This window comes from Gallinula chloropus (assembly GCF_964237585.1).
Source record: "Gallinula chloropus genome assembly, chromosome: 1".
NCBI lineage: Eukaryota > Metazoa > Chordata > Aves > Gruiformes > Rallidae > Gallinula > Gallinula chloropus.
Window position 1 is genome coordinate 8393101 of NC_140085.1, and position 70759 is coordinate 8463859.

At 45.5% G+C, this 70759-nt stretch overlaps 5 protein-coding genes across 5 annotated transcripts in view; 3 read left to right on the top strand and 2 right to left on the bottom strand.

The window, feature by feature from the left end:
• SUV39H2 (SUV39H2 histone lysine methyltransferase) overlaps positions 1-102 on the top strand; it is a gene marked incomplete at both ends in the record, with an annotated part of 7738 nt that extends 7636 nt beyond the window's left edge. Inside the window, one exon of the mRNA XM_084279583.1 lies at positions 1-102. This exon is cut by the window's left edge and continues 8 nt beyond it. Coding sequence (XP_084135709.1) covers positions 1-102 — 102 coding nt within the window.
• A 4428-nt stretch (positions 103-4530) lies between these two features.
• DCLRE1C (DNA cross-link repair 1C) lies at positions 4531-17977 on the bottom strand (the record flags this gene model as incomplete). The annotated part of the gene is made up of 14 exons (XM_084279568.1): positions 4531-5681; positions 6430-6530; positions 7288-7376; positions 9636-9690; positions 9850-9986; positions 10522-10623; positions 11154-11294; positions 11448-11520; positions 11786-11887; positions 12483-12538; positions 13171-13230; positions 16073-16157; positions 17719-17770; positions 17869-17977. The coding sequence occupies 14 exons, from the start codon at positions 17975-17977 to the stop codon at positions 4717-4719; spliced, it is 2127 nt and encodes a 708-aa protein (XP_084135694.1). The 3' UTR covers positions 4531-4716.
• Positions 17978-22481: 4504 nt separating this feature from the next.
• On the top strand, positions 22482-26953 carry MEIG1 (meiosis/spermiogenesis associated 1; the record flags this gene model as incomplete). The annotated part of the gene is made up of 2 exons (XM_084274399.1): positions 22482-22619; positions 26825-26953. 2 exons carry the CDS (start codon positions 22482-22484, stop codon positions 26951-26953), a joined length of 267 nt encoding a protein of 88 aa, XP_084130525.1.
• A 14080-nt stretch (positions 26954-41033) lies between these two features.
• On the top strand, positions 41034-49699 carry TMEM243 (transmembrane protein 243). Its single transcript, XM_084269286.1, has 4 exons — positions 41034-41138; positions 47069-47119; positions 47913-48017; positions 49395-49699. Exons 1-4 carry the CDS (start codon positions 41061-41063, stop codon positions 49515-49517), a joined length of 357 nt encoding a protein of 118 aa, XP_084125412.1. The 5' UTR covers positions 41034-41060; the 3' UTR covers positions 49518-49699.
• A 117-nt stretch (positions 49700-49816) lies between these two features.
• DMTF1 (cyclin D binding myb like transcription factor 1) overlaps positions 49817-70759 on the bottom strand; it is a gene marked incomplete at its 5' end in the record, with an annotated part of 22861 nt that continues 1918 nt past the window's right edge. Inside the window, 13 exons of the mRNA XM_084265412.1 lie at positions 49817-51250; positions 52411-52558; positions 55230-55616; positions 56213-56371; positions 56992-57077; positions 58608-58823; positions 60232-60383; positions 62072-62300; positions 62928-63037; positions 64132-64164; positions 65265-65422; positions 67079-67155; positions 70202-70316. Coding sequence (XP_084121538.1) covers positions 51141-51250; positions 52411-52558; positions 55230-55616; positions 56213-56371; positions 56992-57077; positions 58608-58823; positions 60232-60383; positions 62072-62300; positions 62928-63037; positions 64132-64164; positions 65265-65422; positions 67079-67155; positions 70202-70316 — 1980 coding nt within the window. The 3' untranslated portion in view covers positions 49817-51140. The remainder of the gene's footprint in view (positions 51251-52410; positions 52559-55229; positions 55617-56212; positions 56372-56991; positions 57078-58607; positions 58824-60231; positions 60384-62071; positions 62301-62927; positions 63038-64131; positions 64165-65264; positions 65423-67078; positions 67156-70201; positions 70317-70759) is intronic.

The window sequence follows — 70759 nt, forward strand, 5'->3', positions numbered from 1 at the left end:
GATCTGACTGCAGACTCTGCTGATGGTCTCAGCCCATCCAAAAAGAGGATCAGAACCGTCTGTAAATGCGGAGCTGTGTGTTGCAGGGGTTATCTCAACTGAGTTCGGGTATCCAAAGTCACAAACAAGTTGTTCTCTTTGACACGTGTTTTCAGAAGACTCTTCTCTCACCCATCTATTCAGCTGTTCTTGCATCTAATGTAAATAAGTACAGTGCAAACAAGGTATTACATTTGTAATTGAAATGGCATTGGCCAAAGAAGGAGATGGAGTGTTTCAAGCAAATACAGAACTGATAACAGGGATTAAAAATTGATTTTTCTAGAACTGTTATTAAGGAGGCAGAAAAATGTATGTGAAGAAAACTCTTTAAAATGTACCTTGATTTGAATACTCGATTGTGACCTCACCATAGGCCTTTTAGAAACTGATTTCAGTGGGGTAAAGGGACATTACATATCTTCGATTCCTTGAAAAGTCTGGATGCTTTTTTGATTTGAATCCAGGATCATAGCTGACACTTCTTTTGCTTTCTTTGTTTTATAATGAAAAGCATCAAAAGATAGCAATAACAGGTACGGCACCGGAGCGGGCTGAGGACAGCTGCCAGAGGAATGCAGATCCTAAGATGTCCATCCAACTCCACACAAGTAAAGCAGTTGGTTCTAGCAGATTCTAGATGTGAGATCAAGGTCTGAAATGTTTTTAGCTGATGTTATGTTATTTAAAAGTTTTACATGTGTAAGTTTTTTCACTGGCTCTGTTCTGATTTGTAGTTAGGCTGGTCTGCAGTTCTACAGAGAACTTATAAAGATTGGTAGTAATGTACCCTGTTTTGGTTTCACTGCAGAAGTTTGGCAGTCATTGCTGAAACAAATCACTGGCTACAGTTTGGAAATAGGTAACAAAGGAATAGGGGGAGCAGCCTGTTGTCCAATGCAGCTGATGCATTACAGAGATGCTCTGTTATCTGTTGGGTACAAAAATACCCTGGGAACTGATGTGTATTCACAACTGGGTTTGATTCTGTTTTTACATACTGTGACTTTTTTACCTAGTGAGAGACTCTTAAGATACTAGGCCTGTTTTTTCTTGTTGCAAAAATGTTAACTTCAGTGAAGTTAGACTAGGGGTGAATTTACCCACTTGCTGTAGGCATTTGTTAAGATGTTCTTGAATGTAAAGGCTGAGAAATGTATGTTCTTCAGCTGCTCCAGTTGTCTTTATTTTGTTTTTCTGATCATCTTGAAGTTGTCTCAGTCTATTTGTAAGTTTTGCTTGGCTTCAGGAACACTGAAGAGCAGTTGAGGTAGGTTCTGAGTGGAGTTACAGCCAAGGTCCGTGCTCCAGGGATGATCTAAGTGCTTTGTTCTTATGAATTAAAAATGTGTAAAACTTGCATATTGCTTTACAAATCATGTAAATGTTGATAGGGTCAGGCAGAATAATGTTGCTCCATAAATGGATGCTTCATAAATGGATGCTATGTATCATAGGTCAGCTAGTTGCCTTTATAAGGTGCACAGCTGTTGGCTCAGGTGAATGAAGTTGAGTACCCAGCGTATACCCGTTTACTTAATTTGTCAGAAAATGCCTTAAATTCCATGTTAATTACTTGCACTCCAAAAAGTGATTCGAAGGACAATACAGGTTGGGTTTTCATTAAGAAGCAGCTGCATTTACTCTGAAGATTCAGCTCTTGGGCAGAAAGTGGAACGGGTGCTGAAACAGGCTGCCCAGAGAGGTGGTGGATGCCCCGTCCCTGGAAGTCTTCAAGACCAGGTTGGATGGGGCCCTGGGCAACCTTGTGTAGCTCCAGGCCTGGAGGTTGGTGTCCCTGCCTGTGGCAGGGGGGTTGGAACTGTGTTATCCTTGGGGTCTCTTCCAACCCAGACCATTCTATGGTTCTATGAAAGTGGAATTTTATATGCTACTAGCCAAAATCAGTTTCACAGTTGGGGTGAAGAGTGTGGGCCAGTGGAAAGCGCTCTGTAGGTTTTGTAATTTGCAATACAAAGATACCTGTTGAAATAGAACATTTGCTTAGATTTAACAGTATTTTACACATTACCAGGCTCACCTGTATGCACACACTTGGACAAATGCTGAATCCAGTCAGTTTTATTATGCCACATCTGTACTGAACTTATTTTTTTAATATATATATAAAAAGTGGAAGCGGAATGTGAAGCTTTAACGTTAGCACACGCCAGCTGATCTTACATCATTTGGAGTCATGAGTGCTTTTCTCTTGCATGTAGCCTGACTCAGATTCCCCGTCCCTGGAGGTGTTCAAGACCAGGTTAGATGGGGTCCTGGGCAACCTCGTGTAGATCCAGACCTGGAGGTTGGTGGCCCTGCCTGTGGCAGGGGGGTGGGAACTCCATGATCCTTGGGGTCCTTTCTAACCCAGAACATTCTATGATTCCACGTGGATGGAATCTGCAGTCTCCAGCTTTTTAATCCACTGCAGACTGCCCTGTCCACACAAGGGGGCAAGAGTGGCGGCGGCAAGAAATGGATTCCTTACCAAATCAAATCAGTTTCTCTGGCCTCTCCTCTACAAGATGACCCAGGGCTGGTGTGACACTATTTTTGCCTAAGTCCACACCCAGTTTGATTTAAAAATTGCAAGTAAATGCATTTTAAAAGATACAAATCCTAGAAGTTGTACTCGAGTTCAGTGTCTGCCTTTTTCCTAAGGTGGTGTTTGATACCACCAGCATTGGATAACACTGCTGCTCTTGAAGGTTTTGTGTGTTACCTCTTGTGTGATAAATAAAGGAGCATTAATTTATGTAATGGGAGGTAACAGTATTTTGTATTTATTTGAGGTTTCTGGTTTAGAGCCTTGAACAGTATTCTGTACCTATTCACTGGGCATTTGGATTGCAGTGGTGACTTAGCTTAATGGGACACTGTGTCACTTTTAAAACTCCTTTTGCTGGTTTTACGAGTTGGGGGGAAAATTGCCAAATTGGAAAAGGAAAAAAAAAGTTATTTTCCATTTCTTAAGGAGTCCTAAACCAGCCCAGCTTCTGCCTTTGTTTTGCTCTGTGATCTGTTACAGCATCATGGCACCTGTCAGTTCAGTTGTGCACATGTACTTCTTAAGGATTGGTGACCTGTGATCTATCCTCTAGCTGTTCTTTTTCAGTGGGTTTAATGTTGGGGAGGGGTGGTGGTGATGGTTTCAGTTTGGTTTTGTTTTGGGTGTTTTTTTGTTAGCAAAACTAAAGCTACAGAGTCACCCCTAAGAAAAGCTATTGTCGATTTAATCCCCATGTTAAGTCACTCTTTTGGTTATTTCTGATGTTATGTTTTAGGACTGTGTACCTTAGAATATGCAGTTTGTAAGCTCAGGAACATTTTTCTTTTCATAATGTGTGATCTCAAGTATTGCTATCTTCCTATAGTTTTTGATAAAATAAATTAAATTTAGTTTTTCTCTTCTTGTTGTCATTCTTAACAAAAAAACACCTTAAAAAGTCTGGTCTCCATTAGCTTGAGCAGCAGAATTTGCCATAAGGCTGCAACCTCTTCCTCTCTTGTCCTGCACCCCAGTTCTCTAGCACTGTGCAGGCTGTAGCAGTGGAAGCATGAGGAAGTTGAGTTTCCTATTCAGTTTGTGGCTGATAAGAACTGGTATAAATTCACATGATGACTGGGTTCCTGTATATTTAAGGAAACGAGGTAACAGAAGAAACCCTGCTCTGACTTCATTGCAGAGGTTGTTGCCACAGCAGTTTCACTCACCCAAGAGCATTGATGGACCACATTTGGAAAGTAACAAATCCCAGGAATGGAGTGGGCAGGGTGACAGGACAACGTGACACATGTGCACATGGAATCTCTTCTCTTGCTTCAAAAGAGAGTCTAAACATGCCTGAACTCAATGAAGTAAATGGAAAGTTGCAGAGGAGATGAAATTTGGCAATGTAGGAGCCCCCAAAAACAGAAGAACCTATCCAGGAGCACAGCTTGGCCTTTGTTGCTGTGATAGCCTCCAGAGCAGGCTCCTGCACTGGCTGTGGAACCACGGGCCACAGGCCTGGACATGATGACTTGATGCTGTCAAGAAAAGCCAGAGCAAACCACAAGGGAGAAAGTGGTGACAAGCTGAAAGCACAGGCAGGGTGTGCAGGTTATTCAGGACTGAAATCAGGAGGCAACACTTGTTCAATGAAAAGAGAGACTGTTTGAAAAGAGCAATCTGAATCTTTTATTAAAACCCTTCTGCCAGTAATTCTCTGTCCTGCAGGTGTTTTTAAAAATAACTGCAGCGAAAATTCCAGATTAAAGTCAAAATGCAAGTATTGCAGTGCCTGCATGGCACCTTCCTCCCCACAGTTAAAAAAGTGTGGTATTTTATTAATACCTGAGATCCCATGTATACAAAAGGCAAACTCTTAGAGCTCACAGTGAAGGAAACACTAAATTAAATTTAGTGATCTACCCATTGTTTTGTGTGGTCTGTTTTTTGTCCTGCAGAAGTGAACCTCAGGAAGCAGAAGTCCTTCCTACAAATACTTCCTTTTCAGTACTCCACAGAGGTTGCACAGGCTGCAAATTCCTAAATGTGACAGTAAGATATTTCTAAAAAACAATTCATTAGTTAGTATAGCTGCAGATAGTAACCAGCAACGAAAAGAAAATAATTCAGGGCTTAACAAACAAACTCCAGTGTTTGTTATGATGTAATAGTTGCACCTCTCTTCAAGAGGCTTTTTTCTTACTGATGAGTATGTTTTCACCAGCTGCTAGCTTCCTGTACAGACAGTGCAGTTTATCTGGCTGAGGCACTTCAGCATCAGGAGTTGAGGGAATTTCAAAGTCAGAGGAGCTCTGCGAGTCCCTCTGTTCTAGATCAGGAGTCCTGGAGTCGTCACATCCTCCCACCAGCACATCCTGAAGGTGAGCAGTGCCAGCTTCTGCATCCTGCTCGCAGTCTTTGCTTTTCAAGTCACAGGCAACACCATCAGCACAAGATCTGTTTTGACCCAGCAGCTTCGACCAGCTGTTGTCAGGCTGACTGTCTTTGGGCATCTCCTGCAATACGGGAACAACTGTTCTGCTCCCACCCTTGCCCAAGCAGCTGAAGTCCAAGGCATTCCTCTCCTGAGAGGTGAGGAGTACTGTGTCCATCTGGCTATCCCAGCCCTGGCTCCCCTGCTCCGATATGTGTGTCGACTGGGAAGAATTTTGGGAGGAGATGTGTGTTGAGTCGCTTACTCCATCCGAGTCACTGAAGAGTGGTTGGGACCCACCAGCATCTGCTGAAGAGGGGAGGTTCTCCTCATTTTCAGAGCTCTCTTCTGGTTTGTTACACTGAAAAAATGCATCCCAGCGAGGGACATTGTCATTAGACTCCTGTGGGTCACTGCTGATTACTCCATCAGAATTTGACATGGAAGTGGCATCTGGCTCATGGGAAAGAACTTGAGCTGTATTTATATCAGATTCTTCCTCATCATCGTCATCATCATCATTTGATTCCTCACAGTCAATAAAGTCTACCTTAGGGGAGGTGGAAGGTGTTGTCTCTTTGTAACTTTCTGAGCTCTCATTAATCTCATTTTCAGATTGTCCTGTGTTGGTGGAGGGCCTGCTCTCTTGTCTCTGATGTTTTGGGATTTTAGGCCTCACAGAAGTTAATTCTGAGTCAAAGAGATCATCTTCATCTGCAAACAAAACATGTAAGAGAAGTTCTGATCTCTGATAAAATTATGAGAGCAAAGTTTTAATAAAAATCCATTTAGTAAGAGGAGAGGAAAAGTTCTTTAGCCCAGTTGGAGACTTCATGGGACGTTACTGACATGTCCTTGCCTTCTCTAGCACAGGCAAGGAAAGCTGCTAGCTGTCACCCCCACCATGCCAGACACAGCACATCAGATATAGCACTGGTAGCTGCATTTATCCACGTCTCTGAAAGGACTACATCACCCCTGGCACCTCAGAAGTAGCTGCAGATGAGGCAGCAGGCCCCAAATCATCTCCTTGTTCCCAAGTGGCTTTCCAGGGGCAGCACCCACAGAGCTTCAAAAAGGAACCAGGTGCTGAAAAGCCAGCAGTGTGAGGTAACAAAGAGGAGTGATTCCACTGATACATCACTCTGTCCCCCACCTCACAGGAGGGGACACAAGTAAAGTTCCATTACACACAGCTTGACTAGGGATGGTGTAGGACAGCAAAGTGGAACTCTTACAGAAACTTAAAGGGCTGGTAAGCCTGAAGTACATGCTAAGATCACAAACAAGCATGCTTTGCACAATTAACACTCCCTCACCCACCTCAAACCTGAGTTCATTTGATTTATATTTCTCCTTTCTAACTGTTGCTTTGAGCACAGACTGAGTGTGGTGACTTTTGGTACCTCTGCTTTGTCCCAGACTCTCATCTAAGGCACAGCAGCACCAGCAGAACCTTTACCTGTATCGGGTAAGTCTCTCTTGTGGAGCCTTTTCAGTGTCCCTAAGGGCTTGTACCTGGGCTCAGCGTGTGTCCTGTACGACCTGCATAACGGCTTTAATCTGAGGGGAATGAAAGAAGGGATTCGTAGTTAGAGCTCAGCAGATGCTCTCAGGAGCTCATAACTTGATCAAAGCACACACAAAACACAAAGTGTTACAGGCAGAAATAGCCAGGGCTAAGTTCTGAAGTCACTGGTGAACTCAGGCAACTTAAATATGTCATTTATCTTAAAACACATTTGGAAACTTTTAGAGCCTTGCTTAGAGAAGACAGGATGAAGGGGTTCAAAAATCTTACTGCAGTTTTATTTAGTAACAGTAAGTTACCTGCTTTCTTGCTAGAAGAAGAAGGAGCAAAGAAACAAGTCCTCATTTTATTCATTGAGTGACACCACTGCTCTCCTTTCTACCGTGCCAACACCTGTAGCAGCACAGGAGTACTGGCCTGTGATGCCCTGCAGAGACTATGAGTCAAGTCCCCAGAGAAATACTATTTAAAAGAAACTTCTCAGAAGTAGCAATGACAAATAGAAATAGGTCATAGAATAAAATAAAATGAGTTGATTGTGTATTCAGATTCCACCCAAATAGTTTAACAGCAGAAAAGCCTCTGTACAGTGTAAGTGATGTGTGGAATACACACTCTAAGGCTCAGCACAACACACAGGAGCTCTTCACAAAGCTGGAGTCTGCAGGACTGATGATTAAAAAAAAAAAGTCTGAATTATCAGACAAGTAAAGCAAAAGGCAGTGGCCTGCTTGAGAGGCTGGGATTCAGGAGGGCTTGTCCTCCCTTCACCAGCCATTGGTCACTTACATTTCCATAACTTTGTCTTCCGTCCCACCCGCCGGCAGCACATTGGGATACACGTTCACAGGACGGATGTAACTCAGGAAATCCTTAATCTAAATTGAAAAGAACCAGCAGGTTAACGAGTTACATCATAGAATCATAGGGATTGGAAGGGACCTCCAGAGATCATCGGGTCCAACCCCCCTGCCAAAGCAGCTCCCCAGCTCATATTGCACAGGGAGGCATCCAGACAGGTCTTAAATATCTCCAGAGAAGGAGACTCCAACACCTCCCTGGGCAGCCTGTCCCAGGGCTCTGTCACCCTCACTGTGTAAAAGTTCATCTTCGTAGCCTCCTCTGGACTCTCTCCAGGAGATCCCTGTCTTTTTTATACCAGGGAGCCCAGAACTGGTCACAATACTCCAGGTGGGGCCTGACCAGGGCAGAGTAGAGGGGGAGGATCACCTCCTTTCTTTGACCTGCTGGCCACACTCCTCCTGATACACCCCAGGATCCCATTGGCCCTCTTAGCCACCAGGGCACACTGCTGGCTCATGGCCACCCTGTCATCAACCAGGACCCCCAGGTCCTTCTCCACAGAGCTCTTCTCCAGCAGGTCATCCCCCAGCCTGTACTGATACAAACAGTTATTACTTCCCAGGTGCAAGACTCTCCACTTGCTTTTGTTGAACTTCATTAGGTTTTTCCCTGCCCAGCTCTCCAGCCTGCCCAGGTCTCTCTGGATGGCAGCACAGTGTTCCTGCGTGTCAGCCACTCCTCCCAGCTTTGTATCATTGGTGTACTTGCTGAGGGTGGGCACTATTCCCTCAACAGTTAATGACTGTACTTAATGGCAGCACTGATCAAAACACACACACAAGTACCAGTTGTCTGATGTAAAGGCCAGTATGACCCACCATTAAAGCAATTAACTCCATACAAGAAAACCTCCCCAAAAGGATGCTGAGAACTCAGCCTCACCTGACCACAGCAGTTAACTACTATGCTGGCCATCACTCACTGTGAAAGAAAGGGCTGGACAAGCCTCTTCATTGTCCTTACAGCTGTTGGGCTTCAAGTCCCTAGTCGTGCAGATAAGATATTCCCTTCCTCAAAGACTTTTCCTAAAGTCTCCCTTCAGCCCACTATAAATGCCCATTATGACAAAACCCATCACTTTTCCCAAGCCTTATTCTGTTGACTTCCATATGCTCTCCAGACAGTATATTCCTGCAAGAATTGTGTCCAGTTTGGGGCACCCTGTTCCAGCTGAGGCTTTATGAGTGCTGGGCACTGAAAACTCTTCCAAATTTGCAGATTACACTCCTGCCTATACAGACCAGCAAGGCCCATCTGCTTTTGCATGAGGAGCCACAAGTCTGTTACAACAGCTACCATCCATATTCTGCCAGCAAAGCTGCCATGTTGCATGCACCATGCTAGTACCTCCATTTAAAATTCTGCATGGCAAAGAAAATCTGAACTTAACCAGGATCTTAAACACAGGACCATCTTCCCAGGGTGCTGAACACTCTCCCCTTTGTATGTGCAAGGCTCTGCAAAGGGTTAATTGTTAGCTCTGATCCCACTTCAGTTTCTCAGGAGAGAGAAGTATGTAGCAACTGGATAGAGACACATTAAATGAAAGCGTGTGATACTGGAGAGGATGTTGCCATCACTAGTATAGCTGCTAGTGAGACCTATCTACAGCCTACCAATTCTTAAAGGGGTCCTACAAGAAAGTCAGAGAGGGACCGTTCACCATCAAGTGCAGTGACAAGACAAGGGGTAACAGCTTCAAGCTGAAAGAGGGAGGGTTTAGATTAGACATTAAGAAGAAATCCTTCCCTGTGAGGGTAGTGAGGCCCTGGCACGGGGTGCCCAGAGAAGCTGGCGCCCTGGATCCCTGGCAGGGTTCAAGGCCAGGTTAGACGGAGCTTTGGGCAACCTGGGTTAGTGGAGGGTGTCCCTGCCCTTGGCAAGGGGCTGGAGCTAGATGGGCTTTGGGATCCCTTCCAACCCAAAGGATTCTATGATGTACTGAAAACCAAAATGCCAAGCATTAGGTACTGCATACACAGTAATCTAAAATACAAAGGCAATAAAGCAATTGCAGCAGTGACCAATGCTTTGGGAAGAGAGGGAGGGCAAAAAAAAAAAAGAATTGTCAAAGTGGGGCAGGATTACACATTCTTTTGAACCTAAATTAAAACCAAGTTCTCAGCCTTCAGTGTCCAGAACTTCCTATCCCCTTGTCTTAGTACTGAAAAGATTTTTTGTGACAAATCATGTCATCCACTTAAATATAATCAAAATACTTATTTAAAAAAAAATAAAAATCAATGTATACTAAATATTACAAGAACACAAACCTCGCTGTATGAAGAGTGGAAAGAGAAACAAGCTCTGTATGTACTCTCACCAGTCCTAAAAAATAAAGAAAAAGACGAGGCAAAGAGATTAGGTAACTCTTTTCATCCTCAGTCAACACACAGGCATAACCTACTCTTAAAAAGTCTGTTTTCAGATCTAGTTAGACAAACATCAGGCAAGATACGTACCTGAAACAACAGCCCAAATGCTCACCTCACTATTACGCTGGTTTTCTTCATCCTTTCCCCAAACCACATAGTGGAGGGTTTGATGCTGATTATGTGCAAAGGAGTTCCATTCTGGCAAGTCATCCCACAGGGCAGTCTGTTCCACCGAAAGCAGTCATCATCCTGCCAAGTGCAATGTAAAATTAACTGTAAACCTGACCTTTCCCCCATCCCTGAAAAAATTAACCAAGTTTTCATCTCACTTCCAAGTCCTCTGAAACACTCTTGGCTGTTGCATCCATAGTGCAGCTGACAAAGTAAATCAATCCCAGAGACCTGTTCTACCTGCTCTCCTCCAAGTTGGAGCCTTCAGTTTGACAGATGTCCTGGAACAGCTCATTGCACCAGGAGACAACACAGGAGCTGCTTCTGATATATTTAAATGGATAATACCTGACTGATCTAGTCTACTGCTTGTCTGCACTTAATACAATTTTCAAGTTCCAAATACCATTAAACTACTTCTAACATGTTTTCTTTTCGCTCTTTAAAAAAAAATAAACATAAACTTCAGCCCACTAACTACAGTTCTCTCTCTCCTTTGCATTAAGTCACCATTTGGCTCAAGTCCTCCTTAGTGCAGTAGGACCAAAACATCAGTACCTATAACCAGTCTTTCACAGCAAAGTTGGCAGAGGCTTTGAGAAACAATACACACCCGAGGATGTCGACAGGCATGAATCTGAGTGTGTCTGTCTGTAGTAATGTGGTAGAGGATTTCTGGCATGTTTCTGAACATATCAAGTCTGTTCACGTGCACCTAGAGAAAGGCAGAGTTTACTCTTAATTAGCTCAACATGTGGGCTCCAGACTGCAGCTGGAGCAACTATACAGATGTGGTTCTGCTCACAACAAATGCTGGTAGGCATTTAAACGATTACTACCCACTAATAATGTCTGAGCAGAGAAGCATTAGTGAAAGTAACTCAGACATCTAGAACAAGCATAACATACCATCTATGCTGAAAGGGGATGAATATTCGTCAAAGAAAGTCAGAATATATCTGCTAACTATTAATGTCACATATAAATGAGAAGGCTTTTATCATTCACAGGATTAAAGGGGACAGAGGTAAACACTGAGCTTGAAAACTGGAGAGCCCAGCTGTTTCAGACTGAAATCAACTAGCTGACTCATTTTGAGTACAACAGTAGTTCTTTAAGTTTATCTGATGTAAGCATGAACATCTTTCACATGCAGCAGTCCTCTGAGCAGACATTTCCAGCTTAGCAACTGGCCACACTCATTCCTGAGGACCAGCTCTAAAGCAACAATTACAGAAACATTACCTTGATTCCAAGTTCCTCACTGAGGTTTATGAATAAATACTCATATCCATAAGCAGCTTTGCAATTCAGCCACACAACATGATAGCGAGTCAGCGAGGTCCAGCTTCGCACCAACTCCAAGATCCCGTTTAAACACTCCTCCTGAAAAGTTTAGAAAACATTGTGAATCGTCTTTGAATGAATTTCCAAAGTGCCATGATCTGGTGATGCAAAATGGCATTGCCTTTCAAGACTCACCTAACAAAGGGGTAGTTAATTAATTAGCAGCTTTAAGGACAGCTTCTTTCGACTTACCCGGCTTGGTATATGATAAAATTTGGGATCACAAAAAGTGGTGTCCAGATACACGCTCTGGATGTCTTTTACTCTGAAAGAGAAATGTGGTATCAGTGTGAGCAGCACATGATGGTACTAAGATATCACACTTCCTCTCTCCTCAAAAGGAAATCATTCCTCCTCTTTATTATAAAGACCAATTCAAGAGGGCTTGTAACTGCAGCACTGCTCTACTGCAATGTATTTAATCCAGAATAAAAAAAATGAGGAAAAGAAATAATTCCATTATTCCTGAATTGTCCATGCTTGTGTGATCTTTTATTCTTTCTGCATCCCACGAACAGCTGAAGTCTCACCTGGTCCCTGAATGCAAAAGTGCCATTCTGGCCGCTTCTCCTTTTGCAAGCCTGAAATCCCCTGTGTACAGCACAGTGCCATTTTCACCTTCAAACAGAAACCTACAGACAGAAACATTTTGGTCAAACTCAACAACACACAGCATTAAATGCCCACCATCAACTTGCTACCTCGCTTAAAGGTATAAATAAGGCTTTGGTTTATAAACCAAATAATTCAGACTCACTATGCCCAGAAAATAACCTGTGCCTAGGCTGGTCAGAGTTGAAGACAAAGGCCTTACAGACTCTGTGAGGGTAGCCCAGCTGTATGTTGCAGCCAAAAGAATCTATCCAGCATCTGTACTGGGAAGCTGGGCATCTTCTTTCTAAAGTCATCCTTAAGAAATGGAATATTTCTTTTTAATCACAGTTTTGTATGTAATTTTTACATACAGTTGAACACAATAAAGTGTTTTCATTCACAGACACGAGGAAAAGTAATCTGCCTCCCCAAGGTAACAAGGTCCATCTGGACAGAACCTGGGTAGCACAGTGGTTTTCCAAACTTGACCAAAGCTGGTGGGCCCTGCTACGACAAGTAAGAACTTTAAATTCACTAGCTTTTTCTAGTTAGAAAAGCCACAGCACGTAGTGAGAACTCCACAGGACAAATAAATTGCTCAGCAGAGACATTTTGCGTACTTGAAGGACATACATGACTGATCCTGGACAGTGACCAGCTGGTAGAAGTGTCACTTCTATATCTTCTTTCTGGAAGAGATGGGTTAGCATTATTTTCACACTGTAGTAAGTACTACCAGGACTCTCACTGACACAGTGAGAGCAATGCATAACTCCCCACAACCTCTTGCAGCATTAGGCATTGCCTTTGAACAAAGTCTCTTCCATCACAACAAGCCCTGAAGAGCAATGACCATGCTGTCATGGCAGAAGAGATGAATTAATATTACAGGATGCTCATGGGAGCCACTCAGCCAGAAAAGAGCCCTACTTCCTTGGTTCCTGGTGAACAAGCATCACAGAAACATCTTGGAATACACTATGCCCAGAGATGCTCTACCAGGCCTGTACCTGACCTTTATGTTCTGCACTTAAAACTTCTTAAAATAAGCCAGGAAATACAAGGTGGAAAAAACCCACAGGGAAAAAAAAAAGGTTAAGCTGGAGATCATTAATACAGTGGAAAAGCATTACCCCAAAAATGTTATGATCATAAGAACAATGTGGGAAAGAAGAATTCATGTGGCTACCCATCTTGGGGAGAGGAACATATTTCAAAAATAGCTTGTCCACTTTGGATGCTACAGGTAAGATATATTTCCCCATGCTCATTTAAATGGTATTACAAATACACAAGGTTTTGGGGTTTTTTTGTGACTTACCTCACCAGATGTTTCATCCACTAAAGAAATCTGAGTTGGAGTTTCAACTTCCAACGCAACCTGTAACAAAATGAAGAGATGTATGGCAGGCTTTACTGAACATTTTGTTTCCATTTTATAGGTTAATATTCATTACATAGACACCTTTACTGCCAACTGCATCTAATGCTAAGCCTGTAAAATTAAGCCCGTTTTCCCCACAGGAAGTAACGAGTTTCCATTTCCAGCGGGAAAAAGTTTTCTGAAAGTTGTCTCAAAAATAAATGGAGATATCCCTATCAAGGTGTGCATGCCTGAAAAAGTTAGCATGTTGGACTTCAAACAGCAACAGCTCAGGTTCTTCTGGCTGGATCACGTGCCTTATTTTTGGATGACTGCAAAGCCCAAGACATCCCATTCACAGAGCACACCAATGGATCCTGCTCAGACAGATCTCTGTGCTGCCGCACAACTTCTCACCATTCCCTGTTACCAAAGAGCCCACAAATCACATGCAGAGGGTATTTCTGTGTTTGCACAGGAACAATGAACCTACAGGCATAATATCTATAGATATTAATCCCCTATTTTGCTGCATCCTCTACTAAAAGAGAGTCCTGCGGTATACATGCACTGTGGCCATCTGCAAGGCTAGTACTGCTGTAGAGTCCTCTCCCACCCTCTTGTTCTTTGTCCTTAGTTTCAGACAATCCTTGTATATAATTCTCCTGCCCAAAAAAGCAGAAACGAAAGGAAAGTCTCCTGTCATTTCCATCCTAAGGCAGAGCCTACAGATTTTCAGCTGGACAATCTCCTCAGCACACTGAGTGGATTCAAAGGCACCGCACCACAAATTCCTGGGCTGCTTCACCAGATCCATTCAGCCAGTACCCAGATCCCAAATGTAACATCTGGCTTCTCTACCAGAAACCACACCACCAATCAAACATGAAGGTTGCTTCAAAACACAGATATATGTTGTCAAAAACTTACACTAAGAATCCAAGCAAGAGTTAATTCTTAAAACATCAATACTAATGTTATCATCACAAATTCTGAAGCTGTATGAACTCAAGAGGCTGATCTAGATTCTGCACGTTCAGTATTTCCCAGCAATTCCCAAGTTTCCCACTGCAGTGAAACAACTGTCAAATTTAAGATCTGAACTGCCCAGAGAATTCTTCTCTGCCAGCCACAGTTCAGCTTCATAAGTCAAGTGGCAGGATCTCCAGCAGAGTTCTCCCCTGATCTTTGATACTTTTAAAGCTAAAGCCAGCAACAGATTCAAAGAGCCTTTCGTGTTGTACATACGAATGTCATTCTGGAAATCATAAAAACATCTGCCTGGAAGCTGATACTGTGATTGCTTCTTTCACTCTGGTGAAGTTCAAATCAGTTGTTAATTCATCTCCCAGTCACACTACAAGTAGAAAGCTTGTTTATTGTAAGACAAAGCTTGTGAACACAGCATCCAACAGCTACTATCTGACCTATGGTCTGGGCAGCTCATGCCATTACCAGCAGTCACTCCTGGGAGCAGCAACTGTAAACATGTAAGTATTTTTTTAGTTGTGTTCATTTGTGTTACTTGTGCTTCCTCTTAGGCTGTGCCACAGGTACCTCTGCCATCTCCTCCCAAACTAAGATTTTCTCAGACAGAGATGTCAGTCAGCACCAGCACTACCTACTTTCCTTTTACTGCTCATACAAACTCCTAGTAGCTTACACATACCTCCCCTCTCCTTCCAGGTTAAAGTCAAGGGATGCTGAAAGCAAACAGACACAAGCTTAAAAAAAAGAAAAACCCTCAACCAACACCAACAAAAAAGCCACCACCACCCCACCCCATTGTGTTTTCGCTAGTCCAAGCATATTAGAGGCTTAGAAAAATTGTCAACTATGCACACTGTGCTGCTTCACACATCAAACATGCCCAAGGGATGTTTAGAGTCTTTCTACAGAGCCCTGAATCATGTTCATGCCCTTAACCATTAAATCTGTCTGTTTCTTAAGGCTTCATATAAAGCTAATACCTTCTCCTTCAGCTTAATTAAACTAGGTCCTTGGACAGACGAGTTCCCTACTTCTCTTTTTCTCTTAGTCAGACTTACCTCCTAGGTCTGTCCCTCTCATATGAGTTTCTTCAGACATAAAGCTTAAGACACACACTTACAATCTATTTAAGGAAACACTGACCCATAACTCCCCCAAGGAAACAAAAGTCCTTCTTGACCTTCCACTTGACTAGAAAACTCTCCTGTCCTTGCTTGGGGAACACAGCAGAATCCTTATACTATGTGATGATGTATGTACAGAGAGATGTGAAAAGAAACCGGTTAAATCTCAAACCCCACATCTGCAAGTGGAAAGAAATAAGGAGCTGCAACTCATACCCATACATAACCACTGATCACTTGAATTTTGGCTCCAAACAGTAGAAATCAAGTAAACTATTTAAGTTTTTCAGTGATTTTATATCACTATTCATTTTCATGCCAGAGAGAGTCCATTTTACAAAAAGCAAAAGGAAGATAATACAACTAAGAGATTTTACATTCTCCAAGTAATGCCAAACTTTAAATGAAGCACAGGAAAAATTAAGTAAGGACAGGGGCAAAGAGACACAAGCACAGTAAGGAAATGAAGGAGCAATACAAGTGATCAACATACAGATGGAGGACATTTAAAGCTGAAGCTGAGAGAAAAGGACAAATTCTGTGGAGGGAAATACAAGATTAAACAGTAAACAACAGTAAACTGATCCCACATAGCAAGCAGCAAGGAAAGGCATACTGATATAGGAACTTAAGCCCTGAAACACTTTATCAACACCAATATTTAGAGGATTCTGAGGAGGGGAAGCTTCTTCTTCCCTAGAATAATTGTTTAAAAAGTGGTAATTTAAAAATAAGCAAACACTCACAATGTGATTCTCCCAAAACCTGTATTTCCGGCTTGTCAGCAGCAGTTCCTTAGTTACTGGTGAGCAGTACAGTTTAACTTTCAGGCTGTGAGGAGACAAAAAACCACAGACAAGTGTTTTATAAAGTAGAGGTAAGGAGCAATGTAATGACTGATCAGCACCTAGTATGTAAAACACGTGCTCAGACCCCTTTCTCATCTGAGGAGACCTGCAGAGCAGTGAGGAGCCTGCAGGACCTGTCTTCCCCCAACCAAGAAGAATCTACTCCACCTGCAAGCAGTGATACATGGTTGTGTCCTACTCTGACAGCTGAAGAAACCCGGCTCTCAGCCTCTCCTCACACATCACGTGCTCCAGCCCTAGAGCAACTTGGTGTCCCTGCTCCAGAACACTTGGACCATTTTTCATCCAGGGTAGCCCAGCACTGGCCTCAGAACTCCAGACAGTGTCTCACAAGTGCTGACAACAGAGGAATAACTCTCCGTCAAAGTGCTGGCTACCTGATTGCTTGTGCACTTCAGAGCACAGCTGACCTCAGCACAGGCACAGCCCTGTCTCACACACCAAGAGCCAGGGAAAAACAGCAGTGAGGATCCTCATGAACCTGACAAACCCTATTGAGTTCAACAAGGCCACATGCACCTGGGTTCGGGCAATCCTCACTATCAGTGCACACTGTCAGATGAAGGGAATGAGAGGACTTGGGCATACTGGTGAATGAATACTTAGACAGAACACAGCAACGTGCATTTGCAACCCAGAAATCCAATCATATCCTGGGTTGCATCAAGAGTAGTGTGACCAGCAGGATGAGGGAGGTGATTCAGCCCCTCTGCTCCACTCTCATAGAATCACAGAATCACCTGGGTCGGAAGAGACCCTTTAGATCATTGAGTCCAACCACAGCCTAACCCTGCCTAGTCCACCTCTAGATCATGTCCTTAATGACTTCATCTACACACCTTTTAAATACCCTGGGCAGCCTGTTCCAATGCCTGACAACCCTTTCAGTAAAGGAATTCTTCCTCATGAGGTCTCATGAGATCCCACCTACAGTGCTGCGTCCAGCACTGGGGTGCCCAATCCAGGAAAGACATGGAGCTGTTGGAGCACGCCCAGAAGAGGCCACAAAGATGACCAGAGGGCTGAAGCACCTCTGCTATGAGGACAAGCTGAGCTGGGCTGGGCTTGTTCAGCCTGGAGAAGAAAAAGCTCCAGGGAGCCCTTATTGTGGCCTTTCAGTACTTATAAGAAAGAGAGAGACTTTTTACTGGGGCATGTGGCAACGAGGCATAGCTTCAACTGGAAGAGGCTAAGTTACAGGGAGTAAGGTGATGCAGTGTCACAGGGGGCCCAGAGAAGCTGTGACTGCCCCAGCCCTGGAAACACCCCAGGCCGGGTTGCAGAGGGCTCTGAGCAGTCACTACTTGAACACGTCCCTGCCCACGGCAGGCGGTGGGAGCTACTTAGGTCCCCGCCAACCAAAATCTGCCGGTGGCTCCGCAGCGCCCAGCAGTTTCGTTTCCCCTCTTCGCTTGCAAGCGGCCGCTCCCCAGCGCTCCTGGCTCCCAGGCCCGGTCGGCCCTTTATCCTCTCCCCCTCAGGCAGCCCCCCCCCGCCCCGCGCCGCTGCCGCCAGCCCCGTACCTGCCCTCCAGCCTCCTCTTCAGGGCGGGAGCGCGCAGCCCCTTCATGTGATCTGGGGAAGAGAAGGGAAGGGCGGCCGTCACCGGGGAAGGGTGGCCGCGGGGGTGAGGGGGAGGGGACACGGGGTGGGGGGGGAGGTCTAGCGCTCACCCTTGTGGCAGTGCGAGAGGAAGTAGGCGCGCGCGCGGAGGTTGTCGCGGTCGAAGCGGTCGATGGACACGGCGGGGTACTCCCGCACGCGACCCCCGAACCGGCTCATGGCGGCTTCCGCCACGCTCGCTCCCTCCCTCCCCGCCTTCCCGGGCTTCAGCCAATCGCGAGGCGGCCACGCCTCCCGGCAGCCTATCGGCGGCAGAGGCGGGAACGGCTTCTCAAAGAGGTCGCGGGCAGCGGTTGGTTGCCGAGTGTGTCGTCTCCCCCCCCCCACCCCACGCACGGGGCGCCTCACCGCGCCAACCGTCATCGCCGAATAGCGGTTGCCGAGCAACCGCTGCTGAGCGGTGACAGTTGGCGCTGTGAGGCGCCCTGTGCTGAGGCGCCGCCGTCGCGCTGGGCCCTGGCTCTTGCAGCCCTCTCACAGAGGTGGGTTGTCTGAGGGCCGGGCGGCTGCGGCACGGCGATGGGAGTGGGAGCAGGGTGGGGTTACAGCGGTCACTCGGGCCGGGGGGCCGAGGCTTAGCGTCTGGGCAAGCTGAGTGATGTGGCTGACACAACGGAAGGAGAGGAAGCCATCCGGGGGGGCTTGGTGGGCTTGAAAGGTGAACCTAATGAGGTTCGACACAGCCAGGTGTATAAGGTCTTAAACTTGGGCTGGAGGAAGCCCAGATATATATACACACAGGGAGAGGAGCTCCTTGAGAGTAGCCCTGCTGAGAAGGGCCTGGGAGTTCTGGTAGGCAAGAAACTTAACATGAGCCAGCAGTGTGCTCTTGCAGCTCTAAGGCCAATGGAATCCTGGGCTCCATCAGAAGAGGGGTGTCCAGGAGGGACAGGGAGGTGATTGGCCCTCTCTACTCTGCCCTCATGAGGCCCCATCTGGAGTCCTGTGTCCAGAGCTGGGGTCCACAATACAAGAAAGATGTGGAACTGTTGGAGAGGGTTCAGAGGAGGCCACAAGGATGATTAGAGGGCTGGAGCACCTCCCCTACGAAGAGAGGCTGAAGGAGCTGGGCTTGTTCAGCCTGGAGAAGAGAAGGCTTTGGGGGGACCTCATTGCAGCCTTCCAGTACCTGAAGGGAGCTTATAGGCAGGAGGGGAATCAACTTTTAAAAGGGGCAGACAATGGCAGGACAAGGGGAATGGATTGAAGGGAAGGTTTAGATTAGATATCAGGGGGAAGTTCTTTACAGAGAGAGTGGTGAGGGGTTGGAACAGGCTGCCCAGAGAGGTGGTGGATGCCCCATCCCTGGAGGTGTTCAAGGCCAGGTTGGATGGGGCCCTGGGCAACCTTGTGTAGATCCAGGGTTGGAGGTTGGTGGCCCTGCCTGTGGCAGGGGGGTTGGAACTCTGTGATCCTTGGGGTCCCTTCCAACCCAGACCATTCAATGATTCTATTATTCTATGTTAAATAGAAGAATGTCTCATGTTAGATCTGTTGAACTCATTCAAAATCTCTTACTAACTCTTCTAGGATTTGAAATAGAACCTGTCAATGCTGGCTTGTCTTAAGTGATGTAGGAAGGGTGGTCACTTCTAGCTGGTCTGGCCCAGGACTTCTCTTGACTGGCTTCTGTGAGCCCTACCTTGGGCCCCTTCCTCCTTTTATTGCTGGTAGCAATAAAAATTCACTAGTGCAGACATGTAAACACACCACTCTCTAGGCTCACAGCATACACACATTTGCAGACCTCCTGAGCCCTGGCATGGCCCCTCTGCTCTCTGCATACCTGCATGGATCCCAGGCCTCCTTACTTGCTTTGTGGATTCTCTACTTGCCTGCAAGTCTGGCTTGGTGCTTACTAGAAAATACCCATTCACACACTCATTCCTTGTGCACCCCACATTCACAAGTTCCCTTAGATGTACCAGCATGGACCCCCTATCTGCTTGATCCCTGGCCTGGACCTGAGGCCCTTTCCCACCCAGACTAACCTGGGATTCTATAGTTTTCTAACCACTGTTTTGCATTCTTTCTTTTGCCTAAAAATGTCAGGATGGTGCTTTTACTATTTGAAGTCACCAAGCTGCCACTTTAAATAGGTGACTTTTATATATTTTTTTGAGCAGAAATGCCTGTGGACAGGCTATCTGAAGTAACAGCAACTCAGAAAGGGCCACACATACCTTCAAGATGTCTTGAAGAAGCACACTCAATTGATGAATTACATCCTCTAAAGACATACTTAATACTAGTAATATGTAAGTTATTATAAATCACTTAAATTCATGACAGGTTATTATTTATTAAGATCTAAAGTTCTTGCTAATAATATTGACTGTCTAAAGTCCTACATTGACAGCAGTTCTCATCAAACTTTGATGAGCATAAACAGGGCATGAAAAATTCTGTAATGGCTACAAAAGGGCCCATTCCAGCAAAGGAGTAAAAAATATGTTGAGATCACACAGAATCACAGAACATTAGGGGCCAGGAAGGCCCTTGAAAGATCATCTAGTCCAACCCACCTGCCAAAGCAGGATCACCTAGATAAACGTCTTGAAGACTCCACTAAAGATTTATAATAGGATATATTCTTACTGTATTAATATGTATGTGACATGTCATAGCTGGGTGGGAAAATTTAATTTTTGAATTAAATGGCTGCCTGCAAATGCAAAATGCTTGGAGGGCTGGCAAAAGAATGTTTGGAGTGCTGAACTGCAAGCAGCAGTTTACTGTTGCCAGAAAAGAGCTCTCATGCATAATGTTATTGATCCTTAATAAAGTGTGTGCAGTAAGAGATGATGGCCCTTTCTTTGCTTGACAAAGGCTTCTGTTTGGTTAGACAACAGAGATGCAGACTTCTGCTATTTCCACATTATGATAATACTAACTCTTGATGTTATTTTCCAAAAGATTCCTATGATGTGCAGTTGGGTTGGGTTTCTTTTTCCTTTTGTGCCTTTCTAACACACTAAGGGTGTTTGTGCATCTGACAGCAGCATTCAACTTTTCAAGCTCCTAGTTGGTAGAGGAACTTGCTAAGCAAGGAAATTTGACTTTGTGCACAGCATTTGGTGGCAGCATTGTACCCACAGGGAATGAGACTCTGCTTATCCTCAAAATCCAGAAGCTTTTCCTCCTTCCTTGAAGATGAACTCCCTGGTGTGTAAAAGACAAGGATCTCCTGGTGAGAGTCCAGCAGAAGGTTACAGGGATGATTAAGGGCCCGGAGCATCTCCCCTATGAGGAGAGGCTGAGTGAGCTGGGACTGTTCAGCCTTGAGAAAAGAAGACTGAGAGGGGATCTGATCAATGTTTATAAATATCTGAAGTGTGGGACACAAAGGGAAATGGGCAGCCTCTTCTCAGTGGTCTGTGGGGACAGGACAAGGGGCAATGGCTGCAAGTTGGAGCACAGGAAGTTCCACACCAAGATGTGGAAGAACTTCTTCACAGTGAGGGTGACAGAGCCCTGGGACAGGCTGCCCAGGGAGGTGGTGGAGTCTCCTTCTCTGTCAAGACCTGTCTGGATGCCTCCCTGTGCAATATGAGTTGGGGAGCTACTTTGGCAGGGGGTTTGGACCTGACGATCTCTGGAGGTCCCTTCCAACCCCTACAATTCTGTGATTCTGTGATACATTCCTAATTATGAAACTGAAGCTTGGTGCCATTACAAAACTGGGAAAGGACTCATTTCAGATCATGCCTGCAAGGCGTGATAGTGTTCAGTTCTGCTTGCAGAAGCAACATAAAGTTCTATTTTAGTAGCAGAACAAAATACACAGGAAAGCAGTGAAATTCAGGCATAAGACAAATGATTAATATTTTTTTAAAAATATAGTTCAAATCCATCCCTGGTAATTTCCTTGGACTTTGGAAGTGGGGTTTTTATTACTTTTTTTTTTTTTAATTTGAGTTTAATTTTTTCCCAGTTCTGCTCTGTTCAGGTTTAGCAGTTGACTAGCCTGTTTACTCTTTCTCAGTAGATTGATCAAATGTGCTTTGTGTGAGGAGGAAGTCCATGGCAGTAAGTGCAGATTTTGATGGGGCAAGGGTAGGATAGGGTGAATTTTGTTACGTTGTGTGCCTTGACTCCTTATCCTATCCAGTTTATTTCTTAAGACCTCTTCTTTGTCATCACCAGTGTGGCCATGTGACTGGCACTGCAGTTCTCTTCTCCCCCTACCCCCCTTCTTCAACCCAGCTCTTCGTTCTGTGGTTTCTGGTTTGGTGTCCCTTCTGTGGGAAGTAAGAAAAATCAGAAATACTCCCTGCCCCAAAGAGAGAGCAACTGTGAGGAAATGAAATAAACATTACTGTGTGTTGGCGTTTTTTGTTATTTTGGTTTTTCAATGTTTTAATATCCACAAATAAATTTTAGGGAGGTTAAGTCAAGGTGTAGAGGTGTATATAGAAATATAGGTGAGTTGGATTTGTTTCAGATCAAGTAGTACATTTAATTTGTTTCCAACTGCTTACAATTTTTTTCTTTTTCAACCTCAGGCTTTGAGAAGAAGATAATATTGTACTGTAATTCCTTTATTTTAAGAATTTATTCTACTTATTTCTATTGGTCCCTAACAATAGACAGCTTACTTCTGTCTTCTCTATTTCATTTTGAAAAGTCTAATTTCAGGGAAACGTGTCAAGTTTCTGGAGTCATGGCTGAAGCAAACATCAAACCAAAATCTATACATTCTGCCCAAAAATGGTCAGATCACGTAGAGAATTTATACAGATTTCAGAAAGCTGGATACAGAGATGAGGTTGAATATAAACAAGTAAAACAAGTGGATACGGTAAGGAACCCTCTGCAAAGGTTTTTACTTTAAATTTCTGTCTCATGTTAAGATACAAATGGAGGTGCTGCTTATTTCCTTTCATTTCAGCTAGTTTCTGATATGCCTTTTTTCCCACTTCTGACTTAAATTCTTTAGCTATTATTAAATGTCGATAATATCTTATTTCACAGAAGTGAAACAGAAATACTGTGGTTTTGTTCCCCCTCTTGTATGCATTTAGAGGCTTTACAGATTTCTTGCAATACTTGTAGCTGATATGTAAAAGAATGCTTCAGTTTTGAGGAAAAGAAGATGTCAAAGTAAGTTCTCTGTGAAATTTTCCCATTATTCTGCCAATAGACCTGATAGAAAACTCATCCACAATAGAAATATTTGATGCCAACTGTGGTAAAGGGAGCTGCAACACAGGCTTTTATCAGACTGAGAACATCGAGGACTTGGACCTCTGTGCACTGCAGTTGATGACAATGCTCCCCAGCATACCAAATGCACCAGTGAATAATGGCCAGATATTCAGTGGCTACTTGAGATTCAAAATAGCAACCAAGAGGTTAATACAGCAAACAACATATTATCTCTACCAGAGCTCTGTGATTTATCTTCCAAAGCAGCATGCCTAGTATGAAAAATGCACTTTAAAAGATCTCAACCTCCCGTGCAGAATCATCCTAAGAAAGTGTCACCTCATCCAGTTAAAGCAAAACACTGATGTGCATATTAAGGTGCAGCTTATTCTTTCCTTGTGGGCTGGGATACCACTGTAAAGGCTGCAGTGTGAATGCCTTTAACTGTGAAAAGGGCATCCTGCAATTAGTGTAGTAGAATCAGTTTCCTTAGGATTTATGGCAGAGTATAACCATAAACAATTAAACCCGAGAAACATTAAAGAGCACCACTTAGTGTGAATTGATGCATTCTGTTCAAAGCTGCCAGGATCTGCCAGTGGTTCTCTTCCAACTTAAACGTTTTGAAATGTCTTGTTTATTCCACATTGTTTCCATAAACGAGGATTTCCTTGTGTACTAAGGTTGTGTTTGTTAGAAATGCCAATGGTCCTAAGAAGGGACTCGAGGTAGACACGTTAGTGTTATTTATTATACATTCTTGCAAGGGCGGGTGACCTAACAAAGTGGGCACACCTTTGGTCAGAGTTTGTAGCATTTTTATACCATATCCCTGTCCAAAATCATTAGGTTACCTCATACACCTGTACATATTCATCACCTGTCCTGCTTCATATTAAAATGAGTTCTAAGAGGTGTTTTCCATAAACTCCTCCCAATTGCACCTACACACTGTCTCATGGCGGTGGTTGTCAGGGGGTCTCAGCAATGAAGGCTCAGAGTCTTCATCAGGCTGAACTTTTCACCTCCTTCCCCTGGCACAGGCGTAGTTGTGATTGTTCCAGGTGGGCAACTATAATTGGGATGTTTCCTTCTTACCAGTCCTTGGTCCTCATTAAATTATTCCAAGAACACTAATCACTCAGGACTACCTACACTAGAAACACTAGAGTTGTTCAAGTGAGACATTGTTTATGTGAGGTCACCTCTGACATAACCACTATGTCACTTCAAACCATCCTGTTAGCAAGTCCTCCTTAACCCTTTACAAGCATCTTATTAGCAAGCCCCCTTTATTACAAATAGCAGTAATAGGAAGAGGTGCAATATTTCAGCAATGTTGAAACATAAGTCCACTGCTACAGGCATTCGTTGAGGGACACAGTACGTCACACCACCCCGTGGCTCAACATTGCCATCTTATAGATGGTGCTCCATGATGCATAGAGGACAGGGGTAAAGCAAGGAGGAAGGAAAAGAAAAGTGTGTACACAATAGTCCAATAGCTACAATCAGAACATTCAAACAACTGACATTTCCAATAATCAGTAATAACTGTTAACATTTGATGATCATTAATTAAACACCATATGTATCACAAGAACATGTGAAGTAAAAGTTTCCCTCCCCTGTTTCCCCATGGATTAAGTTTTTCAAAATCTACGAGCTCAACTTCAGCGCTTTCATGTCTGTCAGGGTACCAAGTTCTAAATATTCCTTTTGTCCAGGACAAATGTTTGTTGTCTGAATAGTGAGGCTTAATTAGGACCTAAAGTTTGTTGAAGGAATCCAGAGCCCCCATCCAGGCTTCAGTTTTAATTATGCAGCAGCACCTTTCCTGTGAGCTGTGTCTGCTGGAATGGGGCCCCAAAGTAATTAAAAATTGAGTCAAACCACAACCCCCCCCATAAATCACCTGATAACCTGAACATGGCAGAAACCTGTTTGTGGAGCCAGATAACTCTTACATTCCACCTCATTACCTGAGTCACAATTCAACCACTTATATAATTGTCTGATGTATGGATATAAATTTCATCTGCATCCCTTAACAGGGCTGTGTATTCTAATTGGGAGATAGGTTGTGCCATAATTCGTTTAACACAATTAACAGCAAAACTTCCTTATCTTCCTAAATTCCTCTACAAAGGATTTATGATGAGGCAGCTTCACCTTTCAGGTCATCAATACAATAACCCTTTTCAGTTTGCAAAAGCAACATCTCCCAGCATTTTCCACACGTTTAGACAGAAAATGCAAATAACTCAACTGTATGTTTAACGTAATAAGGTCTGTGATGAAACCATCACTTCTGGGATCTTCAGTTACAGAATTCTAATCCCATTGTTAACCCCGAATAACTCAATACCATCAATGTTTTATTCCTGAACAAGGTACTTTTAAAGCTTTGACTAGTCCACTATTAGATTAGTTTATATCATAGCCCACTTTTAAATTAGTCTTTCAATTTTTCTTAGATGCTTATTTCTTGACTCTTCTGATCACATAATTTTTTATACTAGAGCAGTGTGGTGCTTTGACTCTGGCTGGAGGACAGATGCCCACCAAAACCACTCTGTCACTGCCCTTTTCAGCTGCAGAGGGGAGAAAATATATATTGAGAAGCTTAGGAGTGGAGATAAGGACAGGGAGAGATCAGTCTGCAGTTAGTGTCACGGGCACAACACTCACCACAGAACAAAGGAAAGAAAACTCTCTAATTTAAAACACTGCCCTGCGCACCCAGTGACACCAGAGTTGAGTGATGAGAAGTGTGACCAGATCTTAAAGCACCTTCCCCCACCCCTCCCTTCTTAGCAGACTGAACTTTAGTCATGATTTCATTCCCTTCTTCCCCTCCCCCATTGTGGCCCAGGGAGGGACAGGGACTAGGGGAATGGGGGTTTTGGTCAGTTCTTCATGAGTTGTTTTCCTTCTTAGCTGGTGGGGTCCCACCCACAGGAGACCATCCTCCTTGAACTTCTCCAACGTGAATCCTTTCCCACGTGGCATCAGCTCTTCCCCAGCTGCCCCAGTGTGGGTCACTGCTCTGGGTGCAGTCATAAATCACAGAATGTCTCTCAGTCTCTCAGGCCCAGACTGCTCCAGCCTGGTCCTCCATGGGGTCACAAGCCCCCTCCCCAGCAAACCTGCTCCAGCACAGATCTCTCTCTCTCTCTCTCTCTTGCTCATCAATGTGTCTCTGTCTCTCCACGTGCTTCAAGTGCTGGCAGAGGCCTGCTGCAATGTGGGTCACAGCGTCTTCTGTGTGTCTCCACCTGCTCCAGCGTGGGGCCTCTCCACGGGCTGCAGGTGGGGTCTCTGCTCCCCGTCTCTTCCATGGGCTGTGAGGGGGACACCCGCTCCACAGCTGCAGGGGTATCTTTCTCTCTGGTGCGTGCTTGTGCCTCCTCCCCCCTTCATTGACCTTCTTCCCTGGCCTTGGTGTCTGCACAGTTTCTTACATCTCACTCCCTTCTCTAGGGGCAAAAAACATCTGATAGCATTTTTTTTCTCCTAAATGTGGTTCCCAGAGGCTCTGTGACCATCGCAGATGGGCTTGGCCTTGGTCAGCACTGGGTCTGGACTTGAGTCAGATGGTATTTGCAGAGAGATTCTCTCTGCTTCTTCCAGAAGCCACCCCTGCAGCCCCCCTTCTCCACCAGAACTCAGCCACGCAAAACCACAACCACCAGAAAACTAGTTTCTGACATCTTGTTCTTAATATTTTTTTTTTGTACAGTTAAGCAAATTCATAGCAAAGTAGTGTTTAGATGCAAATGATGTTTTCCATGGACGTATATCCTATATTCCTTGCATGTTCCAAGTGAATGTATATCCTTTTTATTCCATTCATAGGTAGAGTGTTGGCCAGAAACTGGATTTGTTAAGAAACTTCAGAGAAGGGACAATACATTCTATTACTATGATAAGCAGAGAGAATGCGAAGACAAAGAAGTCCATAAAGTAAAAGTTTATGTGTATTAGTTTTGTTATTGCTCAAATGTGTTTGTTTTTTAATACATCTCTTTGTTAGAATCTGTAATTAAATGAGATTGCATAATCTGACTCACTTTAAGTATCGATGTCGTTCTTGGGTAGAGGAAAAGTAGAGAAGCTTGGAGCTACAGACACAGGAATTTCATTCATTCCTGCTGTAACCAAAGTTCGTATTATCCCTCATTTTCCTAGTTGCAGATGTTTTGACATAAATATCTGGTAAATGGGCACCATATATTTGGGTTAACTGTGTGTGAAGCCCATTATAAATACAGCCATCAATCTTTATTCATGGGCTCCATGGGCTGCAGGGGTACAGCCTGCCTCAGGGGCTGCAAGGGAATGTCTGCTCCGGTGCCTGGAGCACCTCCTGCCCCTCCTGCCCTGACCTGGGTGCCTGCAGAGCTGTTCCTCTCACACCTCCTCACTCCTCTCACCTGCTGCAAAACCCACTGCTTGGTTCCATCCCCCTTAACTCCATTCCCCTGGAGGCACTGCCCCAGCACTGATGGGCTCAGCCTTGGCCAGCAGCGGGTTGAAAATGTTTAGTTTCATTTATATGAGCTGTTGGAGAAATGACCAAAAGACACTGAGATGTAACGGTGAGGCTTTTTTATTCCAGGAAGGTTTTAATGGCATATAAATAGTTACTGCAACCACCAAAATAAAGCACTGCTACAGGAAATTTCACTTCAGGCTTTCATTATGATTTTGGGGTTTTTTTTTTGGATCACTCTGGATGTACTTTGTAGGAGAGGACTTTTTGCATGAAGAGAACAGCCACCAGGATAACCCAGTTTATTTTGTCACTTCAGGATAGTGGATCTCACTCTGTTAACTTCGTAGATTCCTAAATAAGAAATCTTCCAACAGATACGAAAAGAGCCTTTAAAATCCACAAACCCCGACGTGTTGTATAGCTGACAGATCTATTGGCAGAAATTAGTGCTCTCACCATACACAGAATAAGGAAGAATTTCCTCAGTCTGTACACATGACATAGTTGGATATTCAAGAACAGGAATTAAATCTGTCAGTAACTTTTTAGAGTGAACTTTTTTTTTTTGAAGACAGACATTTTTAAATTGAAACGAATGTAAAAGATTATTCTGGGCCTCCCTCATTTTACCTGACTGCACCTCAATATCTCTGTAGTGCTGCTGGATGCTCTCTCTCTCTCAGACTGTGTTTTAAAACAATGAGTGTGCGTTTCATGAAGTCTGCTGGTGTTTCTTTTCATTTCAAACAAGTGCCGAGGGAATTCACGTTCCACTTCGGAAACGCTGATTCCCTATGTTGGCAGAAACTTCTTCCTTGGAGAGAGTGAATTGCCTAGATTTTATTGCTGAGATTTTCAGTACTGTCAGCGTGCTAAAGGCTTTAATCTCACCATAGTATTTAAAAGATTAATGGAGTGAAAAAGAAGGAAAAGTCTTATGGTTAGTGCTGGAGATCAATTTACAGACAGCCTTTGTCAGCCCTAATGCTGGGTCTGGGAGTTTTCTCCACTAGGAAAATAGCAGTGACATTTCAGCTGTAATTTTCCTTTGACACTCGGTTCTTACCTGCATTTCACTCCAGTTCATGCTAAACTTGTTACTGAAAGCCACTCTCTTTTATAAAGACCCTGGTTGTGTCATGGTCTGTGAGGCCAAAGGGGTCCCTCTCTTTAAAAAGAAACGGGTATGGGGATCTTGCCTGAGTTCAAGCTTGTCTGTGGTCACAATATAACAATAATCTAGCATAAGGACGTTAATTCTTAAAATCCAAGACTGACTTGGGTTGGAAGGGACCTCAAAACCCATCTAGTCCCAACCCTCTGCCATGGGCAGGGTCACCCTCCACTCGCCCAGGGTGCCCAAAGCCCCATCCAGCCTGGCCGTGAACCCTGCCAGGGATCCAGGGGCAGCCACAGCTTCTGTGGGCACCCTGTGCAGGGGCCTCACTACCCTCACAGAGAAAGATTTCTTCCTATGTCTAATCCTCTCCCTCAATCATGCTGTTTTTGATGCAGCCCAAGACACCATTGGCTTGCTGGGCTGCAAGTGTACATTGCCTGCTTATGTTGAGCTTCTCGTCCACCAACAGCCCAAGTCCTTCTCCCCAGGGCTGCTCTCAGTGCATTCGCAGAATCATAGAATGTATTAGGTTGGAAGGGACCTTTAGAGGCCATCTAGTCCAACCCCCTGCAGTAAGCAGGGACATCTTCACCTTATCAGGTCACTCAGAGCCCCATCAAACCTGACCTTGACTATCTCCAAGGATGGAGCCTCCACTATGTCTCTAGGCAACCTGTTTCAGTGATCTACCATCCTCATAGTGAAGAATTTTTTCCTAGTATCCAATCTGAATCTCCCCTTTTCTAGTTTAAAAACATTGCCCCTCATCCCCCAGCCTGCACTGATACTGGGGGCTGCCCTGCCCCATGTGCAGGACCTTGCACTTGGCCTTGTTGGACCTCATGAAGTTCACACAGATTGTCTCCACCAGCTTTTCAGAATTCCTCAGTATTCAGCTGTGCTTGTTGAGCACAAAGTCAATACTTGAGTACCAACAAGATTCTCTGTGCTGCTATTATGCCGGATGTATCTCTTTCAGACAAAAAAGGTGCCTTAAGATTTTAATATAGCAGTATGTGCTCTTACTTGATAAATCTATAACTGAAAGGCCTTGTCTGCCACCTCAGCTTTAAGCACACTGAGAACTGTCAGCTTGCTTGTGTCTTAATTTAAGTTAGTTTTTTGTGAAAAAGTATCCAAAGGAAGCAAGCTGGGGAAGCTGGGCTTCATTTAGGGGTGACACAGCAGTTCATATCGAGATAAAGAACATTTCTGAATGCCATTACAGAACCTTTGACAGAACCTCAGCAACTTTAAAGAAAGATAAAAATCACATCTCTCCATTTTATTGCCTAGAGATGAAAACATGTGCTATTTTTACTGGGTTGGGGCATAATAAAAAGCAATTTTGTGAAAATACTTTCCAAGGCACTTTCCTTATCTGTTTGGCATTCCCCTTATCAGAGGATCCTGTAATGCTTTCAGTGACCATCTGGAGCAGCTCAACGAATGGATGATGGCACATCTCCGTGCTAGCAAGCGAGTACCAGCTGCCCAAGCCTGGTGCACTTAGTCTAATTCACTCCATGAATCTGTACAAGACAAGAACAAATGCTTTCTGAGCCTGTTGAAGCTCATAAAGGGACTAAACCAAACTTTTCCAAGACTTTTCAGGCTGTGTGTTTGATGGCTGTAAGTGAAATGGTAAGGCTGCAATCTCTCTGAATTCACCTGCTTACACTGGGGAAATAAAGGCTGCATTTGTCTGTTCCAGGCTGGCTGGCTGTGTTTTCACCCCTTCCTTGAATTCATCACGGAGCAGTATTGCCTGAAAGGGATACCACAGTTATTTGATTGCTTTACAGCCACAGAAGCTCAAAGCACCACACAAAAAAAACACTTTTCACTTTGGTACCTGAGTGGACAGCCACTTTTCCAGCTCTGAAGACACCCGAACCTCAACCTTTTGGTTTTCCAACCTGGTTCCCTCATTTCAAGGTGTTGAAAATGACCAATCAGCTTCGAACTGTATAAAGACAACTTTGTAACTCAGCAGCTGTTGATGCCACTGATCTGATACAAGTGACATCAGTCTGACAGCAGCGTGAACAGGGTTGCCTTTGGCTCTTTCTTACAACTTGCCAGCAAGTTGTAATTACTTGATAAAATACATTTTCTTTCTTGTTGCAGTCGAGACTTTGCATTTACTTCAAGCCTGAAGATCTGAGCACACACCAACAGCATTTAGGAGGGTGACTGATGATGACATGCCAGGGGCTGGCACACAGGACAGACAGTGAGATGACATGGGAAAGGTAATTAACGTGATGTAATAAGAAGGTAGGCCAGCTTGCCAGGATAGGGCAGGGCTCAGCCAGGTGAATGTCCTGCCCGACAGACTTCTCACGCGTGTCTGACCCCTCCATCCTTCCTCCTCACCACCTTCCCATTATTGTTCCATCATAATCCTTCCCTTTCTGTGTTGTGGTCCTTCCCCATAACATACCATTGTAAGTTTCATGCCCTCAGATATCCCCTGACATTCATGCTAACTCTTTCCTCCTTACCAGTTACAAAATCGCAGCTCCAAGCCTGGAGTAATCCTTCCAATGGCCCATCAGTCCATGCCTGAATGACTCTGGCCTCTGTTCTCTCTCTCATCACCTGCTCATTAATGTCTGTCTGTCTCTGTGTTGAACTTCGTGTTTTCATGGTTATCTGTTATTTCTGTGATATGGAATAATCCTTAACCAAACAGCTTACTGAACCAGATGCCTGCATATCGTGTCCTCGTGCCAGCCTCCCTGAGGCACACAGCTTTGCTGCAGTGTGAAGGACAATGCAGTGGCACCTACTCAGCAGGACCTCTGTCCTCCTGCTGCAGATGCCCAGGCAGTGTGTAGGCAGGTTGCAGCTCTAAGGACATGGAGTCAAAGGAAGGGAATACCTAAAAAACAGGAGGAGGATGAGGATGGGGAAGGGAAGGATGAGCAGTCAACCACCAGATGCGTCAGAGCATTTTGCCAGCAATCCTGTACCCACAGGAACCTCTTCCCAAGCTGGCAGCAGCTCAGTTCTTGCTGGCTGGGGAATCAGGACGTGGTCCCAGCTCCTCACTGCAGATGTTTGTCCCGCTTTGGCAGCAGTGCCCAAATGCCTCAGCCAAGGAGAAGCTGTCCTGCTTGGGTGAATGAGCTGCTGGCAGCTGCTTGGTTTTGCAAGGGGGGGGTGGAGCAAATAGCAGGGGGACAGGACGGGTGGCAGGTTCTTCATTTTTGCCTAGGGTGTCTGGTGGATGTCAGCCATGCTGTGCTGTCCTCAGGCATGTGCTTGTGCTGAATACACAGTGGTTTTGAGGAACTGCCAACACTGGGATGTGAGTGGGGAAGAGCCAGCAGGTGGACTGTGGGCATGAGGAGGTGGGTACCAGTGCCAGGAGAGATGCACTGGAGCCAAGCACACTCGATACAGGGAAGTGTTGGGCAGCATTGCTAGATCAAGGAGCATGGTATGGGGGTCCTGCAGACCTGGCTCTGATTTCCTGAAGCTACAGACAGTGGAGCTCTTGCTCTGTAACTCTGTTCTGCAGCTGCGGTGGATAAAGCTCTCCAACACCCATCCTAACCTCCCCTATGGATCCATCCTGATCTTGGATCAGCCCTCCATCCTCAGACTCTGTGAAATCCATAAACTTTTAGTCACACAGCAGCTCCCCTATGCAAATAGGATTTAAATTACTCACTTTTCAATTCAGAGGCTGTAGCTGCTGCGGGTGTCAAATTGCACAGCCCAAGGAGAGGAAAAAGCTGTGGCTGTTGGCAGTGCCAGCTGGAAGTATGTCAGTGGTCTGGATTTCAGGCAGGTCTGTTAGTCATCCCATGGCTAACCACCATGTCATGGAGCGTGTGCCTCAGGGACACCACGTTTGGGAAGGAAACCTCCTTCTCCTGGATGCCCTTGGCTGCCAGGTAGCCATGAGGTGACTTGAGGCGATGCAGGAGTCGCACAGACCCTGGCTGCTGGTGGGACAACCTCTCCTGGCATGATGAAGCATTCTGGCTGCGGGAGAGGAAGGTTTTTCATCTCACAGCTCTGCAGAAAGCATCACAAAATCCTGAATTTCAAGGACAGTGCCAAGGGGACCATATGCACATAACAAAGAAGGATAAGGAGGGGGATATTTATCTTTACTGCTCGTCCTGCTGTGGAAAGTTAAATGACATGATAGAAAATCTGCTAAATCAGGCTGCAGTACTGTTCTACATCCTTATTAAAAGTAGAAATTTTTTTCCCACTTGAAAATACAGCAACAATCCAGAGTTCCCTGTGATGTCACTGCCACCCTCCCTGGGTGATGTCTCAGTTGCAGAGACAGGAGACGAGAGGGCTGGTTTCCCTGTGTAGTGGGTGCCTGGGCCTCAAACACAGCGACGGCTGGTGTCAGTTCAAGTGACTTTGCTCTTCAAAGGGATGATGTGGAGCAGGCTAACAGGTGCTACCCCACTTAAAGTTGGCCACCAGCCTGAAGAGAAGGGCTGGAAGTTGCTGAATTGCTTATGAATGTATCAGAGGCTTGGAAGGGAAATGTTCATGATATATGTGCAGAGATAAATATATATATTTCAGTGAAACATTTATCTTTTTGAAGGTTGGGGTTTTTTTTCCTAAAAAGAAAATAAAATCTTAAAGACTATTTTTCTTCCAAATCTTCTATCACAAGTTGTGACTTTCAGATAAGGTTTTGGGGCATGAAGGAGCAGGTAGGAAAGCTTCTGTGACACATTATAATGTAAAAGAGGGAGAATCCACAATCCTCATGAATATCAAATTGCTGGAAAATACATAGGAGAAGGAAAATTTTAATGACTAATTTGGACAGCACATCCCTGACTTTTGATGTTTCACCTTCTTCACTGGTTCAATCTCTCCTCTGCTCTCCAAGAACTAAACATAAAGGTGGGAAAAGTAAAATGAAGTCAGATTTGCGGTACCACGTGAAACTGCTGCCTGTATTTCCCGGCTCAGGGGGATGCGCTGAATCTGTGAGCTCATGCCTCCCTCTGCCGACTGCCTCCCCCAGGCCTCTCTTTGAGTGCAAACAATAAAAAAACGTGAATGTTTCTTCGCCTTTCCCCCACTTCTGTTGGGATAATGCAGGTCCACGGTGGTTTGACCCTGGCTGGAGGCCAGATGCCCACCAAAGTAGCTCATCAATCCCCTTTTCAGCTGGACAAGGGAGAAAATATATATTGAGGGGCTTAAGAGTCAAGATAAGGCCAGGGAGAGATCATTCTGCAATCAGTGTCACAGACAGAACAGACTCACCACAGAAAAAAGGAAAGAAAACTTTAATTTATGACACTGCCCTGCACACCCAGTGACACCAGAGTCGGGTGGTGAGAAGTGCGACCAGATCTTAAACCACCTCCCCCCACACTTCCTTCTTAGCAGACTGAACTTTAGTCAGGATTTCACTCCCTTCTTACCCCCCACTGTGGCATGGGGAGGGGCAGGGAATGGGGAAATGAGGGTTCTGGTCAGCTCCTCACAAGTTGTTTTCTGTCTTGGCTGGCGGGGGGTCATTCCTCACACCCTTCCCCTGCTGCAGCGTGGGGTCCCACCCACAGGAGACCGTCCTCCTCGAACTTCTCCAAAGTGAATCCTTTCCCACGGGGCTTCAGCTCTTCCCCAGCTGCCCCAGCGTGGGTCACTGCTCTGGGTGCAGTCATAAATCACAGAATGTCTCTCAGTCTCTCAGGCCCAGACTGCTCCAGCCTGGTCCTCCATGGGGTCACAAGCCTCCCCCAGCAAACCTGCTCCAGCACATCTCTCTCTCTCTCCCTTGCTCATCTCAGTGGCTCTGTCTCTCTCCACAGGCTGCAGGTGGGGTCTCTACTCCCTGTCATCTTCCATAGGGGACACCTGCTCCACCACAGTCTTCCCTAGAAGCTGCAGGGGCATCTTTCTCTCTGACACCTGGGGCACCTCCTCCCTACCTTCCCTGGCCGTGGTGCCTGCACAGCTCCTTACATCTTCTCACTCCCTTCTCTGGGGGCAAGACATGGCTGCTTGTGGGTTTTTTTTCACCTAAATGCGATTCCCAGAGGCTCTGTGATTGTAGCTGATGGGCTCAGCCTTGGTCAGCAACAACTCTGGCCTTGAGCCAGCTGGTGTTTGCTCTGTGAGGCCTGCAGAGAGCTTCTGGCTGCTGCTTGCTGAAGCTGCCCCTGCAGCCCCCCTTCTCCACCAGAACCCAGCCATGCAAAGCTACAACACCCAAACACTGACTGTCATGCCCAGGGAGCTGGAGGATACGTGCTGCTCACACCAGCCCCAGCCCAGTGCCTGTCGTTCCAGCAGCGCCGTATTCCCCTGCGTGGCATCTGCCCCTTGGTCCCACTGCTGCTGGAGCTCTCCACTGACACTCAAACAATGTGCCTGTCCTTGTCCAAGGGAAAATCTTAAAAAATTCTAAGGCAGGTGCTCAAATAAAGCCTCTGTAAGCCAAGAGAAGCAAGCAAGACGCTTTGGCTCGAGCACCAGGTTCTAGATAAGAGTGTGCTAGAAGTACTTCTGCTAAAGTTTGTTGGGTTTAGGGTGGGGTTTTTTTCCCCGTTCCATTATGCCTCTAACACCACTTGGTACCAGTTTAAAAACCTCAGTCCCTAAAGGCAGCTACTAAGTAAAACCACTGTGTGAACTGCAAAACTTAAAGGGTTTGGTGTCTCCTCTTTTCACAAGCAACCTTCAGAAACCCTGTGTCCTCACAGCAGCCTACCTGGCACATTCAAAGGCAGGAAATTAATCTCAGCACTTCAAGATTAATTGGGAAAAAAATCATGCCCCTTGCTCTGGGGTGGAGGAGCAATTCTGGAAGTTCTAGAGCTGTTTTTCTCCCTGATGATCTGTCAGGGTCAGGTGGACCTTTCTGAAGAGGGAGACAAACACAACTCTTCTGGGAGGAATCTCAGTGTCATCAGTGTTGTCCATTTTTGTCTCTTCCAGAATATCTCCTCCAGGTGGGGGGTGTTGGATGGCTGGTTAGGACAGAGGTGAGTTTTAAGCCCATCATAACAAGGCAAGTTTATTAACCAGGTTCCCTTTGGGCTTAAAAACGCTGGTGAAAACAGCTCCGGGTTCCTACAGGAATTTGGGGCTGTGGAAGCTTTGTTAGAAATCTCCAACTGAAACCAAAATAAAACATGCCAAACAGAATAGCTGAAGGGGCATTGTGCTGGGAGCTGAGAGCTGATTTAATGGTGCGAAAACCCAATTACTGGGCTCTTATCACTAACGGCTGGTGTTGGGAAGCTGAAATCGCTACAGGGAAGGAGACAGGAGAGCAGGGGCTGCTGCTGCTGGAGCTGTGACTAAGATAAATTGCAGCAGAAAGCCAGTGTTAACAAAGAGTTATGGAATAAATTGATGCATTAGAAAGCCCAGCACATTAGATCACTTGAAAGGACACACAGAGCATCAGAGAGCAGGGTTGGTGAAGAGCTAAAGACAGCATTGCCTGCACAGATGAGTTACTGACCTCCACCCTGGGACTTGAACAGCCAGCTGATGAGTTATGGAGGCAGCAGCATCCATGACAATGATATATAATTAGCCTTGGGATATAATAAAATTTTCATATATGTGCTAAATTAAATCTTTGCCTAGAGTACAGGAAAAAACACATGATGGCCTTTAGAATAAATAAAATATTAGACAGGAGAGAGCATATATTTTTTTATGAGTCTATGGTGCTGATGTTCTGAAGAGATTCCAAAGCTCTACAATTTATGGACCAAATGTATTTCTTGGAAGCAATGCCAGTATTATTTTTGAGAAAGGAGAAGTCAAGCTCAGCATGTAAACCTTGGAACTGCTCTAACACAGCAGCCAGGTATAATAAACTTAAAGCACACTAAACAAGAACATGGGGATGAAATCATGTCCAACCTGAGCAGAACAAACCTTTGCAATATTAAACTATCTGAGATTTCCTTTTGCATTATTTCCTCCATTAAAAAGCAGATTGTTTTGCATTTCAGACCTGAAGAGCATCAAGTACTTTTCACTGAAGATTGACATGCTTAAAATTGTAGGAAAAAAGGGATCAGTGTTACGGGGCATCGAAATCATGGCAGTCATGGATGCACCTGGTTTGAACTTGATGTTAGCAGCTTGTCTCGATTCCCAAAGAATACAGCTTGATTCAGTTTTTGCAAGAAGTCTGTATGGGAAGGAGAATAAATCACCAAGCAAATGGGGCAAATAATTTTATCATTTCGAATCACAAACTCACAGGCTGGTGGAAGAAGGGAAGAAGGAAAGAGGACCCAGCTCCACGAGACACACCGTGTGCCGAACAATTGTGGTCATCCACTGGAAGAGACACAGTTTATCAGCCCATTTGTATCATGAAAACAGATGCTTGGCTGGGTCATCTGCTAAATCTGTTGTTGTCTCTTAGGTCTGTGACATTAGCGGTTCGAGACAGCCCGCAGGGACCAGGATTGTCCCATGCCACCAACAAGGCCTAGATGTGATTCCGGTTCTGCCGTGGCACAATCTCACTGGGGCTGTGACCCATCTCTGAAGACCATGGACTGCTGCATCTTGGAGATCAACCTGATGGCTGTTACCTAATGGCATTCAATAACGGAAAATACTGACCTAGTCATCTAAGGATGAAGTCTGTCCTTACTCCTGACCAGTCCAAGAGATAACTTGGATCTCGGCTCTCAGCCGGGGTAAAACCACGACACTTTCATACCAAAAATCTCAGAGCTTCAAGTGTTGGAGGTGCTGGTGATGGGTAAGGAAGGAAGCAATAAAAAGGAAGTTTTTTTGTCACTTTGTGTCCTGAAGAGGTTGAGGTGAGCACAACCTGTCCCCCTTGGCCAGGAACCTGAAAGGACTCTTGAAATGAGCTTCACAAGTGAACCCTGTGATGAGACAGCAGATCAATGGTTTTGTTTCTCTTAGGAAACCCAACCACTGTAGACTGTCTTTCAGAGTGCCATTAGTTGGCATCTTCATCTCAACTATTTCTCCATCCTATTTGTGTTCAAGTAACGGTTTGTGTTTTTCATCGAATTTTACCTGTGCTTTGCATTTGTCCTTAATTACTGGTAATTAGTCAATAGATATTGGAAGAAGGTTGTGTCCATTTGTCCCACTGAGCCGCAATTCTAACCATAAACACAGTGTGCAATGCTGGGGACTCCTATACTCATCCCCCTCCAGCAACCCAATGTTTCCCTGGCCCCAACCAGACCCTAACCCACCCTCCACATTTAATTGGGGCAGGTCCAGAGCCTGCTCAGGAATATATTTAAGTGATGAAAAACAAGCATAAAACCAAATGTAAGGTTTCTGTAGGTCAAAAGCATTGTGTGTCAGGAAACCACATCCACCACCCCATGGGAATTTTTTTCAGAGTGGCCCAAGGTGACATCAAGAGTCTCTCCACTAAGTCCCGGAGACACTTCTTCACCAAACAGCGAGTGTGGGAACAAACTCCTGAGGGTTATAGAAACTGTTTCTGACTTCGCACCCAGTACTTCAGCTCAGGATGAAGTTAAGTGCATCAAGAGCTTGATAATCTCCCAGCTTGCTTGAATTTAAGACCTTTATTCTTTGAAGTTCTGATGCTCTGCTCTTCAACCGTGTTGAGCACAGGAGGCTGAGTGGAGATCAAGTGCCCCTGGAGCCCTGTGTACACAGCATGTGCCTCAAGGCCAAGCAGCCCCGGCCTCGCTTTTCACCTAAAAGGACCGAAATGTTGCACAAGAAGTGTGATTGCTCTCACTGGGCTCCAGGTCAAGAGTTGGGGAGCTCCTATGAGCTGTGACCAGTGTCCTAAAGTCGGGTCTTCATCTGGTTGGTGCTGGAGCCAGGATTCATTAAAGCAGTATGGTACTTCTGAGTTCCTGTAAATGCTCTATAGGCCCTTGCTTGCTCTTAAATGATTTTCCATGTTCTTGCTGTGAAATATTAAGCAAGCTGGTTACCCAGCTTGTGTCACTGGCAGTGAAAGGCAGGCCCACTCAACATGTGGGAAAAGCACTGGAACAGCATCTGCATCATCACTGGGTGAGGTGTTTTCATCACCCTTGAGCCCTGAATTAATGCACACAGGCCAATGAGGAACTCTGGTGTGTATTTCTGCCTGCCTGGTGCTTGAATGCAGCTTGTTTATTTGAGAGAAGACCGGAGGTATCAGAAATGCACTTGACACCTCTCACAGTGAGGGGCTGGGCTCCTGGGGGTTTGCACAGCACTCACCTGGAAGAACTTGCTTGCTCATGCCACGCTTCCCAGTGCCAGGAGTCATCTCGGACTTGGAAGCAGCAGGGAGATGTCCTGCTGCACCTAAGAGACGCTCCTTTCCAGAGGAGGCGTCTCCTTGCCGAGCCATTGGAGGGATGGTCGTCACTAGGCCTGACACAGTAACACCTGATGAACCCAGATGGGAGTCACCCCGCTTGCATCCATGTTGGTCAGAGCTTCCCCTGGCACTAGGCACTGAGAGCTGCCTGGTTTGTGCCCAAAACTGGCTGACATTCCAGACTGTTTTGTGCCTCCTACATCTGTATTTTGTGCCTTGTTACAACGGCAGTCACTAATAGCTCTGAAGAGTGAATCCCAGGCAGGTGTGGGTGGTAAGGACCTCAAAGTCCATCTAGCCCCAACCCCCTGACATGGGCAGGGACACCCTCCACTTACCCATGGTGCCCAAAGCCCCATCCAACCTGGCCTTGAACCCTGCCAGGGATCCAGGGGCAGCCACAGCTTCTGTGGGCCCCTGTGCAGGGGCCTCATTGCCTTCACAGGTGAAGGATTTCTTCCTAACATCTAGCCTAACCCTCCCCTCCTTCAGCTTCAGGCCCTTCCCATGTCCTGTCCCTGCATGCCCTTTTCTTCTTCATTCTGGTCCTTTTTCAAGGCCAGGTTGGATGTGGCTCTGGGCAACCTTGTGTAGCTCCAGGCCTGGAGATTGGTGGCCCCACCTGTGGCAGGGGGGTTGTAACTCTGTGATCCTTGGGGTCCCTTCAAATTTAGACCATTCTGTGATTCTATGATTCTGTAACACCCAAAAACCTGGCCTCTCAATTTTTTCTGTCCTGCAGGAAAGGAAAAGCCAGTGGTATTTCTAGTCCATTTCACTGATACTCAGTGGAATTTTTCTTTTGGGGCAAGGAACCTCCTGGGAGGTGGTGGGGTGGGGTGTGTGTGTGGGAGGGGGGCAGAGGGAACAACAGAGACTGCTCGGCTGGGGCAGGTAAATTCTGACCTGGTTGACATGATGTGTAGCCCATCACAGTGGGTTTGCTTCCATCTTAAGGCGCGCTCGGAGAGATGACATGACCACGATGGCTCAGGGATACCCATGAGGGGGACCCTTCTGTGAGGCTGAGTGATGTCATGAGAAAAACGAAAACTAATAAATGATAAATTGAATTAAAAAATAAAGACAAAATTAAAAACATTTTAAAAATGAAGAATCTCCTCCCCCGAGGAGACCCCCACCTTCAGCCCTGGGGAAGCAGCAGCGGCGCAGAGGCTGCGTGTGGGATTCCTTCCGCCTGTGATGTTAAGCAAAAGCTCTGGCCAACCAGTAGATCAGAAATGTTTCATGGCCACGAGTCCCAGCTCCCGGCTGCCCCAGCTCCCTTCTGCCTAATTTCTGTGGCTGACTCGCAGAGGGGACCGGGAAGGCCGAGTGAGCTCGTTTTTCAGCTACACCGTGTGTAAAAAAGGACATGAACCGAAATAAATAATTGATGCAAGTTGAAACAACTGAAATAAATTGAAACAAACTGAAATAAATTGGAAGAAACTAAAATGAAATAACGAAAATAAAAAATAGATAGGTTAAGATGAAATAGAAATGAAATAAAAATGAAATTAAATGCAATGAGATAAAGCCAAATGAAATTAAATGAGAAAAAAATGAATTGAAATAAAAATCTGAAATAAAAGTGAACTGAAATAAAAATTAACTGAAATAAAGTGAACTAAAATAAAAAATAAAACCGAACTGAAATGAAATAAAATTAAAATAAAAAATAAATTACATGAAAATTAAGTTAAAAATTAAGTAAAAAACTAGAAGAAATGATATAAAATTTAAATGCCATGTAATAAAATGAAATTTTAAAAAAGCGCGTAACTTCTCCGCGTTGCGATGCCACCCCCACCCGAGCAGCGGGATGAAGTGCGCACTGCGCCCTCGCTGAGCGCTCACACCTGACCGAGCGGGGACTGAACCCTCCCCACCGACTCCGCAGCGGCCCGCGCAGCGCCCGCACCTGCCGCCGCACGTAACGCCGCTGCGAGCCCGGCCGCGAAGCCCCTCACCCCTCCCCGCGGCGGGGCGGGAAGGGGGGGGAGGGGGGGCGTGGCGCGGCGGAGCGCGGGGAGGGGGGAGAGAGAGGGGGGCGTGGCGCGGCGGAGCGCGGCGGGGCGCGGAGCGGCGCGGCGCGGGGGCGCAGCATGAGGGCGCGGCCCCCCCCCGCCGGCCGCCCCAGCGCCCCCGCGCCATGGAGGGATTCGCCGCCCGCGGCTACGGCACCGACGGGACGGACAACCGGCCGCTCTTCGGGGAGACCTCGGCCCGGGTGAGGGCGGCGGGGGGAGGCGGGGCGGAGTTGGGGGGGGCGGTACGCGGGGCCGCTTCGCCGGGGAAAGGGAAAAACACTGCGCGGAACGCAAACGGGGACCCCCAAACACCCCCCTCTCCCCTCCCCAGTGAGCCCCAGGGAAGAAAATGGAGCAGCGCACCCACACCCACACACACCCCCCCAGCACAAATCCCCCGCGGTAAGGAAGCCTTCCCCCCCCCACCACCCTCCCCCGCCAGGCTCCCGGCAGCCCTCCCCGGGCTCCGCGGCACCGGGCGGCCGGGCGAGCCGGCCCTGTGGCCGAGAGCAGCGGGCCGGCTCCTGCCACCGCGCTGCGAGAAGCAGCTGGAGAATGGGGCAGGGGATGTCCGGCCCCCACCGACCCGGTGCTGTGACAGCAGAGATGCACCCCGGGGGAGGGGCGGGGGAAACAGCCCCCCAAACTCCGAAGGAAAGAAACCCCTCGCGGTGGCAGAATCCTTGGGGAAAAACAAGGAATAAACAAAAACCAACCCCCTCCCGATCAGTGTCCCCAAACAAAAAGGATCAATCAGAACCGCCCCAAACACCCCCCCCCCCCAGATGAAAATACCCCAGCGCAATCCCCCAAAGCGAGACCCCCTCCCCAGATAAACCCCAGGCTCCCAGAACACCCTCCTCCCCTCCCAAAGAAAGAAACTTCCAAATTACCCCTCCAAACCGCCCCCCCTCCCCACACAGAGTCCCCGGCGGGGAGCAGGGGCTCAGGGTGCTGAGCTCCGGCAATGGGAGGGACCCTCTGAAGGGTGCAGGTGTAGGGGGGTCACCCCATCCGGGGTATCCCACTGGGTGCGTGTGGTCCTGCAGCCCCCCCCACAGCACATCCCAGGGCTGCAGCACCCTCGGCTGCATCTCACCAAAGTTTGGAGGGGGTTTTTGGGGGGGTAGGGCGGGGGAGTATCTTTGCTTGGATGGGATGGGAGGGCTTTTGGTGCCCTCCTGCTCATGAATTTATCTTCATCAGTGGCGGTGGCTGACGTGCGGCAGCACCGACTCTTCGGGTGGCAATCCCCGTAAGCTGCTCAGCTGAGCAGCTTTGGGCGCTGCCATGGGTCGCTGCCGGCTTTGGGGGGCTGTGCCGGGGAGGGGGCTCCCCGAGGTGCCGCTCGATGTTGGGGATTCCTCGGGAATCCCGCTAGCCGTGGGTGTGCGCCTGTTTCCAGACGGTGGTTTGGGGTTTGTGCCCTGTTGATGGGTGACCCGCTGATGTGCAGGGGGGTTTGGAGGGGTGCGGGCTGAAATGGTGCGAGGTGTATAAAATGCATCTTACACACACCCCCCCTCCCGGGAATGTGTGGAAACGCTGCTAAAATGATGATAACATTCTGTAAAAATATAAATTAAGTGATACCTGCCAAATTTGATGGGACAGGAAGAATGGTGTGGGACAGGAGGAGAACAGGCGGGACCTCTGAGAGGGTGGCTTGAGGATGATGGGTGTCCCCTGCCAGTGGGCAAGGGCCCTGATGGGCAGCACTGGAGGCGAGGGGACCTTCACCATGGCACCCTGTGATGGCTGATCCTCAGGCAGGGATTTTTGGGAAGCTTCCAAGGATGGGGACTTCTGGGGATGTGCTGGGCAGTGGTCCTGGCAGGCAAACCCTAAACTTTCCAGCTTTCCATCCCTGACCCCCTGTCTCTTTCCGGCTGCATCTCCACTCACAGAGGAGAGCAGTAAATAATAAGCACAGGATGCTAATTCCAGTTCCTGGGCTCAACTGGGGTCTTGGGTCCTGACATCATCCACTGTGGCTGTTTCTGGAACCCATTGTCAGGGACTGGCAGCGGATGGTTGTCTCTCGGTGCTGGGCAAGGCATCGCTGCGCTGCCCTGGGCGCTTTCCCTTGGGATTTGATGGGGTTGCTTGGACAGGCGCTGGTGACACCCAGAGCTGGAAACCTTCTGTCTCAGAAATGGTGAAGCCAAACTTTGCCTTAAAATGGGAGCAGGTCTGCTGGGAGAAGCTCAGCAGAAACCCTGGCTCTGCTTTTGGATCTCTGGAAGTGATGGCCGGTGCTGGCAAACTGGGACCCTCTGCTCGGGCTGGGCACAAGGCCATGGGGATGGGCAGGAGTGGTTCTAGTGCCCCAGGAAGCTGTGTACCTGGATCAGGAGTCTTGCACCCTTGCTGGTGGTTGGAAGTGGATGTAGAGATGCCCTCTGCTTGCCGCCTTATGCTTTGCTGGTCTCCAGGATGGTGGCTGTGGGGCTAAAACCAGGTTGTGGAGACAAGGGAGCCAGGCGGAATTATGAGTCTCCTCCTGCCGTGGCCCGGCTGCTTCTGCCAAGCTCACCCTCCCGTGCCAGCTGCTGAGCAGGGGTTTGGGGCAAACTGGTGCCAAAAAGGTCTCTGGTGGGAAGGGAAAGTGTTGCAAGATGATGCTGACAAATGCCAGGCGTGGTGGATTCAGCTGCCGTTCCCAGGGATGCAGAGCTGGCAGAGAGCGGGTGTGAGATGATGCAGAGCAAAAGCACGAGCGGTATGGTGGTGGCAAAGAGGAGACAGAGCATCACAGATGCGGGACTTCTTGGGAATGAAGTTGGAAGTTGAAGCTCTTTGGGTTCCTCTTGTGACAGGAGCTGTTAAATATAAGCTCTAGCTCGAGGTGTCCCCTGTGGCTGCGATGGCCATTGACTGGGCTTGCTGATGTAAGGCAAAAAAACAGCTTTTCTGTCATGCCCACAGAGATGCCACCTGGTGCCCACCCTCCAGGGGACTTGCCCCTTCCCCTCTCCTGGCTGAGCCTCTCCAGGAGCTTGTTGCCCTTGGGCTCAGCCTATAAAGCCGCTGACTCTCAGGGTGTGAGGTGCTGAGCTGGAACAGGGTGAGGAGCAAAGCTGGCTCCGTCAGCGCCCATGCTGCAGGCACAGAGGTGCAGATGCACTGTCAGCTGCCCTGCCTCAGTTTCCCCATCACTCAGAGTAACTCTGACCTAGATCCCAAAGGGTCCTCGATTGCGCCCTCCTTTTTTTTCTGAGGACTTGATGCTTCTTGGCCTTGTGCCCCTTGCTCACAGACAGCGGAACAAGACCTCTGCACCACAGCAGCTCCCTGGGGCCCGTCTGGGTGCTGCCAGCCCCTGCAACACCCTCCCTGGAGTAGGAGGCGGGGGCAGACACCCTCCTGTTGTGAAATGCAGCTTGTGCAGTGCTGGTGCATGGGATTTGCTGCCTGTTTGGGGAGCCAGCTGCCTGACCCGGGATCATCCTCAGCACATCGTGTGCCGCTGAGCTCCCTCAGAAGTTCGTGCCCGTGTCCTCAGGCCCTGCACCGGTGCGGTGAGCACCCAGCAGCTGGGCAGCCTGCAGCACACACACTTGCCATCTTTTTTAAACATCTTTTTCTTCTAGCAGCTGTCATAGTGAGGGAGTATGTAGCGGTGCTGGAGAAACATCTGCCCCGAATCAGCTGTGCTGGTTGCAGCCGTTGGGTCTGCAGTCTGGGTGCTGTGGCTTGTGGGACACAGGGCTCGTGGCAGCCCATCTCTGCGTGCCCGGTATCCACAAGTGTCTGCCCGGGCTGGGCTGCGTGCGTGGACACGGTGCAGAGGTGAAAGGCTCCGTCATCCCCAATCCCTTTAGCCGCCTCGGCCTCTGCTTGTGTATTTTTAACCTTTTTGCTGCGCTAAGCTGCCTGGGGCTGAAGTGTCAGTGGGCACTGAGGAGGAATGCAGCCTCTCGCTGCTGGGCCAAGCCTGGGATTTCAGGATCAGTGCCTCTAATCTCCTGCTCCTGAAATACCTTCTTCTGCCCGCGGTGCAGTCAGAAAATTTTAGTGTCCACAGGGAAGGGGATGCCCTGTCCCATGGGGGCAAAGCCGCTCTGCTGCCAGCATCTGTACCTGACCTGGCTGTTGCCAGTGTGGCCATTGCTCACTGGAATGAGATGAGAGGTCCCCAAGCCGGGGAGACGCTCTGCCCTGCACCCTGTAAAGCAGGAGGAGAGAAGTGTTCTGTGGTCACTACTGAGTCTGACAAGTCTGTGTCCAGGCAAAATTCTCCCCATTGTAAAACTGCCACCCTCCAGGGCTCTTAAATGAGGAGACACCTAATCATGGCTGAGTTCTGTAGCCACGCAGCTATGTCCCCATCCCTCGAGCCTTGCTGCAGAGCAGGCTGTGGCCCTGCTCAGTGGGTTAGCTGGATGGTATGGCAACCCGCTGAGGCCCTGTGGCTGGCCCCGTGGCTTTCCCTCCCCTTGTCCTGGGCTCACAACCCATCTCCCTGTGGCAGAAGCGGGGACAGGATCCATTTGCTTACCTCCTGCCACTCAGCTTGTCCCAGGGGGGGTGAGTCTGAATGTGAACTCCAGTCCCCCTCCCTAAAATCGCCTCGGTGGGCTCAGTTGCGTGCAGGCTTGCGGAGGCTGCGTGCTTGCGTTTCGCCCTGATTGCTTCTGTCTTTGCCTGGACTTAGTTCTCTTGGCTCATGCTTGGGGTTGGTGCTGGGTACCTTGTAGGTGGTTCCTGCATTGCCAGGGCCCTGCGAGATGCTGGTGGGGAGGAGGGGTTTGTGCCTGAGGACCTTGCGCAGGGGCTGTTGGTGATGGTTTCCCACAGGGTTAGGTTGCTTCCTGCAGCTGCAGCCACTGGTGCAGCCCCAGGAGCTGCAGGAGGATAAACGGTCTGGCTTTATGAAGAGGGGCCAGTTTGAAGAGGTCTTTCAAACTCAGCTTGCTTGTGGCCCTCACCCTTGGGCTTGGAGGGACCGAACAGCCACCAACCAGGGCACAACATCTGCTGTTGCAGGACCAAAGCCCAGGTGCCTGAGCCCCACGGCGCTTGGGTCAGGGCTGGAGGGCTCCAGTGAGCAGGAGCGTGTTCAGCTCTCGGCCTTTTCCTCCTGCCCCACTGCTGCCATGCTTTGCTTCCTCACAAACCGGCGCTTTTCCTGGTGTAAATCAGCTCCCAAAACATAACAGTGGGGGAGAAGAAGGGCATGTGACCAGGTAGAAAGAAGTCTGGGGTGCCGAGCCCACTGGAGAAGATGACTTTGGTGCCTCAACTCTCACAAGTTACTCTCCCTTTGCTGGAGCAGAGGAAGTTCCATGTGAATGTAAGGAGGAACTTTTTCCCTGTGGGGGTGATGGAGCCCTGGGACAGGCTGCCCAGAGAGGCTGTGGAGTCTCCTCTGGAGACATTCAAACCTGCCTAGTTGCGTTTCTGTGTGATTTAGTCTGGGTGATCCTGCTCTGGCAGGGGGATTGGACTAGATGATCTTTTGAGGTCCCTTCCAACTCCTAATGTTCTGTGATTCTGTGATGCTGACACCCAGGAACACCTCTTCCCAGTTGCAAAAAGGTTGTCTCTTCCCAGAATAGCTCTTGATACTGATGGGGAGCAGCAGAAAGCAGTGGAGGGATGGCTGGCTGTCCAAGCAAGTGCTGGGGTCAACTGGTGTTCAGGAGGAATGTGTGGGGTGCGGGAAACACTTCTCCTTGCCTGCAGCCCACAAATTCCAACCTAAGCCATTATCAAGCTGTTCATCCTCAGGCACTCAGGCTGAAGGCAGTTTCTTCTGATAACCTCTGGCTGCTCGCTCCCACTTTTAAAGGTTTGTCCAAAGGGATTTGCACACCTGTGATCAGTTCACGTGCAGCAAAGGAGCAAACCTGCTGCATGAGGATTGGGCCAGTACAACCTCCCTGAGGCCCAGGGCATTACAGGAAACTTTCCTGCGTGGCAGAGGAGCCTCAGTGGTGCTACTGGGTGTGCTGGGGATAATGTGTGTGCTGGGGATAACGGGCATCCTGGGGATAACGTGCGTCCTGGCCGATGCGGTGCTCTTGGCATTGTCTGTGCTGTTTTATGTGGGTGTTTTGGGGTTTGTTTTTTTAGTTGGGTTTTGTTTTGGCAAGGCATGCATGTAACTGTCCTCTCTCTTCTTCAGGACAGAGTTATCAACCTAGTTGTTGGCGGCTTAACATCCTTGCTGCTTGTAGTAAGTATCCTCTGCCCAAGCCCATGTTTCCTGCCTCCCTTAGGCAATGGGGTGAAAATCAGAGCTCATCCCCAAAATGGGCAGTGAATCTTCGCTGACCTAAGAGGCTGTAGTTTGAGGCCCAGGTTGTCACTTAAGGCCACGTCTGTCTTTTGAATCTTTGAGAACAGGGCTAGGAGAACACCTTGCTTCAAACCATGTTTTAAGATGAGGCCATGCAATAAAAATCCCCAAGCCCATGAGCAGATTGTCCATCCCGGCTGAATGTGAGGCTGGGTGAGATGATAAAGTGCTTATGATGCAGGAGAACTGGTTTGCTTCTGATTTCCTTCTCCTGATCACTTATTTCCCTTTGTTTATGGACTATAGGAGTTCTTTCATAGCTTGTCACTTTGTCCCGAGCTGAGCTTTCCCCAGGCTGCAAAGAGCATGACTGGAGGGCATCAGTTCTGCCGTCCAGGCAGCTGCATCCTTTGTGAGCTGAGGAGCAGGGAGGCGTTGGGGAGAGCCAGGGTGCTGGCTGGAGGGATGCTCCTGCATGGGCAGCATGTCTGCTGTGCCTGTTGGCTCTCTGGAGGACAGTTTCCAGTAACAAGCCAGAATAGCAAAGGTTTTATCTTCACCCCCCTGTAAGTCTGCAGGTGTCTCAAAGCCTTTTTCCTCCAGAATGTCACCTTTCCCTCCAGCTCTGCTCACAGTGGGAGCTAAGACAGGGAGGGGCGTGCCGAGCTGGGTGCTTCTTGTAGCTGCTCTGAAGGGAGCACAGCCTTCATCTTTGTTTTCCTCCCCACAGGTCACTCTAATCAGTGCTTTTGTCTTCCCGCAACTACCTCCAAAACCCGTGAATATATTTTTTGCTTTCTGCATCTCCTTGTGTTGCATTTCTGCTGGCATACTTGTAAGTACCACCACGTTTGCCATGCAAGCTCTTGAGTGTAGGGCTGAGGCTGAAAGCCCAATAAAATCTGCTTTATGTGGTGCTGCTGTCTTTTTTACGCTCTCCCAGAAAAGCTTTCCTGCCTCCATAGAGCAAGTTGACAGTGAAAGAGTGGGTAAGGAGTTTTGTATTTACTGCAGAGGAACGGTGTGACCTGAGCCAGCTCCTGCAGACCAGCTGTGATGTAAGACGGGTCAGCTCTGTGACAGTGCCAGCTGTAGCTGCCAGTGGAGATAGGACAAGGGGCAATGGCTGCAAGTTGGAGCACAGGAAGTTTCACACTGACATGCGGAAGAACTTTTTCACAGTGAGGGTGACAGAGCCCTGGGACAGGCTGCCCAGGGAGGTGGTGGAGTCTCCTTCTCTGGAGATACTCAAGACCTGTCTGGACGCCTCCCTGTGCAATATGAGCTGGGGAGCTGCTTTGGCAGAGGGGTTGGACCCGACGGCGTCTCGAGGTCCCTTCCAACCCCTACGATTCTGTGGTTCTGTGAATGTGGATGGAGTGTACTGCAGGGAAATAGGGCTGGAGGGAAACACCTGAACTGGTGGGGCTGGCCAGGCCAGGGCACAAGGCGGTGGCCTTTCAGGCACAGGGGCAGGAAGCTCCAGCACGTTGCATTTCAGGGGCTTGGAGCAGGAGTTCCCCTACTCAACAGCTGCAGCATCCTGAGAGTTGGGCCCAAGTGTTGGCAAAGGCAGGTCCGAGTTCATAGACAGATTTGGGTTGCAAGGGACCATCAAAGCTCATCTAGTCCAAGCCCCTGCTGTGGGCAGGGACATCAGCAGCTCCTTCCTCTGCCATAGCTTTTTATACTTGAAGCATTCTCCTTCTCCCAAGGGTCGCAGCTGGGAAGGGGTTCCGTGGCACCTGGTTAGCACCTCTCTGGTTCCACGGCTGGTAGCCACAACTCTGCCCCAGACAGGTTGTGTAGTGCAGAACCTTGTGTCTGTCCTCATCGACTAGAGCAGAGCCAGTTCCAAATGTTTGAAAAGCCAACCTCACCCACCCATCCCCTTCAGCAGAGCTGACAAGGCCACCCTCGCCTTCATAGCTAACCTGGCACTCTGGTTCCACACAGAGGCTTGTTTCGGGGAGAAACACCTTGCCATATTCTGGTTTCTCTATCCCACAAGCATGCTGGGAAAACAGAGGTGGCATTTCTTAATTAAGAAAATCAGCTGGACTCTACACCTCCATCTGGTCAGATGGAGCTGGGTTGTTTTACAGGAAAAAAGCAAACCCAGCTTGTAGCAGTTACCAGTTCAGTTAATATAGAAATTTCCCTCAGAAGTACCTGACGTTTTTAACTAACACGAGCTCCTTCTCTCTTCCAGATCTACTGGTATCGACAAGGAGACCTGGAACCTAAATTTAGGAACCTAATCTACTATATTTTATTTTCTATCGTCATGTTATGCATATGTGCCAACCTGTACTTCCATGAAGTGGGGAAATGATGGACACTGGGAATGCCCAGCGATGATGCTGCCGTGTCAGACCGCTTAAGCTCAGCCCAAGTCATTGAAGTGAGGACAATCAGCCTGAGAGGAACAGAGCGGGTTGTGCAAGGATCAATCAGTACATGATTTTCATGTAAATGTATATGTAATGTCCCTCTTGTTGGGGAGAATTCTTGCCATAAGACATGACATTCTGCTTTCTTTTGAAGAGCTACCATTGCACTTAACGAACATTCCAGTTGTACTGATGTTTCAGAATGGCACAAGCTTTTTCATTTTGGAAAAAAACTGCATTTTTTATTACTGTACAAATAAACTGCAGCATTGCAAGGATCTGTAGCAGTATAAATAAATGGCATCTTACAGTTACGTAAGACAAATACTCTTTATTTTGTTTAAACTGAATATACAATTATTTCTGTTCCCTAGGCAACCATTTGAAACTACAGCTTATTTGTCACATTAACAAAACCACAGACTGAAAAAGACCAACTCTTGATTATGAAGAGCTAATTACAGAAATAAATAAAATAATTTATACATGAGTCTTTAGTTTCTATAGCTTTTTCTCTCAGTCCCTAGCTGACAGGCTGCTGCTCAGCCTAGTGTCTGTTTCAAACCCTTGAATGTAGGAATTACCTGTCTTCCTTTGCCTCGGGGCCCTATGCCCAAATTCTCACAGAGCTGTTTGTCCAAGACTTTGCCACCTCCACACCATCCCCCATCTACTAACTTGCTGCATAAATCACCTCTGGAGAGGCGGCTGGTAGTGTCATGTAAACTGCAAGAGAGACAAATGTTCCAGCCTACTCACAACAGCCTTCAGAGGAGTTACAATCTGGTGGGGGCAGGCTGGTGGGGTCCCAGCAGCTTCCCTTTCTCGTAGCCCTTCCCTTTTTATTCAGCTTGCTGTAGTGATGAAAGAAAAGAAACAAAGAAAAGAAAGAAGAAGATTTCCCTCGAGTGATCTTTCTGAGCTCCATCCATTGCCAGCAATGGACTCCTCAGGAACAAGCAGACCAGGCATCTGTGCCTTCTTCCTATGCTGTGGATGTACTAAGAGGACAGGTGAGATGGGAATACAGACCATTTCTCCGCGGTGCTGCCCATGCTCCCTGAAGTCTTTGATGGAATACATTTCTTCCTGAAATGTAACAGTCTCTTACTCCATGTATTACAAGAGTCAGTAAGTGCAGAAATCCTCACTCATTCTTCATGAAACATGTGCAAACTACTTCTCGCTGCGGCACTAAGAGGCTCCAGTCCACAGCCCTCGACTTCTGTCCAGTTTTCCAGATGTGCAGTTCCTCACATCAGTAAGGAGCCAGATCAGAGCTGACCACGTGGATCCTGGCAGTGAGCACTGCAACAGAGGGGCTTTTACAAACACCACAACACCCCGGCTGAGACGTGGTACATCAGGCTTCCGTTGGCTGCTCTCTAATCCTTTACAAATGAGGTAAATAGCCTGAGCAGAGAAAGTGCACCGTAGTCATTTCAGTCTGGAAGCTTCTGTTTCACGACACAGACTGGCTGCTTTCTTTGGAAACGTGGCACGGAGTTGTAACTAGTTTCACAACGCAAACACGGTCAATAGAAAACAGACACGATGACTGCTGCTCAGTGACAGCTCACTAAATCTTCAACATCCTTCGAATCTTCAGAGTCAGGGCTGCCCAACGACGAGCCAATGATGTGTGACCCGTCTCCGTGATGCTGCAGGATAGGATCTGTCAAGATAGACAGTGAAATAGTAATAAGTACTTGAGTAGTAGTCAAAAGACCTAACTCATAGCAGTCTCACAGTAACTAAAGGCACCCTGGTGAGGGACAGGACATGGGAAGGGCCTGAAGCTGAAGGAGGGGAGGGTTAGGCTAGAGGTTAGGAAGAAATCCTTCCCTGTGAGGGCGATGAGGCCCCTGCACAGGGGCCCACAGAAGCTGTGGCTGCCCCTGGATCCCTGGCAGGGTTCAAGGCCAGGTTGGATGGGGCTTTGGGCACCATGGGCAAGTGGAGGGTGTCCCTGCCCATGGCAGGGGGTTGGGGCTAGATGGGCTCTGAGGCCCCTTCCCACCCACACCTGCCTGGGATTCACTCTTCAGAGCTATTAGTGACTGTGCCGTTGTAACAAGGCACAAAAGGCACATGCAGGAGGCACAAAACAGAGTCTGGAATGTCAGCCAGTTTTAGGCACCAGTGCTCAAACCAGGCAGCTCTCAGTGCCTAGTGCCAGGGGAAGCTCTGACCAACATGGATGCAAGCGGGGTGACTCCCATCTGGGTTCATCAGGTGTTACTGTGTCAGGCCTAGTGACGACCATCCCTCCAATGGCTCGGCAAAGAGACACCTCCTCTGGAAAGGAGCATCTTAGGTGCAGCAGTGGGAGGACATCTCCCTGCTGCTTCCAAGTCCGAGATGACTCCTGGCACTGGGAAGCGTGGCATGAGCAAGCAAGTTCTTCCAGGTGAGTGCTGTGCAAACCCCCAGGAGCCCAGCCCCTCACTGTGAGAGGTGTCAAGTGCATTTCTGATACCTCCGGTCTTCTCTCAAATAAACAAGCTGCATTCAAGCACCAGGCAGGCAGAATACACACCAGAGTTCCTCATTGGCCTGTGTGCATTAATTCAGGGCTCAAGGGTGATGAAAACACCTCACCCAGTGATGATGCAGCTGCTGTTCCAACGCTTTTCCCACATGTTGAGTGGGCCTGCCTTTCACTGCCAGTGACACAAGCTGGGTAACCAGCTTGCTTAATATTTCACAGCAAGAACATGGAAAATCATTTAAGAGCAAGCAAGGGCCTATAGAGCATTTACAGGAACTCAGAAGTACCATACTGCTTTAATGAATCCTGGCTCCAGCACCAACCAGATGAAGGGACTGCTGTACCTGTTAGAGTTGTCAGGGGCAAGACTGATTCGCTGTCTATATCATCCGTTGTCTGGATAAAGCCATGGGAAGAAGGAACAATGAGCACAGTCTCATCATCTATTGTCGGCTGATCAACTTGTTCTTCTATTGTTGGAGAACCCAGGTCCTGCAGAACATGGAACAGGGTGTGAGAGTGTATCCTTGGTAGCACAAACAGAAAAACCTGCTTTGGTCAGGCACTCTCCATAATAAGCAACAGATTCCCTGGATTAATTTTATCTCATTAAATTGAAATGTCATCATCTGAGCTAGTTTACTTAAGCATTCATAGGGCACGTTGCATCCTAGTGCAGGCATCCAAATGCAAGGTGAGAATCCCTGTGAGCAGGAACAAGGGCAGGGGGGGAGGAAAGGAGAGAATGCAAAGTGGTGACAAAATATCCTCTTGTACGTCAAACATTCTGCTTTTTAAAGAGGAATACTCAAATTTTTCCACTACTTGCTGTCTAAATGTTCTGAGATAGTGAAGCAATACCTTTATAGTTCTTACCAGCTCCACAAAAGCAATAGCTTTACCTGAGCTTAATACTTGGTTTCACAGCTCCTGCTTCTGTGTCAGGTTTTAGCTACTGGACTCAGAGCTCAGAAGTCCCATTCTAATTTCTGTGCCTTCCTTGCCCTGTCACTTGCTGACTGTAGGTTAGCTCCAAAGCTTTTAGCTGAGCCTCATTATGCCCAAAAATTGGCAACACACCGGCTCTTTCCAGGTACAAACTGTCAATACCCCCATCCTCTTCTAGTCCTGCAATAGCTGCTGCTGCCTCTTCGCTGGCTCTTGCAGTGACAGTAACACATCTGGCTTACTCAGAGTCACAGCCACTCCAGGAGACTCCTGGTTCTGCACGTGCAGTGAAGAGACATCCTAGATAGCACTGCCAGAATAAGCAGAGAGATTTGGATTCCAGTTTTTGTGTGTAACATGTAAGGTTTGTTCAAGCTTCAGGAATCACCGATGTGGAATGCTTGTAAATATTGCTGGCAGAATGGAAGGTACCTGGATTTATCCCTCTTTTCAGAGGGAGGGGGAAATGTTTGGGAGAGGTAACAGCCTTCCCTGTTCCTCCACCTAGTTATAGCAAACTTGCTTTCCTACACAGTTTCACAATGTTTTTGTAAAGGCTGTGCCCCAAAACCCCTTTCCTGGTGCTGCTGCTATTTACTACCGTTGGTGCAGCAAAGTGATTTAAACTCAGCCCAAACATGTACCCATTCATGCAAGGCACAGGAACTCCGACCTGCCAAAGCAGCTTTCTGCAGAGAGCACAGCTGAACCTGCCCATGATAAGCAGTGTGTTGCAAGGCTTGAAACTGGGAAAAGGAGGCGTGAAAAGCTGAAGAAGCCATTGTGGCAAATGGGCACCTTTCCCAGCCAGAAATAACAAAACCCTGCAACAGGACTGCCTGCTTCCCACCACCTACACCCACAGTGACAATACGATACTGGCAAGTGCATAAAGATAGTACTGACATAGAGAAAGCAAAATGTAGGCATGCTTCTAGAGTAATTTTTCACTTAGAATCAGTCACAGACAAATCACTGTTTCCTGGGATTTAAATACCCACGTCAAACTTATATTTGGCTAGAAAACTCAAGTTTGTCCTTCTGTAGAGAAAGTTTGGTACCTCTTTATACCCTGCTAGCCATAGGTGATTTCTACAATGTGCTAGGAACTATGTTCATTGTAAAAATTCACTAATTCTAGGTTGAGAAGCTGAAATTTTAAACTGAGAGTAGAAAGCTGTTGGGTTGCCTCAACTGTTGAGAATCTTATCACAAGCATGACAATCATGAGACAAGAATGAGGGAAATGAAGAATCATCTCCAGCGTCAGAGCATTCAGGATCCAAACACTGCTGTAGGAGACTGTTGAGACGTACTAAAAGCACTAAGGGTACAAAGTGTATCAGCAATGGATATTCCATACTGATAAAGCAGAACTACAGCAACTGTAGAGCACAGTGTTTTGGAGAACAGAAGGGGGTATCTGAATCTAAAACATTCCACAGTCTAACCTAATCAACCTTATAAGGAAAAAGTTATTTTCTACCCACTAAAGAGAGTTGTCTTCTTTTAGCATCTCCCTCTTCCTTGACTTACTCGTTATGATAGTTCCAGCAACTGAAAGGTGAAGGAATTCAGTACAAAAAGTCTAACGCCTGAAAGCATTTGGATAAACTCATTTCTGCACCTCAGGTGTTGGAGCTGAAAGCAGAGAGCTAGCTTAAATGCTTCAAGTTCCAACTTAAAAGATACTTAGCTGGAGTACTATGTTTTAATAATCCTCAAAAAACAAAAACTGTGGTAACCCCAAAATATTAGACTCACACAGTAAAAACTAAATATTCTACCTTGCCTCCCTTGCTCAGCACCTACCTGTAAAGGGCACATGTTAGACAGTAAACAGCCTGATTTAAAGCAACAGCATCAAATAGTAACCAAAGGCAACTGCTTCATGCCACCAATATTCTCACTTTCCACAATCACCATGGCAAAAGCACCCTGTGTAGGAAAGCAGCTCCCCAGCTAGCAAGGTATTCAGTGCTCCAGGTGAAGTCAGATACAAGCCAATACAAGTTGCAAATAAAATGCTATCACTTTCACACTCCTATTAATGATGCTCAAGGATACAGGATCTGAACAAAATGCTCTCAGGACTACAATATACATGAAATCACTGACATTTCATATGAATAGCTTAACATAAAGGTCAAAGATGCAATGAAATCATTTTCCATGCAAAAATGGGGAAAATATCAAATATCATGCACTCTCCTACTTCGGTAACGTATGTGCTGGGTAAATCAGAGTGAGAATCCTCTTCCTGTTTCAAGCTGGCATCTGAAATCTCCTCCTCGGTTCTCACCATAACTCCATCCATCAGTTCATCACTATTCCTGCTGCTGAATTTGGAGGCATCATCTTCACTGTAGGCTGACCGCCCTTCATCACTCATCTTGGACTGATGGATATCATCTGGGAAAGTGTTTGTTTCTAGGGTATCAGGAGGATCCGTCAGGTCGGCTGGCTGAATGTCTGAATCAACAGTAAGTTCTGCCTGAGTGACAGAGGAGGAGATATCTTCAGCAGCAACGGTGCGGATTATGACACTCGGTGTGTGGCACTGCACGGTGACGTTGTCACTTGTATTTAACAAGTGCTCTGGCTGCAAGCAGTATTTGCAAAAAGGGACACAGACAACAACTGTCAGAGACTTTCCTCCAAGTATCTTTAAATCTTTCAGCAAACAGAAGCAAAAGGATTCAAAGAACTAACTGCTAAGCGTAACCTGGAGTTTTACATATACAGTATGTCAGCCCAGATCACCTGTTGACCTTTCCTGGTCTTCAGCAATGAATCTATAGACTGAATTTGTGTCTGCTGCTCTGTAATTCAGAAATAAAGTAAGAATACTGTCACTACTACACAAGTTTTGTGAACAGCAGTATTTGTGACAGTAACACCAGGAAACCCCAGCGTTGTCTCAGAGAGAGAAGCCACTAGGTGGAGATGTCCTGTGCAGCCACGCTAAGAACAACGTTGCTTCTTACTAAGCTGAGTTTTGAAGCAACGTGAAGCTGGCTTTGAAAAAACAATACCAAAAAAAGAAATTCTCACTCTTTGGTATTTCAAGCAAAGCAAGACTGTTATGAGTCAAGAACTGCTTTGCAAATTTAACAAGTGCACAGAGGGGTCTGCATGATTATGTTGCTCTCCCCCCACTGCCCAAACTTCAGTCTTTTCACTGCTGCAGGTACATACCGATAAGGCATGAACTATGATCTGTTCCGGGGAGGCTGGGGCAGCGGCGGCAGTTAGGGTCATGGTAGGACTAGTCGTCAGTGTCAGAGGAAGGCCTTGGCTTGAGCTTGTCTGTAGTAAGTATGTACCTGGTGTTCCAGTTGGCTGGAGATGGAAAGACTACAAAAGACAGTGCAGGCTTAACACCCAACACACTACCATCTGGGGACACACCCGAGCACTTGGAACATGCTTACCGACATAAACTAGCCTAACTGTAACTCCCCTGGAAAACAAGCAAACCGACCATCCAATCTCTGCTCTGAAGAACTGGAAACTCATTTACAGCTACCAAGACAAGTACTGGGGCTAAGCAGGACTGTGTTGTGCTGCACAACAGCAGGTAAGAAAGGAATGAATTGAACGGACTCTCAACACTGGGATGAAAGAGGAACTGTGCTATAAACTACAGTATTTGCTGGGAGCTTCCTCTTGCTCCGTTACGTCAGATTTCAACGACAACAAAAAAGCACCAAGAAAAACTTCATAGCACTAAGGTATCAAGACAGATTTAAAACATTTAACTGTGACTCTCATTTTAGTCCACAGCCCTAGTGAACTACACCCTTTAGAAATACATTTTGCTTTGAATCTTTTAAGTTTTAGGTTTCTTACCTTCCTTTGTCCACTTGAGAACTGGTTTGGGTTTTTTGGGGTTTTTTCTTTATTCCATAGTTTAAGAAGTAGCTGTGCTTAAAAGAAAAAACACAGTAACAAATACCAGTTCTCTTGTTACTTACTGGAAGAATCTCAAAGGTCTGTAGTGTTCCACTGTTTAGTGTTATTGTCTCAGAGTCAACAGTAGCAGCAGGGGAATCGGTTGAGGCTGCAAAAGGGAAAAAAGAAAGTATGTAAACCAAAATGCTTCAGCCCCACAAAGAAAATAACATACTATGATTACTACATAGCAGGGTACTGTTAATTCTGGTAATAAAAAGAAAACTGGCTGCAGTCCTAATGACAAGGTTCTCTAATTGCTACCCAAGATGCAATGCTATTTGGAGAGGGCATTCTACAATCCAAAAGTGCAGAAGAACAAACGTATGGTTTTAGTGCACAGGGCTAAAATCAGACAAATAAAGTTATCTGATGTGATCTAATTACTTTTTGTAATAAGATTTGAAAGAGGTTCTGGTGTAATGATACCCTTTGGATCATGTAATACTTGCTTTAAAGTGGTGTCCGGTTTAACAGTGCTATGATTCCCATGGACCTCTCTTTTTTGGGGGGGAGAAGGGGGGATATTTTTAACCTTTTCTGCCCTCCACAGCATGTCCACCACTGATGAAACATCAGATGCTCCACAAGGTATCTGCCTGCCCCACACATTTTGATTGCAGTGTGAAAAAAGCTGTGAGTAGTCTTACTACGAGTACGTAACTGTTTATCTAATTATCTCCGTTAATTCCAAACTAAGAGAACCATAGAGAGTTTATGTATCTGATATTTGAAGATCACCAGGTCCACACAGCTCATACCCAAAACTTTGTAAGATATCAATAAAACCTATTCAGAATCATAACTATGGTTTATATTTATTCTTAATAGACACTCAAGTTCCAGGAAGCTGAAGACATTATTAATAAATGGCAATGGTGCAAAATAGTAGACAAAAGAGACAACAGGCTGCATATGGGATGGCTGGACTGGAGTTACTTAAGAAGATTAGTTACAAAACCAAACAATAAGCACTACAATCAAAGCAGACCTGGTAATAAATGTTAATGAGCAAAGTTCATCCTTAAGAGGATGGGAAGATGAACTTAAAAAAAAAATCACAGTGGTTAGAGCAGCTCATCAGCTGAACATCAGCGTGACTTGGCAACTAATGCTTTCCAGAGTGTTTGTGCCTAGAAATAACTGCATAATACAGCACAGGCCTAGAAAAATCCAACATATACCTTCCTGCTTAAGTGTCCCTCACCAGAACTAAGGCACAGCAGAGTATACATTATACAAAAGGAGATACTGTACATGTTTGTTGCTCCAGACAAACGGTACCAGGAGAAATTTAAAGAACAAACATACATTGGGCATCTCCACTAAGCCTGTGTATCAAAAGAACACATTACACAGCAAGCTCTTGCCTGCACGCAGACAGACACCTACAACCCCTATGTCCAAGAGCTCAAATTGCAGCTTTTTGGTACCACTGTCACAGTAATACCTACATTTGCTTGACAAAGTTAGAAACTGGCAAATGGAATCCAGAAATCCTTAATCTCAAGCTACAACAAGGCCAAAGCAGAATTAATAAAATTTTTGAAGACATGCCCACTCCTCCTCCACCATCTTAAGACAAAAAAGGCTTTAGTTTTCACTAGAGGACAGAGTCTTGTTGGTTTTAGCTACTTACAGACATGTGTAATCTGGACTGGAATCTGCAAAGCTGCCATGGGGCTCGGTGTGCTGCCTGCGCTCTCCTCTAAGCGAGCCACTCGGATCTGCACGTGCTGAACTCCCGAACTGGAATTAGTGTTTGGTAATCCACTTCCAGATTTGCTCTCCGAAAGCTGGTGTCCTGGATTGTTTTTCTGGTTCTCATGGAGTTGCTTAAGACCCTTAATCAACACTGAGAGAAAGAATACCCATGCTAAAGCATGCTGAGGAAGCACATCTCAAATGCTGCGTTGTGAGGTTTATCCAAGATGAAAAAAGCACCCAAAATCCTTCTGATTTTGGAACCTAGCAATTTATAGAGATTTGTCATCTAGAAATTTAGCACATACATAAAACACATTTACAGTTAACTAACTGGAGTGAACTTGATTTTCTCAAGGACACTGGACATTTTAGGATGCTTGGAAAAACAAAAAGTCCTAAAATTTTGGACCTCTCTACAAACATGTATGGTACATGTAAGCTACAGTCAAGTGCCACTATCACTAGTTGTGAAATGCTGCTATCAGAAATAAACCCTCCAATCTTAACAAAACACAGAAGCAGATTTGTTCACCAGTTTGACAGATGTGTCACTGGAAATAGGCTCACTGCTCCAGTAAAACTGCCCACCTTTCTTCTCTATGATCACTTTTGTCCCACTGAGGGAGCAGTTAACATAAGTGAGGTTACAAAAGTTGAGGCCTCTGCTTTTCTAGCATTCAATACAATGCTTAAACATCTTCCACTATTGACAGCATGACATTTTATCTGGGGAAAGAGAGTGATTCCTGTTGATTCAGTGGTGTATTATACTACGAAGTACCTGATGCAGGAACTGTCTATTAAACATATTGTTTATAACATGCTAAGCATAACAGGGTTGCCCTCTCAACTGCAGCCTCCAGGCATGACTAATATATAACTACAGTGATGACCACAGCATAAGTGTCCTTTAAATTACACCTTCCATTATGAAGTGACTAATATATCTGATTTTTTTTCCTTTCCCCACAGAGAAAAGGATGACTGCATGAAAGGTCAGAGACTGAAATACCCTGTGGCTCAGCTGATAGCTTCTCTGACCAAGAATGAGTTCTACAAGAGATGAATCTGGGGAGTGTTATGTTGCTGAATCCTTCCCTCCTCCTCACTGTGCAGCTAGTGATAAATCTACCATCTTTTTACAGCTATGGTTCAGCACCTCACAGATTACATTTTAACATTTTAAAGGTAAGAGATGGAACCCGAGTTGATAGTTAGGCTGCAGACAAATATCCTCTTCCACCTGAAGAGGTCACTGCCCTCCATACTGAAGATGATCATCCATTGTCTGAGTTCTGCCAGCTGAGCTGCAGACGTGCTCTGACTTTAGCCAAAGTGAGGGAAGTTGACAAAACCTACTGTTTAGTTGTACCCATCAGCTTTGCCTGTTTCAAATGAAACACTTAAAGATTGCTTGTAGGAGTAGATCCAAGTAACTTCTAGCTGAATGTGCTCTTTGGACAGCAACGTTATGAGCAGACAACAAAATACAACCTTATTCTTTTGACACTTAGGAACTGAGCTTTCAGAAAAGACATGGGCAAGTAGTACATTACCAGGGAATGAAACATCTTTGTGGTTTGCAATCTGCCTTTTAATGGTCCACCATTTACTCCGAAGCCACTGTGGTGAGCGGACACTACTCCATCCTTCAGCTAGTAAATCCCAATTGATGTCATTTTCATCAGAAACTTCAAGTTCCGCTATCCTGGCAGGAAACATAAGATATTCACCTGTTAGAAACTATCCTCCAGACGGGAAGGGGTGTTGCACATCTCCAGTCCTGTCACACGTAACAGCGGCAAAATGGCATGCTAGTGAATAGTCCACCAGAGCTCATGAATCAACATAGGCTTCCAAGGCTCCACGCTGCCAGAGGTCAAGCAGAATCATCAACAACAGAAGATGGACTAGAGCTGTTAGATGATCCAGTCCATCTCCTTGCCATGCAGGATTATTCTCCTTATTTACATATACATTAGGAGTTTGATCAGATTATTGTGAAGCATTCCAAATGATGGTACTTGCATTTTTTCTCTTTGGAAAACTGTTCCCCAAACACATCTCCAAGGCAGGAAATACTTCCTGGGATTCACTCTGAACTTTCACTTAATTAATTTCATGTTATGATATTTACTTCTGTTTTCTCCTAATTCACACTCATCCGTCCTTAACATAGATTTTTGCCTCCTCTCAGACGCTTCTTAGCCAAAGTAGATGAAGTTAACTACAATATTAAACAGTTCCTCACAAATCAATCCCATCAGACTCTCCAAGGTAAGGGACAGTCTTTGCATAATTTTGGCAGATGTTAACTGGATTCTACCAGAATCTTTTTGAATAATATAAATATCTCTGAATTGCCTCCAGCTCATCTGTACCTGGAGCATATGAAAGAGAGGTGAACAGTGAGAGGGAAAAGATTTTTCTGAAAGTTAAGAAAAGTTCTTTTCACAAAGCAAGAAACAGCACTGAATACTCTTGGTAGCTCAAAAAACCAACAACCCAAAAACAAACAAAAAAGGAAAAGAAAAAAGCTACCCAAACCAACCTAACAATCCTGTAGGATGAATTAAGGAGATCTGTACAGACCAAACCAAATACCATTTGTACAGAAATATTAAGAACTATAACCAGCACATTCTGAAATATGGAATCAGGTTCCTCATTTTGAGTTCGAGTCAAATAGCTTCAGTAAATCAGCAAATATAGCTCTGTAAATAATGTTTAGGTTCCCTATACGTCTTGGCTTTTTATTCCCACCCAAAACTGTATCACCCCATAAAAATCCACTGGCTAAAAAGCCTGAGTTAAAGGCATTCAAAATGGGAGGAGGACTGGAGAGAGCAAAAGATTTCCAAAGTTACTACCAGGTTGCCAGTTCAAATGTAGCCAAAGATGCTGATATTCAATCAGTGTTTGGTGGCCTACATGAAATTAATTTGCAGTCTCGGTTTAGTTCTTTGTAGACAAGACGTCCACATCACAGAAACCACCACCACACTTGACCCTTGTTGGTCATCTCAGCAGAGAGGCCAAGGACTGAACGGGCAGGGAGACTGAACTACCCTCCAGTTAAGGGTTAAAGCGCATTGGTGGGGCAACGTGTGGGAAGCTTGCACGGTCGCTGCCTGTGCTGTACCTTTTCTGTGGAATAAAGAAGACGTCAGTCTCCAGGGTTTTCAATCTGACACCTTTCACGAACACTAACATTCACTAAAAAAACAAAAAACAAAAAATATGTTCAATAATAAATCTCTGGGAACTGTAAACACAGCAGTGATTTTTGGAGGGTTCTAGAGCTTTTAGTGTCTAAGAAACCAGCAAAAGGGACCCCAATGGAATCCTGCCAGCGTCATGTATTATGAACCTTTAGAAGTAACTAAAACAACAAACCTCAAGATCAGATTTATTTCATCTTCCTTGGTCCACTCAGTGCCCCCACTTTGTTTCCAGTTGAGATAGTTGAGCCATTTAGAGCGGCATTGCTTTTCAGAGCGTGTCCCAACCCGTTCTGCTACGGCAGCCCACGATACACCTTGTGTGACAATGTCACCTGGTTCTGTGCTAGTTAGCTCATGCACTACTTCTGCTAGTCTTTTTTCTTCTTTCTCTGTCCACTTTCCTGAAAGAGAGAAAAGCCCTCCAGCTTAACTAACAGCAGATGCCTTCTGTTCAGATCTGCAACATGTCAACAGACATTTATCTTCAGCCTCTAATACCTTAGTCCTGATGCAAATATTGACTTGCTAAGAAGATATAACTGTTTTTGCTAATAATGTATCAAGTCTTGATTAACAAAAGTGTAACTTCGCTGCTTTGCTGACAAATTTCTTTCTCTTCCTCTTGCAGGTAAATGAAGCTACACAGAACTTAATCAAAACAACCGACCCAAAGCAAACTGGTCCAAGCTATTTGAATTATATTAGTTGAAGTAAATTAACCATGCAGTAATCCAGTATACAATAATTACACAAGGTCTGACTAAATTTTGCTTGCATTTCAATATACACACCACAAAATAAACAATACTTTGCTCCTAAAATGAATCTGCCTCTTAATTGACACTCAATATACAATGTATTTTTATAAACATTTATAAACACAAGAGAAAGTACTTTTAAATCCACCTGAATAAAATGTGCTCCAGTGGCATAAATGATTGATGGATAATGGAGTGAAAACTTAAGAGTGCAAAGGGGCCAGAATTTCAAGTAGAATGTCAGTTATAGTACACTAGCATTTACCTCACCTGTGTTGCAGGTATCCTTCATCAATCTGCATCTATCTTTTACAGATGAAGCACTTCTCCCCAGCGCAGCGCCTATCGTGGCCCAATCGTTACCATGTTTTATTCTCAGCCTAAACAGAAACATGCTAATTAGCACTATATCCAGTTAAGAGATTATGAAAATACCAAATATGCTCTAATAAGAACAGGATAAATGCACAGTTTGCAGGCTTCAAAACAGAAAGGGAAGTAACTTTGATACTACAGCATTAACATATTTTCTATCATCACTGCTAATTTGTCTATGTGTTTGTAGAAGCCTTTTGGGCCAGCTAAGACACAGGATATTCATAAAAATATTTAATATCTAACTGTCTTGTGGGAATGCTGAGAGGCTTACTTACTGTGTTAATACAATATGAATGTTTAGAACAGCCAACACAAGTTCCCCAAGGGTTTTCAGGTGGTGTAAAGATCACTGGAGAAATCTAATAATGCCTGATGAAAACCCAGGCATTGTACAATTTAAGTGAGGCAAACCACTGCATAATCACATTCATAATTTAACTATTACTTTCCTCCCACAGGTGACAACAGGTTGCTTAACATGTTGAGCCATGATTCCTTTTGAAACACCTGGAACCACAGGCACCTTGAGAGTGACATAAACCAGCTAAACAGATCCAAACATACACATCAACACAATTAAATGTTCTCCCTTCCTTCAGTCTGACAAACTGCTCAACTATGGAAAGCAGCAAGAGGAGACAAAGTCTGCAGCCCCTCCACCTTTGAGGTTCACAGTGAAAACCTTACCCACAATTTATGTCCCTCTCTCATACTTCATCCTAACCTTGACCTGCCACTGTCTTTAGAAATTACCTTTGTTCAGGTTTTCTAAAGAAAGGGAATTTCTGTTTTTCACAAACCTAACTCCAAACCTTGACTGGACCAGTCAAAACCTCAAACATTACTGATTTCAACAGAAGTTTTACTATAGATCTTTTGTTGCATGCTGCTTATGACCTGAATAACTAGAAAATATAAAAGCATAATCCAAATACAGCTTAATTTCTCTTCAGATTAAGGCAGTGACTACTATTTTCTGATAGAGTTGGAGCAAATTTACAAGTAACTTTTTAGTGGGAACATGTAACAAAACCAGTAAAAACTCAAGCTACTAAATATAAAAAGGTAGTGTGACCATGTTAATAGAAAGACTTACTCTTTAAGCTTTTCGATTTCCTCAGGAGTATACCTAAGCAACAGGTAAATAAAGAGACAATATTTTAAACAGAAAGCACGTAACCTAAATATTTTTGGTTTACTAACCACACAGTTACAACAAGAGATTAAGGAATTCTCACTGCATGAAACAATCTGACTTAGTGCTTCGAAAGAACACAAAGATCAAATGCCATTTTCTACATTAAAGCAGTTCTAAAGGTTATCTGGCCTAACACAGCTTATTTGCCAGTAAAATCCCTCATTCTCAGTGATCTTACTACTAAGAATAGAATTACAATTTTCGGTATTAGTTTTGCAGATAAACAGCTAATATTTTTTCCTTCCTGCCTCAGTTCACATTCACTGTAAGACTGACTTTCCATTAAAAGATCTGCACTGAGAGGGTATTTTTACTTTTCATCTAACTTTAAATACCAAAATCTAACATTCTTTTCAATGTTCTGGATGGTGTCACACCCACTGCTATACATATGGGCAAACCAAGGGCACAGGGATGAAAACCAATTATCTCAAGGTAACAGTTCTAGAAAGAAATTACATCTCAGCCCATCCATGCTTGTGTCCAAGTCTTCTAATCACATCAAAATCCTTTCTGCATCTCTAAATTTTACTTTTTTTTTTTTTTTTTTTTTTTTTAAGCTGTGGATACCACCAACTTCATAGAATCCCAAACTGGTTTCAGTGGGAAAAGAACTCAATGCCCATCTAGCTCCGACCCCCTGCCATGGGCAGGGACACCCTCCACTTGCCCAGGGTGCCCAAAGCCCCATCTAACCTGGTCTTGAACCCTGTCAGGGATCCAGGGGCAGCCTTAGCCTCTCTGGGCACCCTGTGCCAGGGCCTCACCACCCTCACAGGGAAGGTGATACAGCTCATCTAAATCTCCCTTCATTCACCTTAAGGCTGTTACTCCTTGTCCTATCACTACATGCCCTTGTAGACAGCCCCTCATACAACTATTGTCAAGGTTGATCTACCAGAATTCAGTGGAGGTGACATGATTAGGAAGAGCTAGGTGTGTTTGGCTAGACTCTTCTGTCTCACATGTAACATGTCAAACACAACCCTACTCATACCAATAAAACCATGCAGCATTAGAGGTTTTCATACTTTCCAACATGGTTTCTGTCATCATACATGCGAAGAACTCTTCTATAGACAGCGAAGAGAGGCCGATTCAGACCCCAAGCTATTGTCCTGTAGAAATCTTTTCTTTCATCTTTTGACATTTCAAATATAATTTCTGTGGCATCTTTTATTCCACGGGCCTAGAAGAAAGCATTTAAATAAACCAACCACATAAAACACCTAGAAATCAAGAAGCAGAATGCTTAAGAACTGAAGCCTAGCATTGCCGCGACTGAGAGATGGGGCAGCCTGATGCAAGCCTAGTAGCGCAACCTATTGCACAGGTCTCATTTTCACTCCTTACAGCCTGCTTTGTTCCTTCTTTCAAGGCTGACTGGTTCTTCCTATCCCACCTGGTGTCAGGATGTCTCACCTCCCAGCATTTTTGCATTCCGTATCAGCTACTTCCCTGTGTTGCTTTAACTCTCCCAAGGTTTGTGACCGACGAGCTCCAGCACATCTCCTTCTAGACACAGCTGCACAGTGCCTGAAGTTCTGTCAGAGAACTCTTTCCCCACATAGCATACAATTACACAGCTCTCTATGGAACTCAAATACTACAGTCCAAAATTTAAACTGCATTTATGAATTAGCTACCTCAAATACAAACCCTTTGAAGACTTTTTTTCTGGTGGGTTTTTGTGTTTGCTTTGGGTTTTTTTTCCCCACACTGGAGTCCATGTAGACATTGAAATAAATCTGTCCAATGTTTATTTTCAGATCAAAAATTGAAGCACCATTTAGAAAGTCATGGAAAATGTACTCTAGAGGAATTATCCTGCAGTTATACAGCATAAGTTGTCAGAAAGTGGTGTATCAATTTATTACACAATTTTTTATCTGAAAGCAATTTTTTCAATTGAACTACTAGTCTTGTTCTAATGGATCTTAAAAGCAAATTTTATACAAACACACTGGAGTTAAAAGGAAAGGTTTAGTTTAACTTCAACTTACAACGATGTGGGCAAATGGGAAAATCAAATGACTTATCAGTAACTCAATGAAGTTACTGAGCTGCCTTAAAGAAGCTTTTCTAGATTAAAAAAATAATATTATGTATAAACGATTTTGTGGCAGAAATTTTAATACACCTGTGGGCAGGCACATTGTCTACAAGTAATACTGAATATATTTTTAAACCAGTGAAGATTAAATTCAGGGCTTGCTTGATTCACAACTGAAGGCTGGTGAATCTGTAATATCCAGGCCATATATTCTCAGCTGTAAGCACTCAGCTCAAATATTCTCAGCGGCAAGCCTACCACCAACATGACTTATGGGCAATTACCACTGTCAGCATGTTAACTGTCTACTTTGACACTGAACTCTGACAACACTAAGGGGAAGAATGCCAATACAGGCATCCTTTTAGTGCAGTAAACAAATGCAGATATGGAAGTTGCATACAGTAAACAAATACAGTCTGGAGGTTGCATTCAACATCGAGTAAGGAAAATTATCTCTATTCCCAGTGCAATTTCTTTCTTGTGTCTTCACCAAAGATTTCATGAGTGATGCATATTCAGACAAAGAGATTAAGTCACTTGAGCACCCTGATGTGAAATTTTAAAATGGGTTATATTTAGTACACAAATTAGAAGCTACGTTACACTCAGCAGTCTTAAATTCTGTGTATGGATATAATTATCTTATGAATTTCAAATGGGTAATTGCCATTTCTATGATGAACTGATCAGAATCAGTCATTGTGCATTCTGGGAAGTACTAAAGAAAGTTGGTTTCTAGCAGGAGCTGCATCACCACACCAACTATCAAGTAACACATTTAACACATACCTTTAAATAACGCTCAATGTTACTCATCAAAATGTCAATTTCTTCTTTTGACCACATCCCTTGCTTCCACTTATGGCCTGAAAACATAAGTATCAAACTAATTAATGAAGTGAAAGTAAAAAATAAATTAACAAAAACATCAGAAAAACATGACCCCCATTATCGCAATTAATAAAGAGCAGTAATTTTAGCTACTTAAACTAACTAGACTCTTAAACAGATGTTATTTCACAACTGATAAACAATCCTTAGAACTGTCAACTCCTGTTTAAATAATGTGAGTCAGACCCCTCTTCAGAAACATTAGATTTTTAAAAACAGAAAGTGGATTCCTCTATGTGCTGTCAAGTCACATTTTCAGGCTTTCTCTTCAGCTACAACTCTAAAGTTTCTGTCTTTAATCTGACAGCTCAAATTTCCATGTGCTCAAGTGATTCCAGAAGCTTGGGACTTAAAATATGACTCCAAATATTACTCAAGGAATTGACAACAACGTGGGGTTCTCTTATACCCCTTATGCATCCCAACACGGGAGCAGCGCTATCTACTGTAAGTGCTTTTCACAGACCTAAATGCTCTATCTGGTCAATTTTGACCAGCTAGTCTCTCTCTTTTTTTCTTTGCATAGTGCAGTCGGTGGTCACTGTCAAGGTAAAGATGTGGTGAGTGTTTTATTTCCCAAATAAAAGTGGTAAACCAACAGAATCAAACATTATGTTTTCTCTCTGTCTATGCCCTTAGCAATTACGACACCAGAGAAGCTTTAAAGGCAAAACCAATCAACTCCATTCAGAGAGAACATTACAAACCTGAGGTCTATCAATAAAACATTAAAACACTCCTACCCTGAATTTAAATAGAGTCATCTTTTATCCCCCTCATGCTCGTATCGTACTTAATATTAACAATTACTTGTAATTAAGATTATGCTGGTGACCCAGTTTACATACTGGTACGAGCTGGCTACCTGCCCATCTCTGCTGAGAAAAATCAGGGTACTTCCTTCTCAGCCTGCTAATTACCAAAGCTGAGAGGCAGAACACACCAAAGGGACTGTTTACTCAAATCCAATTATAATGAAAAGTACAGGCATTATTACTAATTCCTCTGGAACTGATGAGAGAAAACTCTTCCCTTCTGCCTGATGGCTTCAACCTCTTCTTCCAAAGCTACAGAGACAGAAAAATAACCTACTCCTGTAGCTGTGATTCACACCTCTACCGATGTAAAGGGACACTGTTACACTCTTTACATGGAATAATCTTTACCACTCAACTCTTTTAGGAAAGAAAGCACATTTTATAGTTCATGTGTTTGTTTACTCAGCACCAAGATTATAATAACCTGCCCACAGGTCTTCAAAGAAAGCACTGGAACAGCAGAGACTGCTGTAACATGATGAGCTCAGGCAACATACCACAAACTACTAACTGCTGTAAAAGGAGATGCACAGTGGGATTCTTTCACACCTGGTCTTCGTGAAGGGGAACAGAGGTGCCAAGAAAAGTTCAACTAATATGAAATCTTAAAATATAAATCTAGATATATTTTATTCAAAATGTCTTTCCCAAATTATTTATCTCTTAATTAGAATCACTAGATTTATTGCCCTAACAAGCAGCCCTGTAAATGACACTTGTTATGTATGGTCACTTGAAATTCCCATGAGACAGTTACAAAAACAACAAATGCAGTGGATTTCTAATATGTTTAACAAGACACACATCAAGCGTGAGGCCACCAGGTCACATGAAACCAGTAATTTCTCTGCCAAATCACCAGTTCATGCTCCTCCAGTCACTGCTCCCAACCAAAGCCCTTCACCACTGGCTACTGGAGAGATCAAGATCTCTCTGCTTCCTCTTACCCTAGAGCACAGCATCTGCAGCAACCTGACTTCTCACGACTTCTACTCAGCTGCCTCAGTGCTGTAATACAGAGAGCGCTCTCTGCTATCTCATCTCTGCCCCAGCTCTGGGACTGAACAATGAATAACTGTGAGGCCAAATAAATCTAATAAATAAGGGCAGAGAAAATGGGGAGAGATTATTTATTGGGTGTTAGAAGTAATGGTTAGTGCACACCTGGGAACAGTGAGTGAAATGATCATTGAGTGGCTTAGCTCCCTTTGTCTGAATTTCCAATATCCAACACCCACGTTCTGCATGCCTCACCCATATTTTTTCACTGACTGAGCACTACGCACTCAGCTCTCTGGACTAGAACTCAATGGATAAGAGATCATTTGCTTCCGTAAGAGAAAGCCATTACTTTTTTTTCTCTGCATTTTTCTAATAAAAAAAAAGGGAGTTGCTTTGGACAGATTGAAAAAGACTAACTTTTTTTTCCCCCTTAAATTCAGGGTAAGAAAAATAGTAAAGAGACTGAGGAAGCTGGAGAGACAACATGTCTCCATTTGACACAAAGTTGTTTCTCTAGGTTTAGAAAGGCACTTTCCCTGGTGGGAAGAAAAAAAAGAAGCTATAAAGTTCAGCAGCTACTACATGATTGCACAGGTACATTTTGAGAGGGAGGAATGACAACACACTGCCTGTTTTTACGAGTAGTGGTGATGATTTCAGTAGATCCTGGTCTGTGTGATCCTTCTACTTCTGAAGCAACTCCATTCCAGAAACTGCTTAATATGAATCACAACACAGTAGCCAGACCACAACACAGTTCTTCCTACTCAGAGGAAGATCTATTAACCCCAGGAAATATTTCTTTTTCATTGCACACCCCTCTTCGAGTGCAGCTGCCTGTCTCCTAAGCAGGCAGAAGTGCAAACAGAGAAAACACAACTGTCTGTGCTGACACACATTATCTACAGCAGCTCTCTACCACGGCCTCTAGAATCGCTGTCACCACTGCAAGCTTGGTCTGGTCCCTCTTCCTCTCCAGGTGTATCTGGAGTTCAACTTTCTTCTTGCCTACAAAGTGTAAGTGGGATGGTGAAGACTTAATGCATTAATTTGCTTGGCATTTGTAGAATCTGTCTTCTCAAATATTTTCACTAAAAAGCCAGATGATGTGTTACTTTAAGCAACCTCCAAAACGTCCAGAGACATTCTGAATAGCCTTTCTTCCTACAGCACAGGGAGAATCGCATTTGAACTACCCTACCTTTATTTGTCAGAGAATCCTTATCCTCTTTGGTTGTGAACCAGGCTTGACTAACAGCTGACACTTCTTCATTGCCCATTGGGGAGATCTCATCCAGCTGCTCATTCTGAAGAATCTTGAAAAGACCAATATGAGATCATCCAGTAAAATCTTCTGTTCTTTCTAGCACCTTGCACTTAACACGGACACACAACTTGAAGGAAAATTAAACCAGCACATCTAGTTACCTTGGTGACTGCTCAGAAGTACCACTTTCTAGACATGGCATTAAAAGTACTTTCACCTTTCTTAAAACACCTGAGTAAGATTTAGCATCTTAACATATACACATGTGAGAGTTTAATTAGGTAACATTCTTCACCCTGTTTAATGTACAGTGAATAGGAAGAGTGTCACTGGCTTTGGTGAGAAGAAGAATATGTCCAGCACCTCCAAGCTAGAACTTTGAAGATGGTACACCCACGGTGAGAACTGTATGTAAGCTCTGGACTGGTGACAAGCCAAAGCATATTTATGCCTGTTATAAAGCTTAATATATAATCAAATAATGACATAAGT

Bases quoted from the DNA above. Each gene is read 5' to 3' on its own strand.
- TMEM243 (XM_084269286.1), top strand. From the start codon at position 41,061: ATGGAGGGATTCGCCGCCCGCGGCTACGGCACCGACGGGACGGACAAC. The intron at 41,139-47,068 runs GTGAGGGCGGCG...TCTCTTCTTCAG, and splicing joins TCGGGGAGACCTCGGCCCGG to GACAGAGTTATCAACCTAGT. The intron at 48,018-49,394 runs GTAAGTACCACC...TCTCTCTTCCAG, and splicing joins GCATTTCTGCTGGCATACTT to ATCTACTGGTATCGACAAGG.